This window comes from Chiloscyllium punctatum, chromosome 8 (assembly GCF_047496795.1).
Source record: "Chiloscyllium punctatum isolate Juve2018m chromosome 8, sChiPun1.3, whole genome shotgun sequence".
In the NCBI taxonomy this organism is placed as follows: domain Eukaryota; kingdom Metazoa; phylum Chordata; class Chondrichthyes; order Orectolobiformes; family Hemiscylliidae; genus Chiloscyllium; species Chiloscyllium punctatum.
This window is the reverse complement of record NC_092746.1, coordinates 50423226-50484173: the sequence shown is the minus strand read 5'-3', so window position 1 is coordinate 50484173 and position 60948 is coordinate 50423226. Positions and strand designations below refer to the sequence as shown.

General features: G+C 40.9%; 3 protein-coding genes across 7 annotated transcripts in view; 1 reads left to right on the top strand and 2 right to left on the bottom strand.

The window, feature by feature from the left end:
* Positions 1-2821: 2821 nt before the first annotated feature.
* fastkd3 (FAST kinase domains 3) lies at positions 2822-20438 on the top strand. 2 transcript variants are annotated; one of them, XM_072575508.1, is made up of 7 exons: positions 2822-2933; positions 3561-5031; positions 8139-8221; positions 12069-12243; positions 12891-12960; positions 19834-19948; positions 20165-20438. In XM_072575508.1, the coding sequence occupies exons 2-7, from the start codon at positions 3588-3590 to the stop codon at positions 20261-20263; spliced, it is 1986 nt and encodes a 661-aa protein (XP_072431609.1). In that variant the 5' UTR covers positions 2822-2933; positions 3561-3587; the 3' UTR covers positions 20264-20438. The 2 variants fall into 2 exon arrangements, with proteins under 2 accessions (XP_072431609.1, XP_072431608.1); XM_072575507.1 differs by lacking the exon at positions 2822-2933 and adding an exon at positions 3016-3441.
* On the bottom strand, positions 9324-38854 carry bag1 (BCL2 associated athanogene 1). 4 transcript variants are annotated; one of them, XM_072575511.1, is made up of 8 exons: positions 38715-38854; positions 37869-37997; positions 34645-34727; positions 32442-32555; positions 28995-29102; positions 25970-26032; positions 24974-25093; positions 9324-13853 (listed from the first exon to the last, which is right to left on the bottom strand). In XM_072575511.1, exons 1-7 carry the CDS (start codon positions 38749-38751, stop codon positions 25004-25006), a joined length of 624 nt encoding a protein of 207 aa, XP_072431612.1. In that variant the 5' UTR covers positions 38752-38854; the 3' UTR covers positions 9324-13853; positions 24974-25003. The 4 variants fall into 4 exon arrangements, with proteins under 4 accessions (XP_072431612.1, XP_072431613.1, XP_072431611.1 ...); XM_072575512.1 differs by lacking the exon at positions 9324-13853 and adding an exon at positions 24575-24624; XM_072575510.1 differs by lacking the exon at positions 9324-13853 and having other exon boundaries at positions 24644-25093.
* A 17567-nt stretch (positions 38855-56421) lies between these two features.
* LOC140480542 (charged multivesicular body protein 5) overlaps positions 56422-60948 on the bottom strand; it is a 20187-nt gene continuing 15660 nt past the window's right edge. The window contains exons 7-8 of the mRNA XM_072575506.1: positions 57519-57634; positions 56422-57024 (exon numbers count right to left, since the gene is read on the bottom strand). Coding sequence (XP_072431607.1) covers positions 56974-57024; positions 57519-57634 — 167 coding nt within the window. The 3' untranslated portion in view covers positions 56422-56973. The remainder of the gene's footprint in view (positions 57025-57518; positions 57635-60948) is intronic.

Sequence of the window (60948 nt, the reverse complement as noted above, 5' to 3'; positions counted from 1 at the left end):
CAGATTAGACGAACCAGTACGTAAGACAAGTATGGGTATGGACTATGGCATACAAAATTTTACATAAAGACAAAGAAATGAACATAGGGAAAATGAACACAAATACACTTCAACCAAAGTATTGTTAGAGATGCTGGAAATTTTAAATAGAAACAGTGTTGGAGAAAATCAGCTGGTTGGGCAGCATTTATGATTAGATTAGATTAGATTAGATTACTTACAGTGTGGAAACAGGCCCTTCAGCCCAACAAGTCCACACTGACCCGCTGAAGCGCAACCCACCCAGACCCATTCCCCTACATTTACCCCTTCACCTAACACTGCGGGCAATTTAGCATGGCCAATTCACCTAACCTGCACATTTTTTTGGATTGTGGGAGGAAACCGGTGCACCCGGAGGAAACCCACACAGATACGGGGAGAATGTACAAACTCCACACAGAGAGTCGCCTGAGGCGGGAATTGAACATGGGTCTCTGGCGCTTTATGGATGGAGAAAAGAGTTAATACTTTGACTCCACTGTGAATCTTCTTCAGAAATTCAATTTGGATTTTGCCAGGTCACTCAGCTCCCCTCACAGCGGGGCAGCATACTCTGTTATTTAGATCTTTGCCTTCGTTCTTTGGAATTAACTACAGCAAAGTCAAGCTGATTGCAATGTAAGGAGGTAATTGAGCATCTGGATCCTTGGTGAAGGATGAGATCAATAGCCTATCTCCTTTATTAAGTAAATTTAAGGATAGACAAACAGAGGAATAACTGAGAAGGAAATAGAAAATTACTATGAAAGTACTTGCATCAGAAAAATGTAGAGTGATAGTGAAGAGATTGAATAAACAGACAACAAAAGGAATGTAAAACAAAATGTTACAAATATGTAAATCACTTCTAAGAACAATTCACCAATTCAAATTTAGTATATTAAAATCTTCCCTTTATGGACTGAAGGTGTTGACTGGCAAAGCAAGGATATAAATCTCATTTTTGAAATTATCCTTAACTGTTAAGTATCTACTCTATAGTGTTTAAATGGATAACTTTCTATAGTGTTTAATTTACTAATTTCACTGCCATGGGATTGTAAGGATCTTTATAAAAGATAATTGTATATGTAGATCCATATTATTTCATTTTAAGTACTTCTTTGGTTCATAATATTGTAAATAAAATTTCAAAAATGAGCTACTTACAATTCTAACATAATGCACTGTTGTTAATATATTTTTGCATAAATAATTCACATCCAGTAAACACCAAACTATGATCTGGTAAAGTAAGAACTTGAACACGATGTCCTTTTAAAATGGTTGTGCTTTTAGATATGTTTTTATCAGCTCAGTGCATAAATGTGTGGTGTGGGTTTACTTATCATAGCTGACCAAAGTCACATGAATTTCTGATTAGAACCTTAAACTAGATATACCCTTACCTTTAATAAAACTGGCGAAAGGCAATTCATGGTTTGTGATTTGAAACGACCATTGTTGATTGTTATGACTTTTCAGGTACACATGTTTCTTTGGTTAGCTATCTTTGAAACTTGTGACATTCTTCTCATGAAGACAGAAACTAGCATTATTCCATGGCTGCTGACCAGTAACTTAGAGTCGAAATTAGTGTGGTGCTGGAAAAGCACAGCAGGTCAGGCAGCAACCGAGGAGCAGGAAAATCGACGTTTCGGGCAAAAGCCCTTCATCAGGCTCCAGCATCTGCAGTACCCACTTCCGCCTGACCAGTAACTTACCAAAGTGATCATCCTAATATTTTACAGTAGAGATTTAGCAGCAGTAATGCCATTAAATGTCAAAGGCTAATGGTTAAGTTTTCTCTTTTTTAGGATGGTCGTTCCTGGCACTTGCATTATGCAAATGTTACTTGCCATTTATCAGCAGAAACTTGGATATTGTCCAGATCTTGCATCCATTGATAGTGACTATTTCAGTATCTAAGGAGTCACAAATGTACTGAACATTTTGTAATCATTAGCAATCATCTCCACTTCTAATCTTGAAGGCACAGTCATTGATGAAGCAACTGAAGATGGTTGGGCCTTGGACACTCCCTTGAGGAACTCCTGCAATGATGTCCGAGCCCTGAAATGACTGACCTCCAATAAACATCTTCCTTTGTGCTGGGGTATGACTCTTTCTCCTGATTCCATTGACCCAAGTTTTGCTAACGCTCCTTGGTCAAATGATGATCTTGATGTCAAGGCCAGGCACTTCCACCTCATCTCTGAAATTCAGCTCTTTTAACCATATTTGAACTAAGGCTGTAATGAGATCAGGACCTGAGTAGCCATGGCAAAACCCAAACTGGGCATCAGTCAGCAGGTTATTACTGATAGGTACTGCTTGATAGCACATCGTTGACTCCTTCCATCACTTTATTAATGATCAAGAGTAGACTGATGGGTCAAAATCCCCCATAGGACCTCCCTTCCTAACAGCATTGTGTGTGTGCCTACCACCCTATAGTCTGCAGCAGATGAAGGGCATCTCACCACCACATTCTGTAAGGCATTGAAGTTGTTAGCAAATAGGAGGGCTAGCTTCTGAGGCGTTCTCTTCATTTTCTGCACAACCCATGCCAAATTAATTTAACGCTTTTATCAGAAGTAGGAGAACCCACAATATCCTTACATTGGTCTTGGTCCACAGCTCCTGGCAGGAATATTAAAGCTCTGCTGTTATCATACTTTGACTTAAGTGAGATGAATTTAACAATGCAAATACAAATCCCTCATACATGGGAACTGTAAAAACATGATAAAGGCGTGAGTGTTAAGAGAAGCCCATCTGATTATTCTGACAATGCGGTTACTGCCAAGAACCAAAGGCCCTTCACAGAACCGACTTGCAGTAACTCCGGGAAAGTGCGCAGTCGGCCCGCCCTGTGATTAACCCACAGAGGACTTCCTGCACATGGAACGGTGAGAGAGGGAATGAGAAAGGAGGGGATAGAGAGAAAAAGAAAGAAAGAATGAAGGGGGAGAGAGAGAGAAAGGAGGGGAAAGGGAGACAGAAGAGGGTAGACAGAGGAAGAAAGGAAGGTGGAGAGAGTGAGTGGCTGGAGATTATAGGGAGGAGCGGCCCGAAGCCCAGGCTCCGGTGTGTCCGGGGGGGGGGGGCACTGCCACTCTCTGGGGCAGGAGGGTGATCTGGCCCCGACACTCCGCCTGGAGACTCCCCCCCCAGCCCAGCGCCTTTTCCGGGCTGAGCCGAGTAAAAGGGGGAGACACAAGCAGCTAAAATCAGCAGCAAACCATTAATTCCTCAGTGGTCAGCCATTGGGGCCCTGTGTCTGTCAGATTTAACCCCCAATAAATAGTGATCACTGGGTATTTTACAAAAGGTCAATGTGAGGAAGTGTTCTCGTTTGTGACATTTGTCTATTCATTGGAAAAGCCTTGGTTGTGGGAAAGATTTAAAATGTTTGCAGTATGTTTCACCTTTTGTTGCAAGTGCTGAATGTAATTTAGAGTTTTCGGTCTTAAAATTAATAGTTCACTATAATGGGAACTTATAGCCATCCCTGACCTTCTGTCTTTTTCTAACAGGTGACGAGTAACGTTGCTGAAGCTGCTATGGCATTAAATCTTCTAAGAGTGTTTAACTTTCTTTCGTCGGATTTACAGACATACAATGTTTTACAAATCGTGAAGCGACAGCTGTGTTCCTGCAAAAGCCTTAACAAAATTCTGTGTCCACAATATAACAAGACTTTGTCAGTAGGACCTCTAAAGGCATGGTATAATCAGATTCCACATAAAGGATACCACAACCTGGTCAGAGACCAGCCTTGTGACACCTTGGGAACAGAGTGTCTCCATGGGGATGCTGGGGAGAACCTTAATTTGGACAACAAGCAGAACGGATCATCCAGTGAGCAGGAGCTTTTGAAACATTTGAACAACTGTAAAACTGTGAAGCACATCTTTAAACTTCTGAACTCTTCAGGTGCATTTACGGATACAATGGCTGCTGCTGCATTGCTTAAAATATCACAGATTGAAAGAGATGGGAGTAGTCTGAAAAGCCCTGGGGACCTTCTGGAGAATGAAGCTTTCAAGGCATTGTGCTTCCAGTTCGAGCACGAGTCTTTGAGGCTCAGCAGTGCCGCACTGGTGACTGCTCTGTATGCTTACGTTCAACTGTATGTGGATCCACAGAGCACACTCATGGTGCGACTAGTATCAGAATGTCAGATGAGGCTTAATAACAGACAGATGTCCATTAAAGACTTGTGTTTGCTGGGCAAGGCCTTGCTGGACTTGGAAGGCCCGGGGTGTAGAATGTTTAAGCAAGTATTGGATGAAATTCAAAGAATGAAAATTGTTAATTGGATATCTGAAGAGATAGTAATGGTTTATAATTTGCTGGAGGCTAGTATGGGAGAAGGAGGAAATTATCAGCAGTTGCTGAACAAAATGAATACCCATACCATTCATTTGGTTTCCAAGTTGAGTCGTAAAGCCAAAAATGACATCCTGAATGCAATGGTTGTCCTCAAACAAACCCAAGCACTTCCTTTGGTGATTAATCTATGCAAACATTCAGTGAGACATGTTCCTCAATTCTCAGACCAGGAGCTCATAGTGGTACTGAATGCTCTCATGTACTTTGGACACAGTGACAGATTTTTTGTTGACGCTTTGGAGCAAAATGTCCCCAAAAAAGCCTTTGTCTTAAAACCAGAGACAATCAGTAAAGTGATGCAATACTGCAGCCAACGGCGAATCCTGTCACTTCCCATATTTGATGCAGTCGCTGAGAGTTTTGTTTACAATTCAGATAATTTTACAACTGAAGAAATTGCCTTACAAATTATGCCGTTTGGCAAGCTGAATTATCTTCCACCAAATGTTGGCCAGCTCTTCCGAAAGATTGAAAACCTATTAAGAGGACGATTTTCACAATTTCAGCCACGTACTTTGTTGAACCTTCTTCACTCCTGTATATTAATAGGACGCTTTCCTGTGAATTTTGTAGCCAAAATCTTTAGTCCATACTTTCTGCAGCAGCTGGAAGGTGAGCTCATCTCGAATTATGCCGGTTCTCATCCTGTGTATACCATTCTTGTAATATTGAAGCAACTGCTCTTTTCATAATTGATTTCATTGAAAAATAGTAACTTGACTCAGAGTTTTTAAAATTTAAAGTTACAATTTGTTTGGATTTTGGGCTGTGATACTTTGAACTTATTAGATATTGAATCACATTCAAATTGGCTCCAACACTCAGTATTCAGTTGTTTAATTGGATTTTTCTTTTTAATGTTTTTCTTAGATGTAACAACATAAATGTGCAGTGGGCTTTGAGCTGATACAGTACAGTAATTTCATACTGACCAAAATATCTTCTAATGAATACTGTGCCCCCCCACCCCTCACCCTGTAATGTATCTGCTTCTGACTCCACTGTATTCAAATTCACTTAATCTATTCATTCTGTTGTTCCTGGTATGATTAAATTAGTCCTGCATCACTTATTGAAATGCACTTGCTGGTTGACTTTTAATATAGTAGTCTCCATATGCTTGTTGGAGGTACACTTCTCCATTCCTGGAGAAAGAGGAGCCAGCAATGGAGGTTCGCAAAACTTTCTTTACGAATTAACGGCACATTGATACAGTTTGTTTCATGTAGATTGATAATAATTAGTTGCTGTTTTGAGTCAGGAAATAATATATTCATAGAGAACACAAATTCTTATAAGTGATTATGTTGCCATATCTACCTATCAGATTCAGGTGACGCCATAAACATCAAAACAATAGATCATTTTTTAACATAATTTTATTGCACTCTTTCTGTTTTTTATTATCAGAGCCAGTATTTGTTAGATGCTACACACTAACTAGTAGTGGTATGCATTGGAAATGAAACACTTCACAATGGGAAATAACCAATCCACAGCATCTGGAGAGCCTGAGGATTCAGTTTAAAGCTCTTAAAGACATAGAAGGAAGATGTGGAGTTGAGTCTTACTGAGTCCTCATAAACCACCAAGAGACATACGTTGTTCTATGGTGTTTCTCCAGCAAACTGCTTAGTGATATATGGACTATTAGGAGATGAGGCTGAATTGATTGGCCCCTGACAGCTCCAACTACCTATCATTCTGCTGCGTTTGATTCCAATCTCTGGAAAGTTTTCTCCTTGATTCTCATTGACTCTTGTTTTGCTAGGGCTTCTTGATGCCATGCTCAGTCAAATGCTGTCTTGATATCAAGGACAGCCACCCTTGCTTTTCCTCTTGATTGATTGAATGGCGGAGTGGACTCGATGGGCCGAATGGCCTTACTTCCACTCCTATGTCTTATGGTCTTGAGTTCAGTGCTTTTGTCCACATTCAGATCAAGTCTGTAATTAAGTCCGCAACTGAATGGGCCTAGCAGATCCCCAGGAGAGCACCAGTGAGCAGGATATTATTGAGTAAGTGTAGCTTAATAGCACTGTTGATGACAGCTCCCATCACTTGTTAACGGTTGAAACAAAATGGTTGGACAGTAATTAGCCAGTTTGGAGTTTGTGGATAGAGCATACTGGGGTAATTTCCACATTCCTGGATAGTTTCCTCGATAGACCCTTGAGTAGTGGGGTGGTGAGGTGGGGGACCGAATTTGTTTTATAGATGTCTGATTTGAACATTACAAAAGACAGTGATCGTACAATTGTTTAACAGACTAGGGTTTGCTCCTTAGGCTTGCATATAAATGATAGTTAAGAGAGCATCTGTGAAACTATAGCCCAGCGAGTAGTTAATGATTCAGCAAGAGAGGAAGAAATGTAAAGAAGCTCGAGTATTCTTCCCATGCATACATTAAATGGACAGCCCAGAAACAAGCTGTTGGCCCAGTAAGTCAATGCTGCTGCTTATGTGCCCTAAAGATTGCCTCCCACTCCTTTTGATCTGTCTCCCATCGATACATCATTTTATTCATTTTCCCTCCTTCCAGTTTTGCCTCTAAGCTTGTGTGATTTGTCTCAACAGATTCTAATGATTCTCTGGGTAAAGAGGTGTCTCCTAAATTCCTTCTTGGATTTTAGTCACTATCCTTTTAGAACTAGTCTCACAACCAATAGAAACATTCTCTGTACATCTCCCATATTAAATCCTTCATGCCCTCAGTCAGTCTCCTTTTACTTTCTCTTATCTAGGGAAAGGAGACCCAGTCTCTTCAAGGATCAGTCTTTCCTGATTGGGGAACAACCATTCATGAATTGATTTAGCAGTTTTCTTTGCTAACTTTACTATGTTTTATTTTGTCCATAGCAACAATTTGGCTGTGATAGTTGTTCAGCACTGTTTGAACATTCAAGAACAAAACAGTCTGGTTGATTAGCATTGCATCCACAATCTCAAACATTCACTTCCTCCATCACTGACACCCATAGTCACTGCTTAAGCTATAGTAACTCTGTGATTATTGTGGCAGGCAACACAGTTACTTGTATCTCGATTAAACTGCCAGTAATTTCTTTAAAGCTGCATTTGAGACTCTTACTGCCTTTCAGCACCACCCTGCTTTCACTCTCTGTTCTTGAATGTGACTTTGTCCACCAAACATCTTCTCACTCTCTTTCTGCCTCTCGCAATGAATGTACATGTAGCCTTCACATTTTTCTCTGTCCTAATGACCTTCTCTACATCTTCCCAATATCTAATCATTAGTAATTCATTATGTCTGTAGCATGGACTTAACAAGCAACTACCAGCCTCTTTCTGTAAGAGCAGGATTGGCATGAAGAGCTTTCCAAATCAAAACATCATTTTATTTCTCCCTCTGCTTAGGCCTCATTCATATTCTGATATGGTCTTATGAACATAAGTCTCCAGAATATCATCCAACTCTTCATACTTCATGTTTGAACCAAAACTTGGGGAGCATGACTAATGATTCAGATTTTGTTTCCAGTTAAAATCCTTGCACGGGCAATGCATATTAACACAAGTCCAGTAGAAAATAGCAAACGCAACGTTTCTCCTCCCTTTCCGATAAGCCAACTGTCTTAAATTGGTACATGGTTGTAAGGTTCTTTCGGTACTAAAAAGTGGTGCTGGTGGTGATCCCTAACTCCAGTTAGCATCATACATTTTATTTTTCATATTTTGTCCCTATATTCTAATAACAGAAGGAACAGGTTTTGACAAGTTTGTCCTTGCCCAGTTGACTCAGCTGTTCATGACTATGAAACTGGAGTGCCGAACCTATGAGGTATGAAGTTTTTTAACTTTGTCTCTTTACAGATTGATTCTGTTTCCTCTATACTGCACATGGTTGAGGTTTTCAAATACATAGAGTAGATGGGGAGAAACTACTCCAGCTCACAAAAGGATCACAGACTAGATGGTACAGGTTTGAAGTTATTTGCAAAAGGAACATATGTGATGCAATAAAAACATTCGCACTGAACGAGTGGTTTGGGTCTGGTATTCACAGCCAGAAAATGTGGAAGCAGGTTCAATTGAGGCATTCGGGAGGCTTTTCCAGCGCCACACTTTTTCAACTCTTGAATATTTCTATCCAAGTAATCAATGTGCATGGGTACGGTGAACAAACAGGCGATTGCCAGTAGGTAATAATGCTCATTTGATGATGGCTTTTTCTGCAGCATTCAAATGGTCTATGATTCTGTGATATGTTGAATCAACTTTAGGCTTTGAGTGAATCAGAGGGAGAATATTAAATACACCAGGGCACATGGACACTGTTAGGTTTCCGATTTAAAGTTGTAATATAGATGTCAAAACTTTGGTTCAGTCAGACCATTTCTGGGAGAAGTAATGGCCTTCTGCTGAACTACACAATGATGTTGCATTGGAATTTTCTGAACCAGGACATCTTGCTTGAGTTTGATTTCCTGCAAATTGTTAGTTGTCTGAGTTGATCGGTGTAGTGAGATCAGAGGTATTTTAGATTTTGGTGAACAATGTATATAACCGTTTACCTCCAAGATGAATTAAATTTGAGGGAAGAGAATGTAACAATGACAATGGAGAAATAAATAGAGTGAATGATAGTCAAATTAAAGAGAGAGTAAAAAGAGGGCAGAAAAGATTGGATTGAGGAAGAGAAGGGAAATGAATTTTCCAATAAAGGAAAAGTAAGACGACAAAATATTTAAAACCTCTAAATGTAATTTTCCATCAGTAGGAGTGAGACACCAGAGTATGAGTTGTTTCTTATCTCATGTTATGATCCCAGTTATGAGAATACTGAAAAAGCTGGATCTTTAGTAGGATCTAGCTTGATAGACCATAATGTTTTAAAGAATAATGGAACCAAGGATAAGAAAATAAGTAACAGGATCTCAGGGTTGAATTGAAGTGACAAATAAAATCTTTATTATATAATTTAACCAAAACCAACACAAACAATAATGATTAAATAAGTATAATAAATTGGTAAGTTGATGGTTCTAAACAATATATCGGTATATACAACTTAAACTTTATTATTCAGGATTAACATAAGGTAAGTTTGAGTTAACAGACAAATTGTGTTCAAATATCCCACAGACTAGACTTTGAATGGCCAATGCAGTTAAGATAAATCCAGCTCAGATGTTAGTGACACTGTGGATCACTAAATCCCACTAAAACTCTGTCTCTTTTGCAAGGAATTCCAATTCTTGACTTTCAAAAGTCTAGCCTTAGAATGTCCTTAAAGCTTCTCTTGGACTTGGATTGTCTAAATGATAACTGATGTCTTTGTAGTTCAATTTCTTGTCCCAACAGTGCTCCTAAGCATCTAATTGCTAGCTCAATATCAGCTTTTATGAAACAGCTAGCCTCCTCTAAAATCTTCCTCAGTTGCATTAAACAATTACTGCTTGTGAGGAATAGAATTCCAAGTCAAGATTGTATGGGTTTGGAGGAAACCTGCAAGTACCTGTAGTGCACTTTGTCAATGGTGAAGGGAGTTAATGTTAAAGATGGTGGGTAGGGTGCCAGTTAAGCAGGCTGCTTTATCCTGGATGGTATGAAGGTTGTTGAGTGTTGTTGGAAATGCACCATCCAGGCAAGTGGAGAGTGTTCCATCATACTCCTAACTTGTGTCTTTTAGATTGTAGACAAGTATTGAGGAGCCAAGGTCAACTGTGAAAGAGGGGATTTAAGAATGGTCATGCAATTGAACATCGGGGCAAGGGTTAGATTCTTTCACTGGAGATGGTTATTGCCTGGTACTTGTCACTTGTTAGCTCAATTCTGAGTGCAACGATATTCTTTGCTGTAACACATTCCCTAGAGGGTCAAGTTCTATATTCCCAACAATTTCTGGGTCACAATGTTTCTTTTGAATTCCGCATTTGATTTCTTGGTAACTTTATTTAGTATCGATTAGATTAGATTATAGATTAGATTACATTACATTACAGTGTGGAAACAGGCCCTTCGGCCCAACAAGTCCACACCGACCCACCGAAGCGCAACCCACCCATACACCTACATTTACCCCTTACCTAACACTACGGGCAATTTAGCATGGCCAATTCACCTGACTTGCACATCTTTGGAGTGTGGGAGGAAACCGGAGCACCCGGAGGAAACCCACGCAGACACGGGGAGAACGTGCAAACTCCACACAGTCTGTCGCCTGAGGCGGGAATTGAACCCAGGTCTCTGGCGCTGTGAGGCAGCAGTGCTAACCACTGTGCCACCGTGCCGCCCATCGATGTTCGATAGTTTTAGTTCTTCCTAAAGTGAAAACATTGTGTCTATACCTAATCTAGAAAACCCTGATTTTTTAAAAAAACTATTAAGTTGTCCCTCAGCTGTAACTTTTCAGGAGAGAAAAAAAAATCGATCTGTTTACCCTTTCCCCAAGCTGCTATCTCACATCTAAAATATTACTTTCAAGTGTTTTCTGCACCTCCTCCCATGCCTCTATGTTCTTTTCAGATAATATGGTGATCAGAACTACACAGAATACTCCACGAGGTCCCATCTGCCTTTTCAGGTGGATGTAAAAATTTCAGGCAGTGTCTCCTTGTTTCAAAGAGAAGCAAGGAAATTGTCCCCTATGTTCTAACCATTAAGCATTCTTGAAACAACAGAAAACTCAGGTCATTATTACTTGTTAATATTTGTGGGACCTTGCTGTGTGTAAATTAGTTATTGCATTTCCTATGTTAGAACAATGACTTGTGGGCCAGACTTTCTGAGGAGTGGTAATCTCGAACATATTGCCACTCCACTCCTAAATTTATAAAATGAAAAAGCTAAGGATTTCAGAGAGTAGATGCCAATTAGGTCTTCTTCAGAAATGCTGTGCTGAATTTCTGTTCTCACACATCCCATGTAGCATAAAACAGTCAGAGAAAGGCAAACCACCCTGCTTTTCTCACAGAAGTCTGTTGCTGAGTTCTGTAACTTAAAGGTCCAGCACTACACACTTTTTCATGGCTGCTGTCAAAGGGCGAGTATGTAAGGTAAGTGTGGAGTTAGGGTGCCGGGTAGGTAGGGGTTAGTAATTGAGTGTTTACAGTATGTCGGTATGGGTGGGAGGGGGGAGGGAGATTGCTGAATCAATTGGTGGGGAGCTATTTTTGAATCTGAAGAAGGTGTCCAGAGCAGTTAGGGGGTGTCAGGTCATGGTCTGGCATTGTACTGGATTTAGGAGATGTATATTTGAGTGTATGAAGTAAGTTGTGGCTTTAGTTAAACAAGACATTTAATAGCCCTAACTTTTCCTATTTACTTAACTTCAGCAGAACCATCTTAATTTTGTGATTAAAATTTATATCTTCCATGGATTCCAAACATAGGGGGATTGTCCAACAGAATCTTCAAATTCACAGGCAGTATCTTCATGGGCTGATATAATGGGGATTCTGCTGGGTGCCGATTAGTAACTCCCATCTACATCTCAGAAAATCCATATCAAGTACCATATTGGCTGTGAAGCACTTTGGAATGTAGATAATTTATGCCTTTCTTTCCAAATTGATAATACAAAGCGATTGTGTCCTAGGAATTAGATAGTCCTCAGTTTATGTAACCCGAAACTTAATGTATGAAACAGGCACACCTTTGAAATGAAAAAATATTTTTCTCAACAGGGTCCCAGCCTTCCTTCAAAGTATCGAGTGAAATCTTTCATTACACCAGGACGTTCATTGGAAAGTCTGGTGGATGATCATCTCTACAACAAAGTTAAGAATGCCCTGATTGATCTTCTCGGAGCAAGGAATTACTTTGCCTCCCGTGTGCTGACACCATATGGCTATACATTAGGTATAAGCACTCATTAATTTTTAATGTGATCTGGATGTACGTCATTGACTATTAATGGTATGTTTGTGCAGTATGATTTTCTACATATCCAGCAATTATAAAGGAGACAGCATACAAAAATATTTCAGAAATGTCTGCTACCCTGTCTTCGTCTAAATGGCATCTTGAATAATAATTTAGTTTTGAAACTAAAGTGGTGAGAAAGGAATATTTTTGGGTGCATATCAGAATAAAATAGGAATCCCAAAGGTCAGCTTTCTTTCTTTCCTGAATTTTGTTTTGCAATGAACTAAATTTTTTTCATTATTAATATACAACCATGTGTAATATTGACTTTTCAACTGATAGACGTTTTCTCCCTATCTTATTTTTTAAAACATATTTTGCAACCATACTTACACAGTTTAGAGTACTATAAGAATGTCAAGATTGCCCCTCCCCCCCAAAAAAACTTGTTTGGGACAGCTTTTAGCCTCAGCTCCTTTGATAACTAAGTGGGAGCTTGGCAATATATACCCAAATGCTATGCAACTCTAAACCATTGCATTACAATGTCTTTTGGTAATATATTGATCAACTCTATAAAACAAAATTAAGCTTTGATGTTTTTCCCCTGAATAAAACCTGAAACCACTGCACTTTTTCAGATGTTGAGATTAAATTGGATGAAGAAGGATATGTGCTCTCTGCCTCTCAGCGCGAAGAGGTATTCCGAAGGTGAGAACATTTAATTAATTAAGCTGTTGTCCTTCAGAGAAATATTTATTTCACAGTCAGAGTATAGCAGGACACTGTAGAAGTGTACGTAAAATGGCAGCAGGGTACAAGTGGAGAGAACAGAGAAAAAAATGAAAAGGTCTTGTCCTAAATGATTGAAAGGAGATAGGAGTTTTACTGGGAAAGAACAGAAATATAGCAAGTTTCTATTAGCTTAATGTATTCCATCAATTGTGGTGGTCTGTGTGTCATTTTCTGAATCCAAGGTACAATGTTCCAGCTGATCACATTATTTGGCTATTTATGCCATGGTGCTGAGGTGCAACAAGAATTACACTCCTGCCTTGGTAGAACATGGATGCAGGTTTAAACGTTAGGAACTCCTTCATTTGTAACTACTAAAAACTCAAGTGTGTATGAGTAACTTTTGCTTATCAAATGCACTGATCTGGACGGCAATAGTTTGATTAGGTCTATAGGTGTTCAGGAGATGGGTTTTCTCTCTTTAACAATGCTGGAGCATTTCATCCTTGATTTAAAATTAAATTGTTGGAGTGTCATTCTTACACAGCATTTGCAACTGGTGTTGCTATTCATTTACATCAGCTTGAATCACTACTTTAATTACCAAATTTAACAGGCTGATAAAAGTCATGGGTTTGTATTCCATAGCAAAATTATATACAGTTTTCAATTGATCTCATTCAGTGGTTTTATAAATGTGTTCTTTCTTTAAAGAGAATGCTCCATGTGTACTTCTTTTCATTACACTGTCTGTAATGATCTATAATTTTGATTGCAGCTCACCTTTCAGTTAGCTCTTTAGGGGATGGTGTCATCAGCATTAGTGGCATTTCAATAGGTTGTTGCTGAAGATGATTGGTACAAATGACCTTTAAAAGGATAAAAAAAGGACAGTGGATGAGGATTTAAGGTAAGAAAGTTGGGGAAAGGAAATTGGAAATATTACACTTAAAGGGGATTTCAACCAACCTAATATAAGTTTAACTGGTCTAGAATATCAATGTAAACGTAATGCAGGACTATTTTCTCACCTCTGTTATTAAGCATGCCACAAATTGCAAGTCAAATCTCTACTTGACAATGCCAAGTGAATCAATAGTAATAAAACAAACTGTACAACAGCTAAGAGGAGAAGAAGGGGTAACCAGTGGGAAATAGTTAGTTCAATAAAAAATAAAAACAAAAATTAGTCAGCGTTGAATAGATAATCTAACTTCTATGGCTCTTTATTTCTAGTTTAAAGATGTTTTCCACTCAATGAGGGTAATCAAAAATTAGAATTCTTTAAGAATATAAACAAATTCAAAATTGTAGATGATCTTAAAATAATCAAAATAGAAGGCAGTTGGTCATCCACTGAAAGTGTTCACTAAAGACATCAGATATAACTGTGTGCTACTTTACCTAACGGCTGATACAGTATACCTGAGGGTACAACTAGATTGAAGATGAAAGGCCAAATTCTTCACATTATGACTGTGTGCAAAGAATGGCACAGTACATAAATGATAAATTGGATGAGAGAACTACACACTGAAAATGGGAACTTCAAATGTAAATAGACAAAAAAAAATTCAGGAAGGAGTTAAGTCTGCTCTGTGGTTGATTTTCCTGAACTACATCCAGGTGAAATTTTAAACATTGTTGATTTACAAAATGCTAGCAATTTTTGTGACTAGGATTTTACTTTTCTCAGTGTCAATTTACTTTTCATGTCAAGTCAAGGAGATTTCCATGTAACACCAAGTAAGCTAAATTATGTTCAAGCATTCTCACAGCAAATCAAGAGTAAAAAGCACTGAATTTTTCCACTCGGTTAAAACATGGACAGTGAATCAATCAACTGAGACAGACATGAGGTTCAGCTAGAAGGTGAAATATCGAAATTTGCAAGTTTGTCCAGAATGTTCAGTGAAGAGACTGGATAATTCAATTATATAACTAGTTTTCAGAGGTAGTATGTCTGTTTTTCAGTAATTATTACCATTTTATGCTATTGAAACCCAGTTAGGCCTTATTTTTAAAAAAAGATAGCTTGATTGTTTTCACAATGATACTAACAATGTAAAATAAAATGTTTCTCACAGTTCAGTGACTTTTAATTGATTGGCTTGCGGAGACTGCAGTATGGACTAGGGGTCTGTGTAGAATCACTAACTGCAGGTTCTGGATTTTTACATGTGGAGATGCTGTAAGTTGTTAGAGTCAAGAGCATAGTGTTGCAAATGCACAGCAGGGATCAGGCTTTTGCCCGAAATGTTGGTTTTCCTGCTCCTCGGATGCCGCCTGACCTGCTGTGCTTTTCCAGCACCACCCTTCTTGACTCTAATCTCCAGCCTCTGCAGTACTCACTTTCATCATGAAGCTGTTCATAATTTCATAAGAGTAACTTATGCAAAACCTGGATTAATATTAAAAGCAAAGTCAATGCTAGAAATAAAACAAATAAATTCAGGAGATCAGTGTCCAAAGAAAGAGAAGCAGAGTTAATTTACCAGACATTGCTGATAAATAACAGAAATACCATTAACCTGTTATATATGTGGAAACATCTTCAGGGAAAGTCCAGATATAACATTGGTGCAGTCTCTGTCTCTGTCTCTCTCTCCTCCCCAAACCAAATAGACCATGCACTAAGGATGTGAACTTGAAGGTAAGGTGAGGGGAGAACTCAAACAACACTTGAGAAACTCAACAATATCCAGGACAAAGTAGCACACTTGTTTGGCACTAAACATCCATATACAAGACACACTGCAGCAACACACTCAAGCTGCTTTGACAGCACCTTCCAAGTCCACAACCTATATCACATAAAAGGACAAGGATAGCAGATGCATAGGAATGCTACCAACTGCAGGTTCTTCTCCAAGGTGGACATCATCTGACTAGGAACTATATTCTTGTTCTTTCCCTGGCTCAAGATCCTGGAACTTCTTTCCTAACAGCACTGTGGGTCTGCCTCCACCCCAAGGATTATAGCAGTTCAGGCTAGACCACCACAAGATTAAACCAGTTCCACCATAGAACACACCAGATGGCCTCCTTCTTTAGAGACCGCAATTTCCCTTCCCACGTGGTTAAAGATGCCCTCCAACGCATCTCGTCCACATCCCGCACCTCCGCCCTCAGACCCCACCCCTCCAACTGTAACAAGGACAGAACGCCCCTGGTGCTCACCTTCCACCCTACAAACCTTCGCATAAACCAAATCATCCGCCGACATTTCCGCCAGCTCCAAAAAGACCCCACCACCAGGGATATATTTCCCTCCCCACCCCTTTCCGCCTTCCGCAAAGACCGTTACCTCCGTGACTACCTGGTCAGGTCCACACCCCCCTACGACCCACCCTCCCATTCTGGCACTTTCCCCTGCCACCGCAGGAACTGTAAAACCTGTGCCCACACCTCCTCCCTCACCTCTATCCAAGGCCCTAAAGGAGCCTTCCACATCCAGCAAAGTTTCACCTGCACATCCACTAATATCATTTATTGTATCCGTTGCTCCCGATGTGGTCTCCTCTACATTGGGGAGACTGGGCGCCTCCTAGCAGAGCGCTTTAGGGAACATCTCCGAGACATCCGCACCAATCAACCAAACCACCCCGTGGCCCAACATTTCAACTCCCCCTCCCACTCTGCCGAGGACATGGAGGTCCTGGGCCTCCTTCACCGCCGCTCCCTCACCACCAGACGCCTGGAGGAAGAACGCCTCATCTTCCGCCTCGGAACACTTCAACCCCAGGGCATCAATGTGGACTTCAACAGCTTCCTCATTTCCCCTTCCCCCACCTCATCCTAGTTTCAAACTTCCAGCTCAGTAACTGTCTCCTTGACTTGTCCGGACTTGTCCGACCTGCCTATCTTCTTTTCCACCTATCCACTCCACCCTCTCCTCCTTGACCTATCACCTTCATCCCCTCCCCCACTCACCCATTGTACTCTATGCTACTTTCTCCCCACCCCCACCCTCCTCTAGCTTATCTCTCCACGCTTCAGGTTCACTGCCTTTATTCCTGATGAAGGGCTTTTGCCCGAAATGTCGATTTCGCTGCTCATTGGATGCTGCCTGAACTGCTGTGCTCTTCCAGCACCACTAATCCACCACAAGATTAGTTGGGGGCTGGTATCAAATTCCTATCCAATGACACCAGTCAAATAATTTTTAAAAAACATTCAGATAGTTTGCTGATGACACAAAATTAGGCAGCGTTGTAGACATTGTAGAATAGCATAAAATTACAACAGGATATTGATAGACTAAGTGACTGAGCAAAACTGTGTAAACAAGTGAGGATATCTATTTTGGACTGTAAAAAGATCGATCAGGGTATTTTTAGATGTTATGAAGTTAAATACTATGGATGTATTTAAAGAGAGATTTGGAATTCAGATGCATGGGTCTTTAAAATGCACAGACAGGTTCAGAAAATAATCAAGAAAGCTAATGAAATGCTGGCCTTTATTTCTTGAGGTCTGGAGTACGCAAGTTATGCTGCGGTGAGACAAAACCCTGATTAGACTCCACTTGGAGTATTAAAAGTTGATGTGGGCGCCAGGCCGTAGAGGGAGGGCAATGTAGGTATATATACCTCGACTTCAAGGGTTAAGTTATGAGGAGTGATTATATAAATTAGGCCTATTTTCTCTGGAATTTAGTATATTAAGGGGTGATCTGATCGAAGTTTTCAGGAAACATTTTAACAGGAAAAGACAGGGTAGATAACCAGTGGAAACTCTAGAACTAGGAGTATTGTCTGACAGTTAGCGCGAGACCATTCAGGAGAGATGTTAGTTAGCACCTCTATGCACAAAGGGCAACAGAGACTTGGAAATTTCTTCCACAAATGGCAGTGGATGCTGGATCAATTTTTGTTAAACCAAAGTATTAAAGAAATGGGCAAAGGGAATTGTATGGAGTTAGTTAGGCCACAGATCGCTTATGGTCTCTGTGAATGGTGGAATGGGCTTGAGGGACTGAATGACCTACTCTTATCCCTGTGTTCCTAGAAGTTTATTACTCCTCCATTGACTCCAAAAAAATTCTATCTCACTCTGTAGCTAATAAATGAAATGCATTAAAAGTGTAAAGATGCTGTTTGCGCACAGTGGATACAAACTAAACTTGACATATTGACTTTTTTAAAAGCTGTGATACGATAGTGATTGCCTATTCAATTACTGAAGCTTGTGTGTGTAGTCTCACTCCTTTTGATAAAGATTTGAAAAATGTACAGCTTAAATTAAAATATTTTTTAACTTTCCTCCTTCAATCTAATATTTATTTCCCTCCACCTAATTGATATTGAATTCACTCATTTCAATGTAAAGGTCTTCATGATTTCTTCACTGCTAGTTAACTGAGTGTTTCTTTGTTGTCAGGTTTGAAATTTTCTTTGCAGCTGTTACTCCCATCCCCTTGCTGACGTCCTCTGTCAATCTCAGCATTCCTGTTTCTGCCTCCCCATCTTTCCCAATCCCCACCACCCCCCGTGTATTTTGAGTGTTAGTGTATATGTTTGGTGTCCCTCTTGACCTGCCCCTCTGTCCCTGTAGATATCCTTTGGAGATCTTTGTGTAAAATGAGGTTACACCACTAGATGGCATTTGTGTTTCCTAACATATTGGAGGTGAATGGAATATTTGGTTGCTTTGAAGTGATTTAACCAAATTCAAAGGCAAGCAGAATTGAAAACAGCATGGGTTGCTTGCAAATCTGGTGCAGAGTAGGCAACAAACTTGGCAGTCATCTGTCATCTGCCATCTGTAGATCAGGTGTGTCTAATGTGGGGGTCATTCTGTTTGGGTACAGAAACAACTTAGGTTAAAAAGCTTCCATCTAAGTGATCATGACAAGGTGAATAATGATTACAAGGGAGATTGTAAATATTATGGGAGCTATTACAGTACCATGTTTAATCCTGGTCTGGATCTGGAAGGTATCTGTTTCAGATCTCCCACTGAAATCATTTGCAATGTTATGAAACAACTATAGGATTATGATATTTCTTGTACATTAAATTTTCGGAGCACAATCCAAAAAGCCCACAATTTGCAGAGTTAAATGCTTTGGTCGGGTAGAGGATTGCAAGGTTTCTGATGATATTCTCAACTTTTTCTTTCGGATTTACCTCGCAACAAAGACAACGCCAGAAGGTATGTCTAGAAAATCAAAAATCACACAATACGGTTATAGTTCATCAGGTGGTGAAGGAGCAGCACTCTGAAAGCTAGTGTAAACCTGTTGGACTATAACCTGGCGATGTGTGATTTTTAACTTTGTACACCCCAGTCCTACACCGGCACTTCCAAATCATGAAGTCACACTGTAACATGTAACATTTTTCTAAAGGGGAATGTGTGTATGCTGTATGCTTTGAGGGCAACAAATTTTCATAAAGGTCTGCCTGAATTAATATAATTTGTCCCAAAACACGAAGTTAGATGTAGTCACTGTCACATGATGACCCACAGCTTTGTAAATTGGTTGATATTGCTCATCAGTAATCTACTATGTAGCTTGGGTAGTCTTAGTAAAGCTTTAAATAAAATTTGCACTTGTAAGCGGATCCTGAATTTCTGCAACTTGTTTTTAAATTGTAAATTTTGCTTGCCACACATACCATACCCAAGATTTCAGTTATTGTCCCACCCTACAATTCCCAGTTCTGAAATAGTGCCCATGTGTTATCCTACTCTTTGTCCCAATGTCCACTAACTTAATCCCATTCTGTGAACTCCCTCCTTATCCACCTTAAACATAATCATAGGAAGGTTTTATGTAACGGGCACTGTATATGTTTTTTGTTGTTAGCCAACTGTGTTATTTATTGTGGTTATCCTTTTCAGAGTAGCACTCTGCATTGATGACCAGAGAAGGTTCTCTGCAAATTCTCAAAATCTACTCGGTAAGGAAACTATCAAACAGAGGCAACTACGGCTGCTGGGCTACGATGTTGTACAGGTGGGTACAGCTCGAGATAGCTATAAATATTTTACTCATGAAATAAGTATTTAGGATATATACTTGGACAAATGGTTATAAAATGCTTTGACAGTAATTCCAACTTTCAAAGCTTTCATATTGACAACTAGTAATTAATTAATGTCTGCACATAAATGTATACATTTTTATTAAACTATTAAGATAATGTGAAAATCTGCAATTTGTTTTATCTAGATTCCATTCTACGAATTTGACAAGCTACAGAACAGTAAGGAGATGGTAGAATACCTTCACAAGAAGATCTTTCCATACAGCTACAGACTTGCTTGGTGAAAAAAGCTAAAACATAGCCAGTTAATTTCCACTTTCCACAATGCAATGCCAGCATTTTGCATTGGTGGCCACCTTACAGCAATGTTTACCTACTATTTAGCATCTTGATTACAGTCGTGTAAATAAAACTATTACTGAAAATAATGTATAAAAATAAACTCCTTAAATAATATTAGTCATGTGTTTTAATCATTTCATTTTTGCAGAAAGGGAATTAAAACGCAAATACAGTTTTGAATGCGCTTATTTGAAGTATATTATTCTTGTAGCCACAGGTCAATATACCTAACTTCATGGATCTTTTGCCTTTAAAAAATAAAAGGTTTTGAGTGGGACAAATATAGTAAGTTAGAAGTAGCACAAGATGAATATAGCTGATTGATTTTAGCATGCACTATGGCAGATTTGGACCTATCTGATTAGCTACACCACATGCATGAAAGAAGTTGTATGTTCCTCACGTTCCCTTTAATTCTTTCTGCTACTGCATGTGCTTTCAAAGTCCACACACAACAATGGACTCTGGAACTGGAAGCTAATGCATGTCATAGAGTCATAGAGATGTACAGCATGGAAACAGACCCTTCAGTCCAACCCGTCCATGCCGACCAGATATCCCAACCCAATCTAGTCCCACCTGCCAGCACCCGGCCCATATCCCTCCAAACCCTGCCTATTCATATACCCATCCAAATGCCTCTTAAATGTTGTAATTGTACCAGCCTCCACTACATCCTCTGGCAGCTCATTCCATACACGTACCACCCTCTGTGAAAAAGTCGCCCCTTAGATCTCTTTTACATCTTTCCCCTCTCACCCTAAACCTATGCCCTCTAGTTCTGGACTCCCTGACCCCAGGGAAAAGACTTTGTCTATTTATCCTATCCATGCCCCTCATAATTTTGTAAACCTCTATAAGGTCACACCTCAGCCTCCGACGCTCCTGGGAAAACAGCCCCAGTCTGTTCAGCCTCTCCCTGTAGCTCAGATCCCCCAACCCTGGCAACAACCTTGTAAATCTTTTCTGAGCTCTTTCAAGTTTCACAACATCTTTCTGATAGGTAGGAGACTAGAACTGCACGCAGTATTCCAACAGTGGCCCAACCAATGTCCTGTACAGCCGCAACATGACCTCCCAACTCCTGTACTCAATACTCTGACCAATAAAGGAAAGCATACCAAATGCCTTCTTCACTATCCTATCTACCTGCGACTCCACTTTCAAGGATCTATGAAACTGCACTCCGTGGTCTCTTTGTTCAGCAACACTCCCTAGAACCTTACCATGAAGTGTATAAGTCCTGCTAAGATTTGCTTTCCCAAAATGCAGCACCTCATATTTATCTAAATTAAACTCCATCTGCCACTTCTCAGCCCATTGGCCCATCTGGTCCAGATCCTGTTGTAATCTGAGGTAACCCTCTTCACTGTCCACTACGCCTCCAATTTTAGTGTCATCTGCAAACTTACTAACTGTACCTCTTATGCTTGCATCCAAATCATTTATGTAAATGACAAAAAGTAGAGGGCCCAGCACCGATCCTTGTGGCACTCCATTGGTCACAGGCCTCTAGTCTGAAAAACAACCCTCCACCACCACCCTTTGAGCCAGTTCTGTACCCAAATGGCTAGTTCCCCCTGTATTCCATGAGATCTAACTTTACTAATCAGCCTCCCATGGGGAACCTTGTCGAACGCTTTACTGAAGTCCATATAGATCACATCTACTGCTCTGCCCTCATCAATCATCTTTGTTACTTCTTCAAAAAACTCAATCAAGTTTGTGAGACATGATTTTGCACGCACAAAGTCATGTTGACTATCCCGAATTAGTCCTTGCCTTTCCAAATACATGTACATCCTGTCCCTAAGGATTCCCTCCAACAACTTGCCCACCAACAAGGTCAGGCTCACCGGTCTATAGTTCCCTTGCTTGTCTTTACCGCCCTTCTTAAAGAGTGGCAACATGTTTGCCAACCTACAATCTTCCGGCACCTCACCTGTGACTATCGATGATACAAATATCTCAGCAAGAGGCCCAGCAATCACTTCTCTAGCTTCCCACAGAGTTCTCGGGTACACCTGATCAGGTCCTGGGGATTTATCCACTTTTAACCGTTTCAAGACATCCAACACTTCCTCCTCTGTAATCTGGACATTTTGCAAGATGCCACCATCTATTTCCCTCCAGTCTATATCTTCCATATCCTTTTCCACAGTAAATACTGATGCAAAATACTAATTTGGTATCTCTCCTAATTTCTGCGGCTCCACACAAAGGCTGCCTTGCTGATCTTTGAGGGGCCCTATTCTCTCCCTAGTTACCCTTTTGTCCTTAATGTATTTGTAAAAACACTTCTGGATTCTTCTTAACTCTTATTTGCCAAAGTTATCTCATATTCCCTTTTTGCCCTCCTGATTTCCCTCTTAAGTATAATCCTACTGCCTTTATACTCTTCTAAGGATTCACTCGATCGATCCTATCTATACCTGACATATGCTTCCTTCTTTTTCTTAACCAAACCCTCAATTTCTTTAGTCATCCAGCATTCCCTATACCTACCAGTCTTTCCTTTCATCCTGACAGGAATATACTTTCTCTGGATTCTTGTTATCTCATTTCTGAAGGCTTCCCATTTACCAGCCATCCCTTTACCTGCAAACATCTGCCTCCAATCAGCTTTCAAAAGTTGTTGCCTAATACCGTCAAAATTGGCCTTTCTCCAAATTAGAACTTCAACTTTTAGATGTGGTCTATCCTTTTTCATCACTATTTTAAAACAAATAGAATTATGGTCACTGGCCCCAAAGTGCTCCCACTGATACCTCAGTCACCTGCCCTGCCTTATTTCCCAAGTGTCGGTCAAGTTTTGCACCTTCTCTAGTAGTACATCCACATACTGAATCAGAAAATTGTCTTGTACACACTTAAGAAATTCCTCTCCATCTAAACCTTTAACACTATGGCAGTCCCAGTCGATGTTTGGAAAGTTAAAATCCCCTACCATAACTACCCTATTATTCTTACAGATAGCTGAGATTTCCTTACAAGTTTCTTTCTCAATTTCCCTCTGACTATTGGGGGGGGATCTGTACTACAATCCCAATACTGTGATCATCCCTTTCTTATTTCTCAGTTCCACCTAAATAACATCCCTGGATGTATTTCCGGGAATATCCTCCCTCAGCACAGCTGTAATGCTATCCCTTATCAAAAATGCCACTCCCCCCTCCTTTCTTGCCTCCCTTTCTATCCTTCCTGTAGCATTTGTATCCTGGAACATTAAGCTGCCAGTCCTGCCCATCCCTGAGCCATGTTTCCATAATTGCTATGATCTCCCAATCCCATGTTCCTAACCATGCCCTGAGTTCATCTGCCTTCCCTGTTAGGCCCCTTGCATTGAAATAAATGCAGTTTAATTTATTAGTCCTACCTTGTCCCTGACTGTTTGACTGACTTCTGTTCTCAGACCGATCTCTTTCCTCACTATCTCCCTAGGTCCCACCCCCCACACACACCCCCCCCCCCCACCATCTTAATAGTTTAAATCTTCCCAAGTAGTTCTAGCAAATTTCCCTGCCAGTATATTAGTCCCCTTCCAATTTAGGTGCAATCCGTCCTTCTTGTACAGGTCACTTCTACCACAAAAGAGATTCCAATGATCCAAAAATGTGAATCCTTCTCCCATACACGCATGTGTGGATCTCTGAGCAGTCACACAGCTTAGAGGGAAATTTGTTTGTGATTGATTGAAATGTTAGAAATATTCATTTGAACATTATTATACTAATCTTTAATTAGTTATATGTCTGTCATGGTATTTTATAATCAGAGATTTATATGCTACAGGAAACAGCTATTCAGTATCTTGTTCAGCTTCAGCCTCAAGATAGAAGATTTGAAAGTGATATGGCAAAAGGTGAGGATGGGGTGGGGTGGGGGTTGCATTGTAGTACTCCACCTGAGGGTGATCTAGTGTTTTATACAGGTTTATTATAACTTATTTGTTTTTGTCTACTTTTTCCTCATTTATCAAGCCCAGGATCCTTTATGCTTTATTACTTGTGGTCTCAAACTCCCCTGCAACTTTCAAAGATGTGTACACATCTCTAATGTAGTTATCATGAGCTGTGTTAAACATAAACTGACCTTTTGCCCCACATTCCGTTACTTTCCACATTAATCTCATTGAACCATGTACTTTGAATCTAAAAAGAATGGGAACTGCCCCAAAACTGAAAGCCAAGGTGTGTTACAATAGCCTAGAATTTAATTGCCTCTAAAATGAATAAGCAGTTCAGCTTCAGCAATTATGTGGAGTAGACACTTTTAATAGTTATTCATGATCCCTTCAATGAATCTGAAATAAATTAGACATATTAAATGAAGTAATTTATTAAGGAATGCCTTCTTACTAACAACTACCACATGCAAACAGTCCAACATACTGCTAGAATACAAAAACATTTATCTCAGTGCCAACTACATGCATTAATGTTTATGACCTGCAGTGTTTCAAAACAACCTGGTGTCTTCTGATGTGACAATGTAGGAGGTAATTATCAGAGGAAATGTGTTACTGTCCTGGAAAGCAATTGGTTACCTTTATTACAAAGTTTCCATTCTCTAAATCATTATTTACACCAGGTTGTGAGTTATTTAAAAGTTCTTAGATTAAATGGTAAAATCTAGACAGGGTGGTTCCTTACTATCATACTCCTTTGTTATTTTCTGTAAAATCAGTCAGCAAGAGTGAGATTCTTTGATTGAAGCTTCTCTAGTTGCTGTGAGATATTTGTTTCAATGACATCACACTGAGCCAAGTAATTCTGCAGGCAAAACAAAAAATATCACACTTGGAGAAAATGTAGAAGTCTTACATATACATTTGATGGCAGCTTTCTGGGCTGAGGGTATGAACTTGCCACATCTGGGAGAGACTGCCATCAGCTTACCAACTGTTACGCAGTGTCTACGTATGATTTGCTTAATAGTGGACAGAACCAGTGGGATACCTTGGCAAGCTATTCCCCTCCCTGACAGAAGGGCACCTTTGCAAGTACTACCTGCCCCAATCAAGTCCCTCAGGCTTCAAGGATGTTTTTAAACCCGTCATCAGTTAACAGCATGTTGTTGTCACCCACACTCTAAATATTTAGTTCAACCTCTCTAATTGCTTAGACCTAATACTTCCATGCCATTAGAGTGGGCCAGGAAATGTAAACTGACTATTACCCAGCTAGACCCAATACTTCGGCTACTGGTCTCAGACTGGTAAACAGAGCATCAAACTTGAAATTTCCAGACTTCTTGATTGTATGTGTTGGGGCTTAGCATCTAAACCATTTACCCATCCGATTTGACTAAATAGAAGCAAAATATCCACTGTTCAAGTTTTGAATTTTCAATGTTTCAGATTTAAATTAAACAAACTCTAGGAAGTGTAGTCAATTTATAAAAAAACTATAAGCCACTTAAAATGTAGATTAATAAGTAGTAAAGCACTCAAGACAGTTTTGTTCTAAACATCAGTTGAGTCAGTAATACTGGTTACAGGAGATGAAAGCTGAAATTCCAATCTAACAAATTAACATTGTCATCAATTAAATTGGGTACCAATTACACACAGTACAGTATGAGAGGGAGTGTGACTTTCAAACATTTGCAAGATATCCCTTAAATTTCAATATACAAGACCAACTCACCTGTACATTCTTTACAAGACTTTTTCTCTTATGTCTGCAGTCACTAAAGTCATCAGGCAAACTCTTGAAAATAAATTCAAAATATTTTACTTGTAAGGAACAAACAGTATAAACGCATAAATTTGATTTACTGTGTGTTTAAAACTTAAATTTAGTTTGGAATTTCCTAACAGAGAGGACAGTGCACTGTGATACTGGTCATTGCATCAGGTTTGTTAAATATTATGTTCCAGGACCTGTTACATGCATCTTCCTTTAAACTGGAGTCACTATTAGCTCTGACTGGAGTCATGCAGTACTGGCTGTACTTAAATAAGATTTCAACCCAATGTGCTTCAAAAATTAAAATTATTTTTTCTACGTTCATCATTCAAGTAGTTTCACCATTAGTTTCATGTCGTTCAACAGATGTCACAATTTTGCATTTGCTTATTCACAAACAACATTTGTTTGTTTGTAATTAAACTAAAGTCAATCTTTGATCACAAAGATATCGCACATCCTGCAGGAAAAAAAACTGTTGAACGATACATACTGTCAACTTCTGTTTTTGGTATAAATTCAATTTGACATTCCTACATCGATCAGTTGGGGTTAAATGGCAGTATTCATAGCAATCATTGTATTAAATGTCTCAATCATGAGCAGTATATGATCAGGGACATTTTAAAATATTCTGCAATATTACAGAATAGTTAGAGTTTAAAATAAGACAACACTACAGGAATTCACTGAAAATAAAGTACAGATGTACAAGACCGATGATTTGGGCTACCATTCATTATCTCACTTAATTTCTGAATTAACACATCAAAAATAACCTGAAAACACCCTGCTATAAATTTTTCCATATGGATTATAAGCATTGCTGCAACAGAACACAAGTCAGCTGTTCAGCCCCTTGAAGATTCTGTAAATCTATTGAATCATGGAGGATATGTACCACAACAGCCAATTACTTAACTTTGCTCCATATTCCTTGTATTAATCTGAGTTTTAAATTTCATTTAGCCTTCATCCTTTTAATTAAGTTCCAGACTTGCACTACATCTTGTGTGAAGTTGGACTTCCTGATATCATTCCTGTCCAATTCCAATCTTAATATTATGTCATATTGCTCCAGATTACACCATCAGAGAAAATAGTTGATCCCCTCAATTTAATGATCTCTTATTTTTCTGGCCTCAATCTGACCTTCATAATCTTCTAGATTTGAGGAAGTTAAAAGCCAAATGCATTTGCGCTCCGGATTTAATCCATAAGCCCCAGTAGCATTCTGATTAAACTATGCACATAACCCCTAAGTCAATATGTCCAAAGAATGGTATAAAGTACATGTATCCAACAACCCAGTTTCACCCATCAAAATTGGACACTATTTCTGATCCTGATTCAACAAACAATAGACGATTATCGGGCAATGTGGTAAGAGGTCAGATCAGGAAGTCAGCAGTGAGTCAATGGTTTCATTTAATCCTCTAACTTGGAGGGTAATTATTGTTCCGAAGTAAATCAGAACCATCCAAAGTCTCAGATTCAACATTGAAGACTTCTGTGGAGCTTCCTTATGCTGGGTTATATGCCCCAAGGAAATTTCAATTGTCTGGGCAATTCCCACAGAGTTACCTGTATCAGGATTTCCACATGCTCCTAGGCCGTAATGGCTATCTTCCAATTGAAATATCAGGGTCAATGTCCCAAATGTAGTTGGAGAAGGACTGGAAAACTGAATTTTATCCCTCTTGAGCTGAAGACAAAAGTTATATTTATCTTTCTCATTATGTTTACGGACACAGAAGTCCCTTTGTTCATCTATAGATCTTAATTAACCATTAAGGAGGTTTTCTGATTTGTTCTTCCCTATGCTGCACTAAATATGCCAGTTGTGTCCACACACATTGTCTATCTATTTTTATAGTTACTTATTGTGCCTTGATACATCCAAACCAAATTGTTTTATATATATAATTAAAATTTTAACATGGACCTACACAACTAAACTGATACATGAATTGAGAATGATTCTTGAGTTTCTCTCTTGCCATGTGTTTTCAATTTTGAACTATGTCTGAAGTAATAAAAAAGTGGCACAAATCCTATTTAAATGTGGACAAATGCTACTGAAACAGACATTTCTCAAGGATCAACTACATTCACTCATATCATTGAGAAATTATTTTAGTTGCTTCTTCCTTTAAAACAAGAGGAACAAGAGTTTAATATTGGGAACACTAGGAGCGGGAATCAACCCATCAGATCCATCTGCCATTCAGTTAAATCATTGCAGATCATCTATCTCAATACCATCTTTCCAAGCTATCCTCATACCCAAAGACGTCTTCAGTATCCAGAAATCTTATTGATTTCTGTCTCAAACATGTTTATGATTGACTTTCCACAGCTCACTGTGGAAGAGAATTCCGAAGATTCACCAGCCTCATCTTAGTCTTAAAATGCCAACCCCTTATCCTGAGACTCTATCTTCTGGTTCTAAACTCACCAGTTTAGGAAAACATCCCATTTACATCTACCTAGTCAAACCACGTAAAAAAGAAAAGTTTACATTTTTACATGGTCACATTTCCTTAATCAAAACACTATCCTCAAAATAAATTCGGAACATATTGCAGGAAAGAGCTGATCAGAATATGACTTGTTCAAATGCGTTGACTGTTACATTTAGCTATAATTTAAATGTTATACAATATATTGTCTATGTCTTGATTAAAATTTATTGCAGGCTGGTGTTCACAGCTGATCCATTTTTGCTGAAGGAAGTTTAATTATCAACATGCAAGCACTTGAAAAATAATTTTCCAAAGGACTGGACGGAAAGAGATTTTTGGAAATAAAGCAATACATTGAACGAAGGTATCGAAAATTGTGAACTTTTTTAACAGAAATAGAATTCATGAAAATGTACACTGCAGACTAATGAGAAAAACACAAATTTTCAGTTAACTACCACCCCTCCAGAGATTCTATTTATGTAATCTGTATACATTTGTAATTTTCTCTTACCCACCATAGCATCAATCTGTTCAAGAAACTTCATACACTGTTCCGATGTGCTCTTCACTTTCTTCTCTAATTTGCTTAATGCGGCTGATTGAAGATCTTGGGCAAGGAACCCCTAGGTGACAACAAAATCTCAGAACAAATTATTTTATCCTTGTACATCATGTTTTATACATCCAATGATGCCAGTTAAACCAAATCCTTAACATCACAGGAAACTACCAAAAATGCTCAGCTGTAATTCTTTGTCAGATCCACTGACTCTTAATAGGGGCATGAATAGGGTAAATAGACAAAGTCTTTTCCCTGAGGTGGGGAAGTCCAGAACTAGTGGGCATAGGTTTAGAGTGAAAGGGGAAAGATTTAAAAGGGATCTAAAAGGCAACTTTTTAACACAGAGGAGGGGGCATGTATGAAATGAGCTGCCAGAGGAAGTGGTGGAGACTGGTACAATTACACCATTTAAAAGGCATCTGGATGGGTAAAGGAATAGGAAGGACATTGAGGGATATGGGCCAAGTGCTGGCAAATGGGACTAAATTAAGTTAGGATATCTGGTCGGCATGGACGAGTTGGACCAAAGGGTCTGTTTCCATGCTGTACGACTCTATGAATCTATTTATAAAATATGGTGAAGTACCCAAGATTTTATTGCATTAGGTGTGTATCATTAGTTGAGTATTGCGCAAAAAAATCTTGTTGAAGCTTCTTGCCGTGCACTCAGCAGGACATTTGGCAAAACAGGTAAACAAAGAAGACAGGAGTAGGCCATTAGACCCATCAGCCTGCTCAATTATTCAATATAATCACGGCTGATCACTGAGCTTAGATCCTAATCGCCACAAGAGCTCTATCGACTTCCTCCTTCAAAACACAATGTTTTTGCCTCAACCGCTTTCTCTGTAACTGAGTTCCATAGGTTCACCACTCTTGGGGTGAAGACATTTCTCCTCATCTCAGTCCTACAAGATTTACCCCTTATCCTTAAACTATGAACCATAGTTCTGGATTCCCCTACCATCAGGAGCATCCTTCCTGCATCTAGCCTGTTCTAGCCACCTTATAATTTTATAGGCTTCTACAGGATCCTATCTCATTCTTCTAAAGCCGAGAATACAATCCTAACCAACTCAGTCTTTTATTACATGTCAGTCCTGCCATCCCAACAATCAATTTGGTAAACTTTTGCTTAACCTCTTCTACAGCAACATCCTTCCTCAGATAAGGAGACCAAAACTGCACACTATATTCCACTATGGCCACACCAATGCCCTGTATAATTGCAGTAAAACTTTTTTTTTTCATTCATTCACAGGATGTGGGTGTCATTGACTGGCCAACATTTATTGCCCATCCCGAGTTGCACTTGAGAAAGTGTTGGTGAGTTGCCTTCTTGAATCACTGCAGTCCACGTTCTATAGGTTGCCCCACAATACCCTTAGGAAGGGAATTCCGGATTTTCGAACCAGCATCAGTGAAAGAACGGCAATATATATCCAAGTCAGGATGGTGAGGGGCTTGGAGGGGAACTTGTTGGTGGTGATGCTCCCATGTATCTGCTGCCTAGTTGGAAGAGGTTGTGTGTTTGGAAGGCACTGTCTGAGGATCTTTAGTGAATTTCTGCAGTGCATCTTATAGATAGCAGCAGCAGCAGCGTGTACTGAGTGTCAGTAGAAGAGGGAATGGATATTTGTAGATGTTGTACCAATCAAGCAGGCTACTTTGGCCTAGATGTGTCAGGTTGTTTAAATATTGTTGGAACTTCACCCATCTAGGCATATGGGGAGTATTCCATCACATTCCTGACTAGTACCTTGTATATGGTGGACAGACACTGGGGAGGCAGGTGGTGAGTTACACACCACAGTATTCCTAGTCTCTCACGTTGTTCCTGGACTCAAATCCTCTAGCTATGAAGGCCAATATACAGTTCAACTTCTTTATTACCTGCTTCCTTTCAGTGACTAATGCACAAGAACACCCCAGGTCTCAATGACCATTCCCCTTTCTCAATTTACAACCTTTCAAGTAATAATTTGCCTTTCTATTTTTGCTACCAAAGTGATAACCTCACATTTACGCATATTATACTGCATGTAGTATGCATTTGTGCATTCACCCAACATATGCAAATCATGCTGCAGCGTCTCTGCATCCTTCTCATAGGACACCCTTCCACTCAGCTTTGTGTCATCTGAACATTTTGAGTTATTGCACTTAGTTGCCTCATTTAAATTATTAACATACTTTGTGAATGTCTGAGTACCTCAATACCAGCAGCTGAGATCTGTAGAACTTGCCATGCCAGGTAGAGTCTCTGCCACTAGGTGAGCCTAGTTTCTCTGGGACATTGCCACAAAAAATTACAGGAAGACAGCCTGGCAGAGCCAACCACTTTTGGCTGGTTGCAGGGCAAGTTACTACTTTTTAAAGGAGTTAGTTATGAATTCAGATAAACTAGAGATGAGACTGAATTAAACTGCATCCCAAAGAATGGAATTATTTTAATGCATAATAAAAGCATGAAGGCAAAATTTAATTAATACAGTATCACACTAGTCACTGTTTGCCATTCAGTAAATGACCCTTTCATTCCTTCTCTTCATTTCTTGTCTGTGAACTAATTTTTTATCCATCTTAATACACTACCCTCAATCCCATTCACGTTAATATTACACATTACTCTTTGGTGCAGGATTTTGTTTAAAAAAAACAATACCACCATTTTAAGGATAATTAGGGATAGGCAATAAATGTTGCCCTAGCCAGCGATGCCCAGATCCATGAACAAATTTTTAAAAAGTCAAGAGAGTAAAGGTTAGCATGTCAATATGAAATAACAGCTGAGTCCAGTCCTGTCCTGAACTACATTAATTAATATTCCTAGATCACACATTGAGGCCAAATGAAATACACCCAATAGCAAAAATGAAATTCAGTAGTTATAACCTGGAAGGTTAACTTGGGATTTACATTTCTACACTGAGCTATTAAGAGAGACAATACTCACAAGCAATTTTCTGAAACAATTACTAATAAAATTAGAACGACAAAAGCTGTTTCAATAAAGAAACAACACTTGTCATAATATTTCTGTGTTCCAATAACACAAATGTCGGAACCTTCCCAATACAGTGTTCCCGCAATTAACAGATTTGCAGTCCCCAAGCAAAGTGACAGAACGTATCCAAACACAACCAGAGAAGTTGAACAGTTTATGATCAGTGCATGAGAATGACATGTCAGTTATTTTAGTTAAGATACTCAGCTGCCACTAAAAGGAATGAAACTTTAATGGCATATTTCACACACAGCTAGTGATCCAAAATATGGCTACAACTACGTTTGTAAAGAAGCCAGCAATCTAGCTGCATGTGTTTTTGCAGGGAGGAGAACTTAATAGCAAGAATAGTAAAATTACAGCATTTTCAAAGACAAATAAGAAGCATCTCACATTCTGAATGCCTGTCAGCTCTGCATTAATTTCTTCCAGTTTGTGGGAGAGCTGGTCTGTGGATTTTTCCAGCTCCTTTAACTTCTTTAATTCAGCTTCCTCTTCAGGACTGTTCTGCAAGTTGAAAGAATATGATGGGATCAGGATGGAGCCATGAACTGGGAACTGTGAGCTAAAGATGACTTGTGGACTTGTGTTAAAAAGGAAAACAAATCAAACAAGCTTTTATTTATTCACGAGGCCAGGACTGCAGGATGGTTCCAGAAGAAAAGGCTCTGCAGATGATTTATCACTTGGGAACAGCAGACAGCAGAAGTTGGTTATTAATGAGCTCAAAACCTGGGAATTGGTTCCAGCGAGTCTGGAAAAATATTATGCTCAAGTAGGTGGCAGATGTTGAATGGTAACTCGGACCTCATGGAGTAAATGGTCAGTCTTCTGTGAATGGTCACAGTTTGAATTGGATTTTGGACTGCATTTTATGTGGGAAAGAATCTGGCTATTGACACAGCATAAAGATTAGAAGGCTCCCTGCCTAACCTCCTACAAGCAGCTCTTGGAAGCTGAGAGAATAGAAGACTAAGGTTAAGTGTTACTACAAATGAGTGAACTGTAAAGGTGACCATAATCAATATCTTCAGAAAGTAAACCATGAAACCATCACCTATGCATTGTAAAAACCACTTAAGTAATCTGGTCAGTTTTGTTATTTACTGTTATTTATCCATTAATTATATTTATCTGCCTGCCTTTGTGTGAATGGAGCTGAAAACAATAATGTTTGGGTTTACAACATTACTTCATTGCTTAATTTTGCTCTACTAAAGTAATTGTATTAAAAATAAATAGCTAAGTTTTATTTGTTTAAGCTTAAACTGGTGTCAAAAATGATTTTTCACAATGGTTATTTAAAATCTTATTAGGAACCATTTAGTCAATTTTGAGAATCTTTTGATGGTTTTACTTTTACTGCGTTGTGAATACAGAGGAAGGAAGGCTGATTTGGTTTGGCTGTCTGTCATAACAACATTTCCTCTGGCATCATCCAATCCCAGCTGTCCCTGGAGGAATGCCATTGGAGCAATGCTACTGGAGCAGAGCAGAGTTGAGAAATAACAAGACACTTTCACAGCTGTGGCAGTACGGCAATTTTAAAGGTCTGGTCTAAATGTGAATGAACGGATTCATGGGAGGGTGGGTAAGGTAGGGAGGTGGATGAGTTAGTAGTCAGTGGTCAGATCTGGTCAAGAGGGTAGTCAACACAGGGTAGCAGTTGGGTCAGTAAGTCTGATCTGATCCAGAGAGTGGCTGGGTCCCAGGGAGGTGGTAGTTGGGTTGGGTCAGGAGGGGTAGTCAATTTGGAAATGGACTGGTTAGATCTGATTGGGAGGGTGGTCAGGTAACTAGTTGAGAGTTGAATGGATGGTTGGGGAATTGATTGAGAATGATTGGGTTATATCAGAAGCAAGTAATCAGGGCAGTCAGGAGGGGTAAATGCCAGGATGGGAGTGAGATTGATTGGACGGTTACCCAGATGTTAGACGAGGTCTTAATCTAACAGTTAATATAACATTTCCCAGGTAATTACCCAGGAAACTACTGCAGATTGCTCGCTTCTGACTCTAACTCAGAGACATTTGTGGAGGGTCCAGACCTGCTATGGAATTGACCATAAACTTCCCAGATAGGATCACACATGCACGTTCCAAAGCATCCTGCCACACACCTTCAGCCATCACGACAGAGAGCAGACGTATAATTGAAGGTGAACAAATTTAACATCCTGCCGATGGATTACTAAATGAGTAACAGTGTAAAAATAAGTAAAATGTCTTTCTGAATATGTGCCTGTTGTTCCAGCTGACATCAAGTAATTCTTGCTGTGTTTATTCACAGAGAGAGATTTGTAATTTGAATGGCCAAAATTCAAGGCATAGACTAGGCATTTCCCTACACAAGAAGGATGATGCAATAGGCCATGTCACCCAGATTATTCTCCTGTACCTTATTTAGAACAGGCAATTTGTCTACTCTGATGATAAAGGAAACAAGGCATGGCCGAGGAAAACCATACAAATGAAGAAATCAAGAAAATAGTACTTTTTAAAAAAAAAAGGAAAATATAACTTATACCTAGAAAGCACAAAACAATATTTTAGACATGTTGGAAAAATTCTTTGACAGAGAAGTTATACAAATTTACCTTTTTGCCGATCATCATTATTTTACAGCCATTTTTAACACCAAGAACAGACAAAGGCTGTTCCATTTCTTTGAGAGATTTACCTATGTGACACAGAAGAATAAAACCATTAAAAATGTTGTTAGTAATTTTGACACTTTTTGAAAGTCTTACACCAATAACTGAACTTACACATAGTGTCTGAAGTGTCCTATGGTTTTTGGTAGCCTGTAACAACTACTTCAAGCTCAAAGGTTCAATTCCTAGCACGGCAAGTTATATTCTAAAATCAATGTCAATTTACGGGCAAGCACCAGAAAACAACAGAAGACATATAAACCCAACCTGTTTAAGGGAAGGAAACTTCCTATGTGCCACACAAAGACTTATGAAACATGCTGTACACCATGGTTGTGACAATGCAGTCACCTTAAGAAAGTTATTTTGTCCTGGGTTTTTTGAAAAGAGATTGTAAAGGCAGAGGTGTAGGACTGGCTACTGTAAAAAAAGCTTAAGTGAACTTAGGAGCCCATTAGTTGGAACAGTGAAAGGGGAGCGGCTAGCTCTCACATTTAAGGCTTTCTCATTTTTTTTTAGTTGTAGCGGTCAGTAGCTGTCTGGGGTCTCAGAAGGCTTCAGTAAATGATTCCTAGCTGTTACTTTCTCTGAGATCTCTCTTGATGTTGTTTCCTCCTGGATTGGAGAACTGCATGTAAGAATGTGTGTCTGAATTAACTTTTTCTGCCAAGGGGGTGTGTTTATGGGATGTTACTATGTTGGAATTGTTAATTAGTAATGGATACTGCATCTATCATTCCGTTAAGTTTTTCAATAGTTATTTTAAATTCCTCTTTCTTTTGTTTGTATTTTAACTATAGCGTTTAAATTAATTGTGTTCTGTTTAAAGTCGCATCAGCTTTGGAACACGCACTTCACATCTATCTTTAAAATAACAAAAAGTTAAGGTCTAGGCTACCTTCTCATAAAAGGGACAGCAGCAACCTGGACTTTAAATTGGCTGTGTGAAAGGAAAATAATGGTCAATGGACATTTTTAGGGCTGGTGGAAGACTTGTTGCAGCAATTCCACCAGGGATCAGCATTAGAACTCTTGCTTTTCCTGACATATTAATTGTCTGGATCTTAGTGGGCAGGAGATAATTTCAAAGTTTGCAAATGACACAACACTTTGAAGAATTGTGAACAGAGGACAGTACGGAATTCTGAAAAGATACTAACAAGTTGATGGAGAGAGTGGCAGATGAGATCAATGCAAAGAAGGTTTCAAAGTTGAACAGGTTGGGACTCTATTCACTGGAATCTAGAACAATGAAAAGCGATCTCACTGAAACATTCTTAAGTGGTTTGACAGGGTAAGCACTGAAGGGATGTTTCCCTTCATGGAAAAGTCCAGAACCAGAGGTCATAGTGTTGGATTAAAAGGGTATCAATTTAAGACTGAGATAAGGGATTTTTTCTCTCAAGGCTGAGAGTCTTTGAAACTCCTTGCCATAGAGAGCTGTGGGGACAGACGTCTTGTGCACATTTACATTCTTGATCAGTATGCGAATCAGGAGTTAAGGGGAAAGGGCAGGAGAGTGAACATAAGGAAAATCTGATCAACCTTGATCCTACTGAATGCAAGAACAGGTTCGAGGGACTGACTGGCCTACTCCTTGTTCCTATTTCTTATGATGTTATTATAACGGCAAGGTGACATACTTTGGCTGAAGAACACTGATAAACAATATAAAATAGGGGGGTACAGTTCCAAAGGGGATGCAGGAGCAAAATGGTCCTGGGCATACTTGAGCGCAAATCACTGAAGATGGCAGGACAGGTGGAGTGATCAATTTTTAAAAAAATATAGTGTTCTCAGCTTTATCAATAGGGACACAGAATACAAGAGTAAGGAGCTATGTTGAACTTGTACAAGACACTGGTTAGAGCTCCACTGCAGTACAGCATACAATTTTGGGTGCCGCATTATAGGAAAATTGTGAATGCACTGGGAAGAGTTTAGAAGTGATGTACAAGAATGGTTCCAGGAATGAGAAACTTCATTTGAGAGGATAGATTGAAGAAGTTGGGACTGTTCTCTCAGAGAGAAGGCAGCTGACAGAAGATGATGGGAGCGGAGTCTCCGGTAGTGCCAAGGAGCTAGTTCATCTGGAGAGTGTTGAAAGAGCCATCAGCCAGATTAGTATTCAGACCTAAACACTGGTTGAAAACTGTATTATCTGCCTATTTCTTTTTGACTAGCAGTGGTAACCTTTAGCTTCAGGGCAATTACATTGTAGTTCTGAAACCCAGAGCTTAAGCTGCTACAACTGATGATACTTGCAACATAAATGGTTATCCACAATATAGGCATCATCCTTGAGTTCCCACATCAGGACTGAAGAAGCCCTGCCATTTCTTTGCTTGCTCGTGAACCTTGCTACTATGAAAAGAATCACAAGTACATATGGTCTACAACTCACTTAGACACAGTCTCTTTACTGTACTTTCTTTACAGACACATTCAGAAACGGAAATGGACAGGCAAGAACAAATACATGAGCGAGTCAAAGGCTAGGAAGTCTGAATTAATTCACCTCCAAACCCCCAAGGTCTACCTAATAAGAAGTCTGGAGTCTATCTGAATAATTTGCAGGTGCCTGGATGACTGTGGCTCCAATAACCGTCTCTCCACCAGAGCACAGTGCCTACAGTGTAGTGTATACCATCTACAAGAACTGCTGCAGCTTGCCAAGCTTCCTTAAAAAGCAGCACACAAACAGGTGACCTTTACTACCTCAGAGGAAAATGGCAGCAGACACACAATATGTTCACTCCCAAATCACAAACCATCCTGACATGGAACAATATTGCTGTTCCTCCAAGATCATGAGTGAAACAGCACTGGACAGGGATCCATGCCAAATGAGCTGTAATGGTTCAAGAAGGTGGCACACCATTTTCAGCTCCAGTGCAATTAGAAATGTGTAATAAATGTTGGTCCTGTTAGTGATGCACAACTACATAAATAGAAGCTCATGTCCAAGTCAAATATCGCACCAAGAAAAAAAACAGGCTGGACTACTAAAAGCTTTTATGAGTTGAGATTATAATAAATTATCATAATATAAGGAATTAACTAATCATGTCAAATTTGTGGAATTTTGCTGTTGCAAGATCACTAGCCACAATAATGATGATAAATTATTTCATACATTGTCCATCTTTCCAGTAAATCATGTATACCTTTGAAAATTAGTTTCTGCAGTTGCTGGGGTACTCCAGTAACTTGAGCAATAACAGTTGCCATGTCCTGTAATGTAGGTTCGCATCCTTCCTGTACCGCTGAAATTTCAATCTTGTGTTTTGAACTACCTAAGAATGAAATATAAATCTAACAGTAAACATATTCCTGCTCCCATCATTTTACACAGCCTTTGAAAAGGAACTCTGCAGTACCATAATAAACAGATGAAAATAATCTATGTGCAGATAAATTACATTCAGTTTATTGTTGCACACAGCAAGCACAAAAAGCTCCAGGCCTTTTGATTCAAACTGCATCTTATTCACATTAAAACAGCTCATATTGTAATGCCACAATGTCTCATGTGCTATAAAAATGCAGAATTATATTCACAGAATCAGATAAATTTCAGGCCTTTATGTTCATAACTGCAGCAGCAATTTAGTTCCACTCCCATCCCTTTCTATGAAACCCCACTGTTTGTTTTCCTCTTCAGATAATTACATTACTGCCCAATGAATCGGTCCTCTACCACAGTCATAAGGCAGTGTCTTACAGTTCATGAAGAGATATATCAGAAATTACTCTGCCCCTCGAACAGTGAGATGGCAGGTTTATTGTAGACGAACGGCCGGGCTGGGCTGCAGATGATTGAAGCCAACTCACTTGGTGAATTAACAGTGAATGCAGACAGGCTGAGTGTGCAGACACAGACAGAGCCTGCCCGGGCTCTGCAGCTCCTGCTGCTCACTGACTGCCCGCTCCCTCCACCAGCCGGACCCTGCACGCTGCTCTGTTGCTTCCTCCACTAACAGAGGAAGCAGAGCCCAGTCACCGGCCATTACCGTGCATCAGGGTCAGTCCCACCGTATCCACAGACATGTCTCCTGCAAGAGGATCCCGCTCAATTTCCGCTCCGCAGCGGAAATAGTAACGCAGACGTGGAGGAGAATTGGTCCGGGCACCATCATTGTGCGGGGCACAATCGGAACAAATCCGGAAACAGCGCCATCACTGTGAGGGGCACGGCCTGCACAAATCCGGAAGCGACGCCATCACTGTGAGGGGCACGGCCAGCACAAATCCGGAAGCGACGCCATCACTGTGAGGGGCACGGCCTGCACAAATCCGGAAGCGACGCCATCTTTGTGAGGGGTATAACCCGAACTGGTGCGGAAGTTAATCAGTGGGGCCCATCCAATACAAATAATTTAAAGTTTTAGTTGTACTAGTGATTGCATCCAGCCTCTGCACTGCACTCTGAACTTTCCTAAACCTGAATAGAGACTTTGTTTGAGGTAGACTAACTCTTCCCTCGAGAAACTTTCTTTTGCGATTTGATTTGGAGATGCCGGAGTCGGACTGGGGTGTACAAAGTTAAAAATCACATAACACCACGTTATAGTCCAACAGGTTTATTCGGAAGCACCGTAAGAGTAAATGAAGAACTTTCCTGATGAAGGGCTTTTGCCCGAAACGTCGACGCTGTGCTTTTCCAGCACCACACACTCCACTCTGATCTCCAGCATCTGCTGTCCCCACTTTCTCCCATCTAAGATTGAGGCTTTATTGTTCTGCAATAAGAACTATCCCTCTTTTCAATGACTAACTTTGATTCCATATGCCCTAATGTTATTAATCTTAAAATATTTATCTGAACCCATAAATCTCTGTGTTCTGCCTCTCTACAATTCTCTACAAATTATACATATCATTCCCATGTCCTTGTGTAAAGCTATCAGAGAAAATATCAATGTTCTAGTTTTATACCACGAAGAAGTATGGTTAAAATCCCTTCATAAAAGAATAAAAGTTGTGATGTTATGAGACAAAAGAAAGTTCATCTCGCCAACATATTGATAGAACTATTTTATCAGTTCAGTTCCAATTCTCTGAAAATGTAAATGTAATTTTACAATGACTGGAAGGTGTATGCAGCAGACCAGGATCACTTTGAAGCCTGCAGGAGCATTGTGAAGCAGAATGGGAGGAGTGTGCATGAAAACAGAATCGTTATGAAGCAGAGTGGGAGCAGTGTGCAGTAAATCAGAATAACTGAGATAGGAAACAGAACAAAATCAGAATGTGACATTACATGAAAATTGTGAGTTGATTGGCAGGTGAGTTTGCATCCTTGTTCCCCTTTCTCTGTGGTTGGAAGTTGGTCTAAGGAGCTGGAAATCTTATGATATGGGAAGCATCTTATTTAACCTTTTCTTTAACAGTCCTTACTGTAGAGGTAGAGGAATGGCAGGGCACCTCTGACCCCTGGACTGAACATCCTGTTCCCTGTGGGATTTCCAGGATATCTCCTGTGTATGAAATGTTATCAGCTGTTGTACCTTGAGCTCCAGGTTTTACCTTCTGGCACTCCAAAGCCTGACCACCATCTATAAAGAGCTGAAAATGTGTTGCTGGAAAAGCACAGCAGGTCAGGCAGCATCCAAGGAGCAGGAGAATCGATGTTTCGGGCATGAGCCTTTCTTCAGGAATGAGGAAAGTGTGCCAAGCAGGCTAAGATAAAAGGTAGGGGGGAGGGGTGTTGGAAATGCGATAGGTGGAAGGAGGTTAAGGTGAGGGTGATAAGGTGAGGGTGATAGGCCGGAGTGAGGGTGGGGGCGGAGAGGTCAGGAAGAAGATTGCAGGTTAGGAAAGTGGTGCTGAGTTCGAGGGTTGGGACTGAGACAAGATGGGGGGAGGGGAAATGAGGAAACTGGAGACGTCTGAGTTCATCCCTTGTGTTTGGAGGGTTCCTAGGTGGAAGATGAGGTGCTCATCCTCCAGCTGTCATGTGGCTATGGTCTGGCGATGGAAGAGTCAAAGGACCTGCATGTCCTTGGTGGAGTGGGAAGGGGAGTTGAAGTGTTGAGCCACGGGGTAGTTGGGTTGGTTGGTCCGAGTGTCCCAGAGGTGTTCTCTGAAACATTCTGCAAGTAGGCGGCCTGTCTCCCCAATATAGAGGAGGCCACATCGGGTGCAGCAGATGCAGTAAACGATGTATGTGGAGGTGCAGGTGAATTTGTGACGGATATGGAAGGATTCCTTGGGGCCTTGGAAGGAAGTACGGTTGGAGGTGTGGGTGCAAGTTTTGCATTTCTTGCAGTTGCAGGGGAAGGTGCCGGGAGTGGAGGTTGGGTTGGTGGGGGGGTGTGGACCTGATGAGGGAATCATGGAGGGAGTGGTCTTTTCAGAACGCTGATAGGGGAGGGGAGGGAAATATATCCCTGGTGGTGGGGTCCGTTTGGAGGTGGCGGAAATGGCGACAGATGATACGATGTATCTAGAGGTTGGTGGGCTGGTAGTTGAGGACCAGTGGGGTTCTGTCCTGGTGGCGATTGGAGGGGCGGGGTTCAAGGGCGGAGGAGCCATCTATAAAGTACAGGTCAGAAGGGACACTCTTCACTTGCCTGAATGAATATACCTCCAACAACAGTTAAAAAAAACTAAGCAATACCATCTAGGAGAAAGCATTCACTTGATTGATACCACATGCAATCAGCAATGTACAGTTACAGCAGTGTGTACTATCTATAAGATGCAATGTATAAAACTCACCAAGGGTCCTTCAACAGCACTTCCAAATAAACATTCCATTCAGAAGGAAAATGGCAGCAAATGCATGAGAACAAATTTCCTTCCAAGCCACGCACAGGGAATGCATTTTAATTCTTGAGAGAATAGGAATGTGACCTGAAAAGGTTGGATGGGCTGTTTCTGTACAAATTCCCCGGATCAATTTTCTGATGGGATGATTTGCTAGTGCAACAAGGAAGGTTTAAACTAGCTTGGCAGAAGTATGGGAACCAGTAGATAATACTTGGAAGGAAAACCAAGAGGTAAAAAATACTGGGAGAGATGGATATACTACAGCAGGAAATAATAAGTTATTAGGTGGAATCAGTGTAAGAGAGAAAGGTATAAAAACTAAATTAGTGTTATTGCACATTTATGGGAAAGCATGGAGTGTGATATTGTTGAGTCGCAGATAGACATATGGAAATATGATGATGTCGTTATAACAGAAACCTGGCTCAAAGAAGGGCAGGACTGGATTTAAATATTCACAGATATAAGGTGCATAGGAAGAATAGAAAAGAAAGAATTAATGGAGCATTCGGATTTGTGGGACTTTACAGTAATTCACATGTTTAGATTAGATTCCCTACAGTGTGGAAACAGGCTCTTCGGCCCAACACCGACCCTCTGAAGAGTAACCCACCCAGACCTATTTCCCACTGACTAATGCACCTAACACTATGGGCAATTTAGCATGTTCAATTCACCTGACCTGCACATCTTTGGACTGTGGGAGGAAACCGGAGCACTTGGAGGAAACCCACGCAGACACAGGGAGAATGTGCAGACTCCACACAGACAGTTGCCCGGGGCTGGAATCAAACCCGGGTCTTTGGCAGCAGTGCTAATCATTGAGCCACCATGCCTTTCACATGTACGAGAAAGTAAATACCCTTTCATTTTAATCTCACAAAAGCTTGCTGTTGAATTACTTAATTGAATGACACATTTAAAAAAGTAAGAAAATGCATACCATTTTCCACACAAACATAGAACATAGAACATTACAGTGCAGTACAGGCCCTTCGGCCCTTGATGTTGTGCTGACCTGTGAAACCAATCTGAAGCCCATCTATTCCTACACTATCTCATTTTCATCCATATATTTACCCAATGACCAATCAAATGTCCTTAAATTTGGCAGGTCTACTACAGTTGCTGGCAGGGCATTCCATGTCCCGACCACTCTCTGAGTTAAGAAACCACCTCTAAAATCTGTCCTATATCTATCACCCCTCAATTTAAAACTATGTCCCTTCATGCTAGCCATCACCAGCCAAGGAAAAAGGCTCTCACTGTCCACCCTATATAACCCTCTGATTATCTTGTATGTCTCAATTAGCTCACTTCTCAACCTTCTCTCCAATGTAAACAGCCTCAGGCCCCTCAGCCTTTCCTCAGAAGACCTTCCATCCATACCAGGCAACATCCTAGTAAATTGCCTCTGAACCCTTTGCAAAGCTTCCACATCGGTCCTATAACGTGGTGACCAGAACTGTACACAATATTCCAAGTGCGGCCACAGCAGTGTTTTGTACAACTGCAACATGACCTTGTGGCTCCAAAACTCAATCCCTCTCCCAATAAAAGCTAACACACTGTATGCCTTCTTAACAACCCTATCAACCTGGGTGGCAACTTTCAGGGATCAATTTACAAGAACATCGAGATCTCTCTGCTCATCTACACTGCCAACAATCTTACCATTAGCCCTTACCATTACTCTTTATTCCTGATGCTTCTTCCAAAGTGAATCACCTCACACTTTTCTACATTAAACTCCATTTGCTACCTCTCAGCCCAGCTCAGCCCAGGCATTCGACAAGGTTCCCTATGGGAGACTGATTAGCAAGGTTAGATCTCATGGAATACAAGGAGGACTAGCCATTTGGGTACAGAACCGGCTTGAAAGTAAAAGACAGGATGGTGTTGGAAGGTTGTTTTTCAGAACGGAGGCCTGTGACCAGTGGAGTGTCACAAGGATCGGTGCTGGGTCCACTACTTTTCATAATTTATATAAATGATTTGGATATAAACATAGGAGGTATAGTTAGTAAGTTTGCAAATGACACCAAAATTGGAGGTATAGTGGACAGCAAAGAAGGTTATCTCAGGTTGCAATAGGATGTTGATCAGATGGCTGAGGAATGGCAGATGGAGTTTAATTTAGATAAATGCAAGGTGCTGCATTTTGGGAAAGCAAATCTTAGCAGGACTTATACACTTAACAGTAAGGTCCTAGGAGTGTTGCTGAACAAAGAGACCTTGGAGTGCAGGTTCATAGCTCCTTAAAAGTAGACTCGCAGGATAGTGAAGAAGGTGTTTGGTATGCTTTCCTTTATTGGTCAGAGTATTGAGTACAGGAGTTGGGAGATCATGTTGTGGCTGTACAAGACATTAGTTAGGCCACTTTTGGAATAATGCGTGCAATTCTGGTCTCCTTCCTATCGGAAGGATGTTGTGAAACTTCAAAGGGTTCAGAAAAGATTTACAAGGATGTTGCCGGGTTGGAGGATTTGAGCTATAGGGAGAGGCTGAATAGTCTGGGGCTGTTTTTCCTGGAGTGTCGAAGTGTGACCTCATAGAGCTTTATACAATCATGAGAGGCATGGATAGGGTAAATATTCAAAGTCTTTTCTCTCAGGGGGGGAGTCCAGAACAAAAGGGCATAGGGTTAGGGTGAGAGCGGAAAGATATAAAGGGGGCCTTTTTCACACAGAGGGTGGTGTGTATATGGAATAAGCTGCTAGAGGAAGTGATGGCAGCTGGTACAATTGCAACATTTAAAAGGCATCTGGATGGGTGTATGAATAGGAAGGGTTTAGAGGGATATGGGCCAAGTGCTGATAAATGAAACTAGATTAGGTTGGGATATCTGTTCAGCATGGACGAGTTGGAACAAAGGGTCTGTTTCCATGCTGTACAGCTTTATGACTCTATGACTCTCTGCAGCTAATTTATGTCCCTCTGTAACCTGCAACATACTTTGGCACTCTCCACAACTCCACTGACCTTAGTGCTATCTGCAAATTTACTAACCCATCCTCCTACACCCTCATCCAGATCATTTATAAAAATGACAAACAGCAGTGGACCCAAAACAGATTCTTGCAGTACACCACTAGTAACTGAACTCCAGGATTAATGTTTCCCATCAACCACCACCCTCTGTCTTCTTTTATCCAGACAATTTCTGATCCAAACCGCTAAGCCACCCTCAATCCCATGCCTCCAATTTTTGTGCAATAGCCCACTATGGGGAGCCTTATCAAACACCTTACTGAAATCCATATATACGACATCAACCGCTTTACCCTAATTCACCTGTTTGGTCACCTTCTCAAAGAACTCAATAAGGTTTGTGAGGCATGACCTACCCTTCACAAAACCGTGTTGACTAGCCCTAATCAACTTATTCCTTTCTAGATAATTCCTATTTCTTATAGCCTTTTCCAACACTTTACCCACAACCGAAGTAAGGCTCACTGGTCTATAATTACCAGGATTGTCCCGATTCCCTTCTTGAACAAAGGGACAACATTTGCTATCCTCCAGTCTTCTGGCACTATTCCGGTAGACAATGATGACATCAAGATCAAAGCAAAAGGCTCAGCAATCTCCCTGGTTTCCCAGAGAATCCTAGGATAAATCCCATCCGGCCCAGGGGACTTATCTATTTTCATACGTCTCAGAATTGCTAATACCTCCTCCTTGTGAACCTCAATCCTGTCTAATCTAGTAGCCTGTATCTTAGTGTTCACCTTGACAACATTTTTTTTTCCAATGTGAATACTGATGAAAAATATTCATTTAGCGCTTCTCCTATCTCCTCAGACTCCACGCACAACTTCCCACTACTGTCCTTGATTGGCCCTAATCTTACTCTAGTCATTCTTTTATTCCTGATATACCTATAGAAAGCTTTAGGGTTTTCCTCGATTCTATCTGCCAACAACTTTTCATGACCCCTCCTGGCTCTTCTTAGCTCTCTCTTTAGGTCTTTCCTGGCTAATCTGTAACTCTCAAGTACCCTAACTGAGCCTTCATATCTCATCCTAACATAAGCCTTCTTCTTCCTCTTGACAAGAGTTTCAACTTCCTTAGTAAACCATGTTTCCCTCACTTGACCACTTCTTCCCTGCCTGACAGGTACACAGTAGCCGTTCCTTGAATAAGCTCCACATTTCAATTGTACCCATCCCCTGCAGTATCCTTCCCCATCCTCTGCATCCTAAATCTCATCTAATTGCATCATAATTGCCTTTTCCACAGCTATAACTCTTGCCCTGAGGTATATATCTAACTCTTTCCATTGCTAAAGTAAACATAACCGAATTGTGGTCACTGTCACCAAAGTGCTCAACCATCTCTATATCTGACACCTGGCAGGATCCATTACCCAGTACCAAATCCAATGGGGAGTCGCCCTTTGTTGGCCTGTTTACATTCTGTGTCAGGAAATTCTGTGTCAGGAAATAGGGTCCATGGACAAAAGGAGAACACATGTTCTGTCTATGACAAGTAGTCAACAAATAGGGAACAGAGAGTCAGGATTTTTGGTACCCAATCCATATTGAGTACTATAGGATCAGTGTTGGAGCCTCAAGTATTTATGATTTCTACTATTGATTTGAATGAACAGACTGTATTGTACCCAAATGTACTAACAATGCAACAACGAGTAACAAAGCTTATTGTGAAAAGAATACAAAGAAGATACAAAGTAATAGACACAGGTTAAGTGAATGGACAAAACATTGGCACATGAATATGACATGACACCGTGTGAGTTTAACAGGAAGCATAGAAAATCTGAATATTATTAAATGAGAGAGATTGACGAATGCCACAATTGAGAGGTTTTTGCATGTCATTGTACATGAATCACAACAAAAGCATGCAGGTACAACAAGTATAGGATAGATAAAGTGTTGCCATTGATTGCAAGGGTAATGGAGTATAAAGGTCGTGTAGGTTACAACCATATATTGGTGACAGCACACCTGGAATATTGTGTTCAGTTTAGGTGCAGATAGATTTGCTTTAGAAGCAGTTCTGGCTACACTGCATGAAGGGGTTGCCTATTGAGAGAAGTCTGAGCATATTCAGGCTGTACTCATTGAAATTTTGAAGAATGAGGTGAAAATTCCTGAGAAATCTGGTCACGGTAGATAGGAAAAAACTCTTCCCATTGGCGAGAGGATGAAGAACAGATCGAGAAGAACGGCAGCGGGGGGAGTGGGGGGGTGGGGCGGCACAGATTTACCGAAAATTAATAATGGCAACAGTGCTCGCAAGCACATACCCAGCGACTAGTTAAGATGTAGAAGGCACCGCCTGGGAGTGTGCAAAAGTCAGGGTCAATCAGTCCTGCCATGATCTGAGGAGGAGGAGGAGTGTGCGCAGCTACAAGGAGAGGTGAGGGTCACTGAGCCTGGACTGAATCTGAACGGCCTCCTGCGCTGTTCTCCTACTTGAATCTTGGCCCAATAGTGCCGCCTAACGGAGCAGGAGAACCGGAGCAAATCCTGGCAATAAGGAGAAGGTCATTTAGTGCTGGAGACGACCCTGTTCACTGAGACGGAACGACGCTGTTGCTGTAGCAACAACAAAAAAAGATTGCACACACTCGCTGGAAGTTTGTGACTTTTCAGAAAGAATGAAGAGGCCAGATCTGCGCTGATGCAGCAGAGGGATTACACTGCAGCTCCCACTTACACATTTATTCAACTACCAAGATTTTCAAAACTAACAGATGCCATGAAACGTAACAGATTGTGATGGTCAGGGCGAGAGAAAGTTAGCCGCCGGCCACAAGCGGGTCCACAAAGCAGAGGAAACGCGGTTGAACATTGAGCTGGCTCTCGGGCTCCCACACTGCCGCTGGCCAGTTCCCCCCATTCCTCACTCGCCGGGGCTCCCATCAGAAGCTGCAGCCGCTCAGTCCGAATGTGCCGCTGGGGCTGCACTGAAGTCAACACGGTAATCCCGTCCTAATATGTGCTTAGACCGGGCATTACTCCCCAGGAGGACACATACAAGAGAGTGCTCGTTTCTGTAAAGCTTCAAAATCTGAAGAAACTGACAGGATGATAGTTGTGTGTGAGAATTGTACACAGTATGTGGAAAGGGGTAATACTTTACTCCCTTGGAATGAGGAGCAAATGCCACAGGAGAAGGCTATTAATTCTGTACAAGGTTGAAAAGGAGTGATTAATAAAACACTCAAGGGAAAATTAGATTACTTTTAATAATGTAGGAGAGATGTTGGATGCAAAATCATAGAACAAAACATAGCGCTGAATGTACAATTTTGGTGCAGAGTACATTTTGATTATCTCGGTGCAGTAGGAATGTTGCAGATAGGGAGTACTATACTACCCAAACAAGGGTGAGAACGGAACTAAGAGTATACGGTTTAATTCGAGACGTGGAAACCTGGGGAAGTAGTCACTGGTACCGAGATTATTATTAGGATCACATAAAAGTATTTTTCAATATTTTAATGGAGCTTCAGAGGGCCACATATCAAACAGTTATGTCCACTGATTGGTAACAAGGCGTGGATATGACTATAGGTCTAAAAGCGATTAGAATATGTTATGTATGATTATTGAGGATCAGTCAACGATCATAATTAATTAATTGGATAATAATTGATTAAACTAAATAGTACAGAGAAAAAGCAGAGTTGGATTAGGAAAGCAACTCCAATGACAGGAGATATCACTGGCAGAAATATTATGAATCAAATGGCCTTCATGTGCATGCAAATTACAATCATTTTATGACTGAGAGGGATTAATAGTATTATACACTACAGAAAAGAGAATGTGATTAATTAAACTATGGAATGAGAGAGGCTGAACGTCTGCACAAATGGACTAATGGAGGGATAGAGGGTAATAGTCCTTTGCACCAGGAATGTGAAAGTGTAATGGTTCTGTGCACTATGAACTTGATAGGGTCGTAGTTCCATAAAGTATGACATGAGAAAAAGTAATTATTTCAGTTGGATAAGAGAAATTAATAGACCTGTACCATATGGGCTGAGATATAGATTGGATTCTAAAAATACTGTATGACAAACAGGAAAATATTTATCTGTATTAGTGATGGGGGGGTGGGGGTGGTATTTGGTGTGACATTATGGGAGTAGACAGATAATAATCTTTGAGGATTTTGAAATACTAAAACTTTTATACATGATGGAAAGGATAGCAGTTAATAAAGAACAAAGAATAATACATCACAGGTACAGGCCCTTCAGCCCATGAAGACTACGCCAATAAATGATGCCTTTCTAAACTAAAGCTTTTTGCCTTTCATTGGTCTGTATCCCTCTGTTCCCTGTCTGTTCATATATCTGTCAAGATGCCTTTTTAAACGTTGCCTCCACCAGCTCCTCTGGCAGTGAATTCCAGGTACTTAACCACCCGCTGTGTAACTTGCCTTTCACATCTCCTTTCAACTTACCCCTTTATACTTGAAACCTATGTCCCCTTGTAATCGACATTTCTACCCTGGGGGAAAAATACTCAAACAATCCATTCTGGGTGGCACTGTGGCACAGTAGTTAGCACTGCTACCTCACAGCGCCAGAGACCTGGGTTCAATTCCTGCCTCAGGCGACTGACTGTGTGGAGTTTGCACGTTCTCCCCGTGTCTGCGTGGGTTTCCTCTGGGTGCTCTGGTTTCCTCCCACAGTCCAAAGATATGCAGGTCAGGTGAATTGGCCATGCTAAATTGCCTGTAGTATTAGGTAAGGGGTAAATGTAGGGGTATGGGTGGGTTGCGGGTTGGTGTGGACTTGTTGGGCCGAAGGGCCTGTTTCCACACTGTAATCTAATCTAATTTTATCCATGCCTCATAATTTTTTAAACTTCTATCAGATTGCCCCTCATCATTCGACATTCAAGTGAAAACAAACTAAGTTTGTCCTCTTAGCTAATATCCTCCAAACCAGGCAACACCCTGGTACACTATTTCTATACCCTCTCCAAAGCCTCCACATCCTTCTGGTAGTGTGGTTACCAAAATTGTACATAATATTCCAAATGTGGCCGAACTAAAGTGCTATATAGCTGCAACATGACTTATCAATTTTTACAGTCAATGGGGGTGGTGCTGGAAAAGCACAGTGAGTCAGGCAGCTTCTGAACAGCAGGAGAATTGACGTTTTAAGCATAAGTCCTTCATCAGGAATGAGGCTTGTGGCCCAAGGGGGCAGAGAGAAAATGGAAGGGTGTGGGGCTGGGGGGAAGGTAGCTGGGAATGCAATAGGTAGATAAAGGTGGGGATGAAGGTGATAGGTTGGAGAGAAAGGTGGAGCAGATAGGTAGGAAGGAAGATGGACAGGTAGGACAGTTCAAGAGGGCGGTGCCAAGTTGGAAGGTTGGAACTGGGATAAGGTGGGGGGAGGAGAAATGAGGAAACTGGTGAAATCCACATTGATCCTGTATGCTTGGGGAGCGTCCCAAGGCAGAAGATGAGGCATTCTTCCTCCAGGCATCGGGTGGTTCAGGTGTGGCAGTGGAGGAAGCGGAGGGAGAACTGTTTCTGGAGGCTTTGGATTTGTTGTAGGTACTGGTTGTCCTGATCAGGTCCAAACTGTGCTTGTCTGAATGTAGTCCAGAGACCATGCGGGATCAATCGGTTCCATAGGCAGGCGCTGAGGAAGGATGTGGCTGTAGTTGCGAGTCTGCTTCAGGACGTGGCTGAGGAGCTTCAGGTCAGAGGAGACAATCTGGAGGTTGCAGTGAGAGAGAGAGAGAGAAAGAGAGAGAGAGAGACTCATTGAGATCCTTGTAGAGGGAGGAGAACTTTTTCAAGGATACTCTATACCCCAATCAATAAAAGCAATAATGCTATACGTCTCCTTGACCACTTATCCACTTGTGTTGCCACATTATGGGAACCTGTACACCTGGATCCCCATGTATATTGATGTTGCTAGTATTCTTTTATGTTCTGTATACTTCCCTCCTGCATTAGAAAATACATCATTCCTGCATTTCAAAATACATCACCTCTCAATTGTCTAGGTTAAACTTCATCTGCAATTTTTCCACTCAAAATTCCAGCCTGTCTATATTCTGTTTTATCCTCTGGCAATCCTCCTCACTATCTATAGCTTCCCAATCTTGTATTGATTGCAAAGGTACTAATCCGACCACCTATATTCTCCTGCAAATTATTTGTATTTATGATGAACAACAGGGGTCCCAGCACTGATCCTTGTGAAACACCACTGGTCACAGATCTCCAGTCAGAAAAAACACCCTTCTACCACTACTGTCTGACTTCTATGAGCAAGTCAGTTCAATATCCATCTTATCAGTTCACTATGGATTCATGTGACTTGACCTTTTATATCAGTCTGCCGTAAGGGATTTTGTCAAAGGTCTTACTAAAGTCCATATGGACAATGTCTGCCGTCCTGCCCTCATGAATCATCTTTATCACTTCCTCACAAAACTACATCAGGGTTCTGAGGCTCAAACTTCACTACACAAAACCATGCTGCCTATTTGCTAATAAGTTAAATTTTTTTCCAAATGTCAGTAAATCTAATCCTGAACGATCTTTTCTAATAATTTTCCTACCATTGACATAAGGCCCATTGGCCTGTAATTTCCCAGATCATCCCTGTCGCCCTTCTTAAACAAGGGAACAAAGTTGATTATTCTTCAGTCCTCTGGGACCTCTCCTGTGACTGAAAAGAATTTGAAGATTTCGTACAAGGCCCCAGCAATTTCCTTCCTTGACTCCCTCTGCATTCTGGGAGAAATCCCATCAGGTCCTGAGAACTTTTGTCTACTGTAATGATGTTCAAAATACCAAACACCTTTTTTAAATTGACATACCCTGGAATACCAACATACTCATTCCTACACTCACCATCCACCATGTCCTTCTCCTTTGTAAATACCAATGCAAAGTATTCACTAAGGACAATATCCACATCCTCCGGCTCCATGCTCAATAATCTTAAAAGTTACATTTGGGGAATATTGAAACTGTAATAATTCAGTTTGCTGTAGGCTGAGAAAATGAATTTTATTTGACATTAATGTGCATAATAGATTTTGTGGAATATTGTGTATTACATACAGTGTCACATATTTCTCTTTTCATTCAGGTCTTTATGTGTCAATGGTGTGGGACTCGTTACTGTAGGGAATGTGGTAGGGGAGATTTCATTGGCACCATGTCATCACCAGATAAATGCCGAGTATGTTTCCAGGTGAGAAGGACTTAAATATAACCTACAATTCCAACACAATTACAAGCAAATATTCCCTCTCCTAACTTGGACCCAATTTAGAGTAGCAATATAGTTTTAATCTGCTCCTGCCCCACTGAACTCATCTCTGCATACCTCAACACGGTCCTGTCCCCCTTAGTCCAAGAACTCCCCACCTATGTTCAGTACACCACTCACGCCCTCCACCTCCTCCATGATTTTCGCTTCCCCAGTCCCCAATGCCTTATCTTCACCGTGGACATCCAGTCCCTGTACACCTCCATCCCCCATCACAAAGGACTCAAAGCCCTCCGCTTCTTCCTTTCCCGCCGTACCAACCAGTACCCTTCCACTGACACCCTCCTTCGACTGACTGAACTGGTCCTCACCCTGAACAACTTCTCTTTCCAATCCTCCCACTTCCTCCAAACCAAAGGAGTAGCCATGGGCACCCACATGGGCCCCAGCTATGCCTGCCTCTTCGTAGGATATGTGGAACAGTCCATCTTCCGCAGCTACACTGGCACCACCCCCCACCTTTTCCTCCGCTACATCGATGACTGTATCGGCGCTGCCTTGTGCTCCCACGAGGAGGTTGAACAGTTCATCCACTTTACCAACACCTTCCACCCCGACCTCAAATTCACCTGGACCGTCTCAGAATCCTCCCTCCCTTTCCTAGACCTTTCCATTTCTATCTCGGGTGACTGAATCAACACGGACATTTACTATAAACCGACTGACTCCCACAGCTACCTAGACTACACCTCCTCCCATCCTGCCCCCTGTAAAAACGCCATCCCATATTCCCAATTCCTTCATCTCCGCCGCATCTGCTCCCAGGAGGACCAGTTCCAAAACCGTACAACCCAGATAGCCTCCTTCTTCAAGGACCGCAATTTCCCCCCCAGACGTAGTCGACGATGCCCTCCACCGCATCTCTTCCACTTCCCGTTCCTCCACCCTTGAGCCCCGCCCCTCCAACCGCAACCAGGACAGAACCCCACTGGTCCTCACCTACCACCCCACCAACCTCCATATACAGCGTATCATCTGCCGTCATTTCTGCCACCTCGAAACGGACCCCACCACCAGGGATATATTTCCCTCCCCTTCCCTATCAGCGTTCCAAAAAGACCACTCCCTCCGTGACTCCCTTGTCAGGTCCACACCCGCCACCAACCCAACCTCCACTCCCGGCACCTTCCCCTGCAACCGCAAGAAATGCAAAACTTGCACCCACACCTCCCCCCATACTTCCCTCCAAGGCCCCAAGGGATACTTCCATATCCGCCACAAATTCACCTGCACCTCCACATACATCGTTTACTGCATCTGCTGCACCCGATGTGGCCTCCTCTATATTGGGGAGACAGGCCGCCTACTTGCGGAACGTTTCAGAGAACACTTCTGGGACACCCGGACCAACCAACCCAACCACCCCGTGGCTCAACACTTCAACTCCCCCTCCCACTCCACCAAGGACATGCAGGTCCTTGGACTCCTCCATCGCCAGACCATAGCAACACGACGGTTGGAGGAAGAGCGCCTCATCTTCCACCTAGGAACCCTCCAACCACAAGAGATGAACTCAGATTTCTCCAGTTTCCTCATTTCCCCTCCCCCCACCTTGTCTCAGTCAAATCCCTCGAACTCAGCACCGCCTTCCTAACCTGCAATCTTCTTCCTGACCTCTCCACCCCCACCCCACTCCAGCCTATCACCCTCACCTTGACCTCCTTCCACCTATCGCATTTCCAACGCCCCTCCCCCAAGTCCCTCCTCCCTAATTTTTATCTTAGCCTGCTGGACACACTTTCCTCATTCCTGAAGAAGGGCTTATGCTGCCTTGGATGCTGCCTGACCTGCTGTGCTTTTCCAGCAACACATTTTCAGCCTTAATCTGACAACAGGCAATAAATATAATGGAATCAATGTGGCTTGTAGTGTTTGCTTTAGTATTACTGTGTAGCTAATTGGGAATGGGGTTCTCATCACTGGAGCTCATCTTTTACTGCATGCATCAAGATGATTGGTTCTCAACTAGCATTTAGTGCAATGCCTTTGTCAAAAGGGGAGTAACTGCATTATCTATATGTTCCCACGAATGAATATTTAAAAAAAATTCCAGTTAGTTCATTTAGAATCACTGCTGGTCACCATGTATTTTAAGCACCACAGTTTTCCTTGTCTTTTCTATTTGTATATGGGATGTGGCTAAGCCAGTACTTACTGCCCCATCCCTAACTGCCCTGAAGAAGGCTTTGACATTTTTGAACTGCTGCAGTCCTGGTGTGTAGGGATATCCAGTGTTGTATGAAGGCAGTTCCTTGATTTTGACTCAGCATAGTGAGTAGTATGGATGTGAACTTGCAGTGCTGGTAAATCACTATTCTTATTCTTCCTTATGGTAGAGGTCATGGATTCAGAAGGTGCTGTTGGAAGAGCTTCAATGAACTACTGCAGTGCACCTTATACATAGTACACACAGCTGCCACTGTACATGGGTTGTAAAGGGAGTAAACGTTTTAGGTGGTGGATGAAATAACAGTTTGAGACTGCTTTGTCTTGGATAGTGTCTTCTTGATTGTTCTTGAAGCTGCACTCATCCAGTGGGAAATATTCCATTACACTCCTGATTTGTGCTTTGCAGGTACTGGACAGACATTTACTTTAAAGTCACCTTCACGTGTAACTGTGTATCCATCCCTATGGGGGAACAATATAGAATTCAACTGCAGCATTACAGAGGTCAGTGGCTTAGAGATGTAACCAAAGAGCTAATTTTAACTCAGACACAAGGGAACCAAAATGGACAGATTACTTCAGCCTTCCAAAAAAATGAGAGTTAGGGACGAACACCCAGGTCTTTCTTCTATGCTGCGATTCTGACCACTGACTACGTAACGATTAATGAGAATCAAAGTGAGCACAAATGAAACTGCTACTGAGAGACAATCCATGACAAAGTATAGTTTTGGGGAAAGTGGTGGTATATCAGCAATTAGGAGCAGGATTGAAGCCTTATGGCAATGAAAGCCATTTATCCTCATATAAAAGCAAAGTGCTGTGGATTCAAGTGCTGTAGAAAAACCCAGGTCTGTTGAGAAAGAAACAATGTGTATATTGAGTCCAGTATGACTCGCCTCCAAACTAAGGTACAGAAGTTAAAAGTCACTTAGCTGGGACTCCTGCAGCCAGGATCCTGGATGATGTCAGCTCTTAAAATTGTCTGTGCAGCTCAAGATGCATATCCAGTCGTGAGACATGACACTTAAAATTAGGCATATGCTCCTTTGGTAGGTCACCCTATGACTAAATTCAGTCAAATAAAAAAGTGGCAGAGATGGAAGCAAAAGGGGAACTCACCAATTGCCATCTTAGCTCTACACCTACACTGCACCCAACAGATGGGAAGGTCAAACTTCCTCTATTGTTTGTAACTTCACACTAGGTTTATACCTACTGTCCATGCAGGAGTCAGCACTGACTAATGTAAATGATATCTGGGCACTGAAATGCCTCATCCTTATACACAACTCCTGTTTAATTTTGGCTCCCACATCTCCAATTCCTGCCTCAAGTTTAATTGGTTTTGAAATATGGGAGAGGCTTCTGTTCAAAGGAGACAGGAAAATGAATATGAATAAAAGTGCTTTACAGCTACAATTTCAGTAACCCTTTCAAAAAGAACCACAGTTTGACCATTTTTAAATTTTCTGTTCCGTAGTTGAAGTGCCAGGGACAGCTAGTTGAATTTGGACCAAAAGTTAACACATCTGGCAAAGAAAAAGAAAAGAGGACAGAAAAATCAAAGAATGAAAGCCCGCCTTCCAAAAAGAAATCAGCAAAAAAGAAATCAACGAAAAAGAAAAAAGTAAGTGCACAGTCTAAACAAAGATAGAAAAATCTGAAATTTAAAAAAAACGTTCATGGCTAATTCAACTCCTATCAAACTACCATAATGTTATATTTATTGCTTCACAAGATTTCCACCCAAATAATAGCAGAATCTGGGCAGATTTATTTAAGCACACAAATGCCCATGGCATTTTAAGTGTAAGTGTGCAAAAACACCTTCTGCTGGAGCTTTTGTGATGTTTTTTGTTGTTTCAAAAGTCCCTTCACCACAAACAGAATGATATTGGGTATGGGGAGTGAACATTATCAAATCAAACTAGTGACTCTTGAGGTGAATAAACTGTAACTTTGATCTGATGCCCCTGTAATTTTTGATTCATTTAAGGGTAATGTGCCAGCATTTAATTTCCCATCCCAAATTGTCCTGGAGAGTGTGGTGGTTGCGTGCTGTCTTGTTGAATTGTTGCAGTCCTTGGGGTGCAGGAACATTCTGTTAAGAAAGGAATTCCAGGATTTTGACCCAGTACTAGTGAAGGAATAGGGATACAGTTCCACGTCAGGGCGGAACTTGTAGGTGATTTTTCCAGGCATTTGCTGCCCTAACAAATGGAGATCATGAGTTTGGAAGCTGCAGTAGAATGAGCTTGGTGAGTTGCTGCAGTGCACCTTGTAGATGGTATATGCAGCTGCCACATGCATCAGTGGTGAAGAGTGTGGATATGCTGTCACATTCCAAGATTGTGTGAAAATCATCATTCTCAATGTGTTCTTACTGCAAACTAGATGACTACCAGCAAAGCTAATTTCACGTAAAATCACAGATAGAGGACTGTCAATACACTCATTTGGGCTAAGTTCGAACCTGCAGCTTAATGGTAAAGGCATTTATTTCATCCATACAAATTCAATTTATATATCAAGCATTTTAAAATTGAACAAAAACAATTACATGTCACAAAGAAACAGATTTCAATAGACTCCAATCATGTGAAAATTATTCATCGCAACAAGAAAGAGATTTACAGAGTTGGCCTGTCTGAGCAGTAAGTTTATTAATATACAGCAGTTTAATTGAATCATATAAAGTTTTCCACAATTCTATTTTCTGTACTATCATGCTTGGAATCCATTGCAGATATTAGATGAATGCAGTTAATTATTGTTCTGTTAGGGGGATATTATAAATCAAGATTCTACAAGATATTTCTTGCACATTATTTAAAGGAATTAAATGGAAACTTAAAAGCCCACCGCAATAATCATTAAGATGTCTACATGTACCATTCTTTCATGCACACTTCCATAATGTAGTGACTAAGATCATGAGGAGCCCAGGTTTTGATTTTGGAACATATTCTTTGCAAATAACAATATACATACAAAAAATGTTTAATTACAAATTTGCTTGAAAGCAGCTTGCGTTAAGTAGCAGGAATCTGAGGCAGGCCAAATTCGTCCACCAATACGCCATCCTGAAAAGACAAGCAAGTCTTAGTATTGGTTGTTAACTTAAAATTAATATTTATTGCTGACAATTTTAAGTACTGTCTATGAAGATACAGAACTGGTGAGGTGAAGTGGCCTAAAAGATTATCAGTAATAAATGCAACATTCAGATAGCAAAGTGGGAGATGTGATTGAACGTTAACTTAAAGGTACAGATACTGCACCTAGCATAAAGTTTTTAAATTTCTCATTGTACTGAAACATATCACTCACTGTTCACCACAAAATCTGAAGCAGGTAGTTTTTACATAACTTAACAGTACTGCTTAGGTTGATGGGTTCAGGTGCAATAAAGTCTGTAACTAAAGATCGATGGACTAACACAAGTATTGGATAGACTCAACATTAGAAAACAACAGCTGCTACAGTATTCAGTGCAACATACTACTACCACAAATTCACAAATCTGAAGGGGAACAAGTTTCAAGATAACATTCTGTGATGGCCATTGTAAATATACCTTGTTGGTTTTTGAGTCAGTGGGAACACCTTCAGGAATAGATGGTGCAGATGCAGCATCATCAAGATAGGATGAATCTTCGTCAGCTAGAAGCTCATCACCCAATGCATCCAGTTCTGAAAGTATTAAACATGATAATAGTGTTATTAAATGCATATTTCCTTACATTCATCTAATCTTTGACTGATTTAAGCACCCAAATACATTTTTACAACACTGTGACAAATTGCTGGGAATACACAAGCATCCCACCACGCCTTGGGCATTAATTTTCCTTCCAAGACACACAACTGGGCAAACTGACTTTGAACATGCCAAGTGTGGCATCAAGGAACAAAACAATTATATAAAAATACAACGTACAATTGCAGTTTAAAATTGAAAATAACACCAACCATAATATTATTAAATGAAACAAAGTCAACTAAAATCATTTGCAAGAAGCAACATTTAGGTCTATTCCTCCCAGAGCATTTAGGAGAATCTAATTTAACAGAATAGTCTCAGGCATAAACCTTCCAAATGAATTGAGCAAGTTGTTCATAATGTCTGTATTTTCTTTCATTCATTCGTGGGATATGGCAGAAGAGCATTTGTTGCCCATCTCCAAGGTGGCACTAATCACTGGGGTGGCAAGTCACCTTCTCGAAATAGAGTCCATGTCATGAAGGTACTTAGACAGAGGAGTTAGGGAGGATATTCAGGATTTTGACCCAGTGACAGTGAAGGGACAGAATTACTTTCATCAAGCCAGGATGCAACTTTGAAGGGAACTTCAAGCTGCCAGCATTTCCATGCATTTGTTGTTTAAAACATTCTAGACCAATGCTTTCCAAACAGTTTCTCCCACTTTGAAACTTAAAATTGCCATGACCCCAGAGTGAAGACAGGTTGGAGGCTTGGAAAATGAAGGGGGAAGAGGAGAGGTTTGCTTCACCAAAAGAGAGAAGTTTGTCAGAGCAAAGAGAGGCACGCAGATTTGTAAAGCAAAGAGGCAGAGACAGAGAGAGTTATGAAAGTAAACAGAGGAGAGAGAGAGAGGGAGAGAGGGAGAGGGGGAGAGAGAAAAAGAAAGAGATTTGCAAGAGCAAAAGTTGAGGTGGTGAGTGAAGTGGGGCATGGAGGCATGTGTTTAAACTGCACTTTCTTTTAAAAAAAAGAGAAACAAAAATCCTTTCACTGGCTTTTTTGGAACAGGAAGCAGTCCTGGAAGATTGGTCAGTTAGTCCATGCTCACCACCTTTAAAAAGAGGGGATTTAAAGGGCTCTTGTAGCTGTTCATATTCAGTCCGAGCTCTACAGCAGCCATTGATGCCTTGCAACTTGCAATCCCAAAAACAAATCTCAAAATTCCACGAATTGCAATGCATGATTTAGGAAGCCCAGTTCTAGTTTTGGAGGTCATTAGTTTTGAAGGTACAGTTTAAGAAACTTTGGCAAAGTGCAGCATCACATTTTATAGATAGTACGCAGCAGACAGTGGTGGATCAAATGAATGTTATGGTGGTGGCAGATGTCAATCAATTAGGCATTGTTATGCAGTGTCTGGCTTCTTAATGTTGGAACTATACTCACCCAGGCATTCCATCACATTAGTGACTTGTCTTACATATGATGAAAAAGCTTTGCAGAGCCAAACAGTTAGTTACTTGCCATGGAATTTCCAACCTCTGACCTGTGCCTTGTATGTGGTGGACAAGCTTTGGGGAGTCAGGTAGTGAGTTACTCACCACAATATTCTGAACCTATGACCTGTTCTTGTTGCCACTGTATTTATATGGCAAGCCCAGTGCATTCTTGGTCAATGATAACCCTCAGGATGTTCTAAGTGGGGGATTCAGTGGTGGTAACACCAATGAATATTATGGTCAGTGGTTAGATCATCTCTTATTGGAGATGGTATTGCCTGGCATTTGGGTGGCATGAATATTACTTGCCACTTTTAAGCCTAAGCCTGGATATTATCCAAATCTTGCTGCATTTGGACATGTCCTACTTCAGTTTCTGAGGAGTTGTGAATTGTGCAACGTTCAGCACCATCATTGGCGAACATCCCCACTTCTGACCTTATGATGGAGGGAAGGTCATTGATGAAGCAGCTGAAAATAGTGAACACCTACAGAGAGTGTCCTGGAGGTGAGATGCCAGACCTCCAACATCCACAACCATTTATGTGCCAGGTGTGACTTCAACCAGAGAATTTGCCTCCCGATACCTATTAATTCCAGTTTTGCTAGGGTTCCTTGATGTTACACTCAGTCAAATACTGCTTTGGTATCAAGGCCTGTCACTCACACCTTGCCTATGGAATTAAACTCTTTGGTCCACGTTTGAACCAAGGCTGTATTGAGCTTGGAAGCTGTGGCTCTGGTGTCACTAAGCAGGTTACTGCTGAGCAAGTGTTACTGCATAGCACTGTTAGTGACACCTTCCATCTCTTTATTGATGACCAAGAATAGGGGCAGTAATTGGTCAGGTTGGATTTGTCTTGCTTCCTGTGTACAGGATGTACCTGGGCTATTTCCCACATTTTTGGGTAGATGCCTGTGTTGTAACTATACTGGAACAGATTGGCTATGGAAGCAAAAGGTTCTGGTGCACACATCTTCAGTACTATGGCTGGAACATTGTCAGGGCCCATTACCTTTGCAGTATCCAGCATCTCCAACCATTTCTTGATATCATGTGGAGGGAATCAAATTGGCTGAAGTTGGTCATCTGGATGAAGGAAGCTGAGATAGATCATCCATTTGGCACTTTTGACTGAAGATTGCTGCAAATGCTTCAGCCTTATTTTTTACATTAATCTGTTGGGCTCTTCCATCATTGAGGAAGGGATATTTGTGGAGTCTCCTCCTCGAGTTGTTTAATTGTCCACCACCATTCATGGCTGGGTGTAGCAGGACTGCAGAGATCCCACAGCACTTCAAGCCCAGCCTTCAGTTGCTAGATCTGCTTGAAGTCTGTCCTTTTCACGGCAGCTCGTGGAATTTGATTCATTTTTTTAAAAATTGGAATCGAGAATCCAGTGATGACCATGAAACCATTGTAGTTTGTTGGGGGAAAAAAAAGACAGTGCCACAAAATGCAATGAAGGGTATTGTCAACATGATATGTAGAAGTTAGCAGGAGGTTTTATCACTACATTTAACCTGAAGCCATGAGACCTCATGGGGTGTAGGGTCAATGCTGAGGGCCTTCAGTGTGATTTCCTTTCAATTGTATACCACTGTCACCACCTCTGCTGGGTCTGTCCTGCCAGCGGGAGGGGACAGGACATATCCAGGGATGGTGATGGTGATGATGTGGGGGATATTTACTCTAGAGTATGACTCCATGAGTTTGACTGTCAGGCTGTTGTTTGACTAATCTGTGAGACAGCTCTCCCGATTTTGGCAACCACTGTCATAATTTACTAAGGAGGACTTTG

Excerpts from the sequence above, each read along its gene's own strand:
- bag1 (XM_072575511.1), bottom strand. The coding sequence starts at position 38,751 with ATGTCTGTGGATACGGTGGGACTGACCCTGATGCACG. Across the intron at positions 29,103-32,441 it reads AGCTGACAGGCATTCAGAAT|GGGTTCCTTGCCCAAGATCT; the intron begins GTGAGATGCTTC and ends GTTGTCACCTAG. Across the intron at positions 26,033-28,994 it reads TTGAACAGATTGATGCTATG|AGTTTGCCTGATGACTTTAG; the intron begins GTGGGTAAGAGA and ends TTTATTTTCAAG.
- fastkd3 (XM_072575507.1), top strand. Across the intron at positions 12,244-12,890 it reads ACCATATGGCTATACATTAG|ATGTTGAGATTAAATTGGAT; the intron begins GTATAAGCACTC and ends GCACTTTTTCAG. Across the intron at positions 19,949-20,164 it reads TGGGCTACGATGTTGTACAG|ATTCCATTCTACGAATTTGA; the intron begins GTGGGTACAGCT and ends TGTTTTATCTAG.